The 72089-nt window shown below is 40.2% G+C and overlaps 1 long non-coding RNA gene across 3 annotated transcripts; it reads right to left on the bottom strand.

Annotated features, from left to right (window-relative positions):
* Positions 1-16301: 16301 nt before the first annotated feature.
* LOC130254351 (uncharacterized) lies at positions 16302-29487 on the bottom strand. Of its 3 annotated transcripts, none has more exons than XR_008840685.1 (3): positions 29403-29487; positions 25056-25149; positions 16302-16394 (listed from the first exon to the last, which is right to left on the bottom strand). It is a non-coding gene; the product is annotated as an uncharacterized LOC130254351 (long non-coding RNA). The 3 variants fall into 3 exon arrangements; XR_008840686.1 differs by lacking the exon at positions 16302-16394 and adding an exon at positions 22521-22630; XR_008840684.1 differs by lacking the exon at positions 16302-16394 and adding an exon at positions 22903-23326.
* Positions 29488-72089: the final 42602 nt, after the last annotated feature.

Below are 72089 nucleotides of genomic sequence, written 5' to 3' on the forward strand. Positions count from 1 at the left end.
AGCAGATGAATTATATTCTTCCTCACTACAGGATGAAATTTGATGTGTAGTCTTAAATGGAACATAATTGAGAGCCAATGACCTACAGAGAAATCTTTTTTTTTTTTCCCCCAGTCTTTCCTTTCATCACAGCCAAGTCATCTCTTTTAGTAAACTGCTGATTCAATACTTTTAAAAACTCACTAACTGTTTCTTATTTCTATACAGTTAACTGATAAGAGCCTGTTAAGGGTTACACCCTTCCGTATTTACAGTGTGAAAGCAAACATGGGTATAGGAAGCAATTCCATTTAAAATTTAAGGTGCAAATTATGCAGAATCACAGAATCCTTTTGGCACTTTTAATTTAATTTAATTTAATTTGTGTGTGCAATTAAGGCTGGAAGCTGGAGAGCTGCATCCTGGATGATGGATATACCAGGCAGCTCCCTCACAGAATCTTCTCTCAGCCTTTCAAGTGACCTAATCCTCGATGCTCCTAGAAATAGGCAAGTCCTTCAGTCCCCTTTGCCAGCTGAAATTGTAGCTGCAGCAAGAAGTTGCTGTTTACTAGAATGGAGAGATAAATCATACGACAAATGGCACTCCCAGCCCTGGGAAATAGTTCCTTTCCCCCTTTTAAGTATTAGAGTCCCTTTTATCTCTCTATGGGAATTTAGGAAGTTTTTAGATGACAGAGAAATATGGAGAGGTGCTTAAGATTCCAGGTACAGCACGAGCTCCATGCAGCCAGGGGGGAGTTCTGCTGAAATAGCAGAAGTAAGCATCTGTAAAGCTTATAAAACCCTCTCCATGAATGTACACAATCAAATGGAAATTGTGTTTCCTACAACAGCCTTTAAAACAACCTGCAGATTTTAATAGCTTTTTGATAGAGCTGTCAGCACAAACACATTTTGAGCAAGGTGATTTTTTTTTTACATCAGAACTGTGAACCATAATTCAGCGCCATACAAAAATGTTTTTGAAAATTCTGTTTTGGATTCCTAAAATTTGCATGTCAAAGACAAAATAATAAATATCTCGTGGTTTGGGGTTTAATTGTAAACAGTCAAGAACCTTCACCCCATTGCATCTTTTAGTTTCTTACTCTTATGGATGATATTTGTCTAAAGTCAAAAGACAGTCCCAAACACCCCCTTTTCCATGCTCCCTCTGCCTCCTCCTTTCACCTTTTGGGTAAGTTAAGAAAAAGCAGCTATTTTGAAGGGTACAAAACTCAAGAACTATCTCTGGGACAGGGCAGGGATAAACAATGTGGAAAAATGTAATTTCTGCTTAGAATGAACTGCTAAAGGGAGAACTTAAGACCAGGATTGTAGTTAAGAGGAAATATTTAGAGTTTTTTTCCTAGTGGATAAAATAGAAGATTGGAATTTGTGGTTTTTCTTTCCATCCATCTTCTCTGATTTCTTCTATCTTTTTACCCTTAAGAATATTACAGCAAATAAGCGAAATTATAAAATATATCCAAGACATTGGTACTGCAGTTTATTTTCCTTTTTAAAAAAAAACCCTAAGTGGTAACAAGTGAAAGTGAGTTTTATGAGATGATCTGAGGAAACCCACTAAATGGGAGCTTCTCAGTCCAGATGGGAAAATAAAAAAAGACATAATGCCTGGACTCAGGCCAGGCTTGGCCATGACATGTGGGCTGAATTCTTCAACCCTGTTAAGACTGAGGTCTTTGGTGGGTGTTGGTGCAGAGCAGGATTTTGGTTTGATACCATGTGTCTTATCCACTTTTAGAAACCAGTGAGATGACAGCTCAGGTAAGGATTTCCAAGATTCTCAATCTGCTCTCATAAACTCACTCAAGTTCTTGCAGTACTTACCTTTTTCCTGTGAAAAGTTCCTTTCTTTCCACTGGCTTTCATGGGGAGCTAGGTACTCTGATAGCTTTTATGCCTTTGCAAACCTCCACTAATATTTATTTGATATATAATACGTTCCAAGGCATTATAAAATTTGACTTGGCTGTCTTTAGGGCTTATGAAAACCATGGATTATAAAAAAGTTAGTAATGTTTTGCAGTTGCACATTTGCAATTTTTTTGCCTGGGCAAGGGGCTATATGTTTTTGTGTTGCATGTGGTTTCTTCTTGGAATAACAAACTTAGGCTTAGTTTTAGGCATGTTACAGTAAGAATTCAGACGTTTCTCAGTATAAGAATGAAAGTACATTTGGTTGCCCATGTCAAAAATACTCTGATCATCTTATTTTGGCACTTAAAGTGTGCTGGTGCTTGAAGCTTAGATTGAATTTCATATCTAAAATTTGGAAGGATTGCAGACACCTTGTGAAATATTTTTTTCTCCTGCCCTGCCATTCTTGTATATGGAATATATTTTTTAACTGGGGAGTTAAAAATCTAAGTCATAATTTGGATGTGCTTGTTAGAGATTTGTCATACTGCCATTAGTTCATTCCTTGAAGTATGTAAAGCAGTTTTTGGCTCTTCTAGTCAAGAGCTGAATGGGATTTTCCTAGATTTAATTGCAGTTGAACATGGACAACTGTATGGGGAAATGTAATTCTTGCTCTAAAAGAGGTGTCCCTGCACAGCAGTAAGGAACAGACTGGCTGTACAGCAGGTGGGTCACAGAGATTGGGAATACAGATGGAAACCAGGATCTGGATGTTAGTTTAACAGATTACAGTTTCAGTTAAGGAAGAAGAGTTTTGTGGTAGGATGTTGAAGACAAGAACAGTGTGATAAGAAACCAATTGGATGGTTGATACAAAAGGTCTGAAGAAGGATGTGGGCTGGAAGAGAGGAGTAGGACTGCAAGAAGGAGCCCGGTGTCTGAGGACAGTTGGATACAAAGGCGAGAGAGGAGCTAGAAGGTGGCACAAGGGAACCAAGAAAAAGCTTTGACTGTAAAGAGCTGGGAATTTTGCCAGGGTGAGGCTTCTGCATTCCTACATAGAGAGATTGAGATATGGATGAAGAGAAGAGGCAGAATGGGAACTGGGGTATGTTACTACTAGATGAGCTGGTAAGCTTTGCATTTAACAACCCTCAGCAGTTATTCCCTTGATCAAGGACCCTCACTATTTCATTTCTGTGTCTTCAGTTTGCACCGGGTGTAGTTCTGCAGGAGGATCAAGCCCAGCATTCCAAAACTAGCAGGAGCAGGTGTAGATAGGGAGAACCCCATTTCTGCTGAAACTGTGCTCATCCCTTTGTAACCAAAAATTTCCCATTCAGCTGCAAATTGCATCTCGTTCCCAGACCCCTGCTCTGGCAAAAGGAGGTGGCGATTTGTGTAATGGCTTGGTGAAGTAGATAAAGGAGAATATTTCAATTTGGTTAACAATTGTAGGGGATACTCCCAGCATCTCTGACTGCTGTTGGCAGATGCAGAGTGATGTTCAAGCGAGCCTGGCTGTGTGTGTGCCACTTCTGAGCTGAATCATCAGCGTTAAAAACCACATTCAATGCATTACTCCAGTGCCCGTGGTATTTCTACAAGGGAAGTTACAGTCACACTGGGTGGAGGAACCTCCCTGTCTGGCTATGGGGATAGTGAATACAAGGAAATGCTTGCGGTTCTGGGCATGATGGCATCGTTTGATATTTCTCTGCTCTTTTTTGCACTGATGCATTTCATTTGGCAATTGAGATTTTCACAGCAAACACTCTGTAAGATGCAAACACTCTCTTCCAATGTTTAATGTTTTGGAATGCTAATGGATTTTACTTTTTTTCTCCTTCCATGCTGAATGTTTCCTCCTGTTGTGGAGGTAAAGCTGTACATGAACTGCATACTGAGGGGGCTGCTGCCCAATGGAGGCAGCCACACAGATGCTTTTGGTGTTCCTGAGCATCATGAGTGGGCTTTGGGAGCTGCTCACAACCCCTCCTGTCCCAGACTAGAGGGTGCTTTCCTCTCCCCACTCTAAACATTGTGCAACATGTATGTGATCCCCGAAGTGTATCCTAAGGTTCAGATTAGGAAAATCATTATTTATTCTGCTGAGCAGCCATGTAGCCCTGGAGAACAGACAGCTTTACATTCTGCTATAATTGCTATCTCCTTTTTTCCCTATCCCAGCATTTTCAGCTGAGGGTGAGAAATACCTGATGCCCACAGTCTCTGTTCGTGTTCTCTTTAATGAGACCTTTGGGTTGTGTAAGGAGTATTTTGTGGGACTTGGTAAGTGTAAGTTCCTGTGTATTGTGATGAGAAGTGCATATTACTCAAATTTTTGTGGGCTTCATTGTATTGGCCTAAACTTTGCCGCTGTACTGCTGTAACCCAACTTCCTGGCAACTTCTGAATCGAGGCCCTTTCATCCCAGCTGTGTGATAGATCCCAAACAGAAGCATGGAGTAAATGTGGTTTCTTATTCATGAATTAAGCCTTAAATGAATTGAGCAACACTGGTGTATTGTAAAAGACAAGGAAAGATTGAACAGGTCTTTTTAGAGGACCAGTGTTGAAGGTGTTTGGATTGAGACAGAATAACTTGGAGGAGTTACAGCCGGGCGGATCAGTTTATTATTTCTTTAGATTTTTAAGGCCTTCTTTCACTTATTAATAAGTTCTAGTCTGCTATCTTTACCTATCTCATGTTGAAGAAAACCAAAACTGATCTGTGGTATAATTCTCCTTTCTTTAGTCTCTGTTGATGAAAGAAGTGCTTACATGTGACTTAAATAATGAAGGCTTCCAATGTGCACTATTTATATTCCTTCTTGTCTATGCTTATGACTTTGTGAAAATGAGACTTGACTGAATATACTTTTCATTTCCTCTTCAATATTTCATTAATACGCAACCACAATTTACTGAATTTTGCACAGAACAAAAATGAAGTTCTATAATGAAATTAGGCCCTTTTGAATGTGGAATATTAAGGCATATTCTTTTTTCCTTTGTGTGCTATGAAGTCTGAGACTAGACAGATAATCTGACTTTTAAAATATTTACGTGAAATTTGAGAAATGCTCAATTTGTTTTCAAGAAATAATGAACAGCCACCATCATTCTCCCTGTCTTCGGTTGGAATTTTTGATGAGTCTGTTGCTTGGGATAACCAGGTCTCTCTCAAGAGAAATACATTTATATGCTGACATGTAAGCTGCAGAAACCTGGGATGGTTAAAAGAGAAGTGGAAATAAAAGAGCAAATGAATATCAACAGTCATTCCTGTGCCTGTTGCTAGTTCTTACATGTTCCAGAAGGCTGTGGATGTGTTTCAGTTATGGTTTCAGCCCTGGCAAATGGATATCTTAAATAAAAATCTACAAATTTCCTGCCTGTAGCTGGGAATTTCATGTGGTTGATCAACGGGTCATGTCTGTGGTATTTCCAAGGGGGAATGTATGAATGAACATGGGGTAGGACTGGAAGAAATCTAGAGGTCCTGAGAGGAATGCTGGATTTGTCTTTACAAATGAGCTGTGGATTTTCTGGTAGATAAGGCTAGCGCTGAGAGATAAAAGAAAAAATGGGATGGATTCCACTGACTGATGAATGGAAGAAGATATATGCCTTTACAAACAAACTGTAGGTTTGCTGATAAATGAAATTGGATATTGGAAGATGAAAGAAGCAATGGAGAAAAACTATGAATTCTATAAGAATTAAAAATTAAAAGAGAGGGTTATGCATTAGAGGGGAATCTCAGGTATCAGGTGTTCTGGAAAGCCTGTACCTCTCAAGTACCTCAGCCAATGGGGAAAGAGAGAGGGAAATGCAGCTGGGAAATCAGGATAAAAAGGAGGCTGCGTCCTCCAAAAATTTGAGATCCAAGGGCCTCTTCCTTTATTCGAATAAAGAAAAAAGGACTCCTCTGTCTTCTTTCTGGACATAAACCTCTGGTGTTTGTGGATTAATTTTCCTGACAGTCCCTTCAGATAAAAAAATTTCAGTTTATGCAAGTGTCTGTGCAGGCAGAGCAGGGCCCCTGTACTTGAGCTGCTCTGCCTGACTTCAGCTCTCTCTGAATGCACCAGAACCTACATGAGCAAATGTGAGGTCAGTGGGCTCATTCAGGGAGATTTTGGCTTTAGGCTTTCATTGCTGAGGAGCTTTAACCAAAATATCTTCTCTCTTCTCATCTATTAAAGCAAATAGATAAATGATGTAAGAGTTCTTCCCTTGGTTCAGTGTCTCAGCTGAGTTACTGATGTAATACCCTGGGGAACCCTGAGTTTAAAATACACTGTTGCTGTCATTAGAGCCCTATATTCCATATCTTTTCCTGCTGTTTTTAATCTGTGCCTTTCCAGCTGTTAATGCCATGCAAAGCTTTCCCTTGGGAAAGTGAAAAGAAGCAGCCTGCAGCTGACATTAGGGACCTCTGGAGAGAAAAACAGAGAAATGTCTTTAGCATGGACAACTTCTAGTTGAAACAGATATCTCGTGGAAAGTGGATGACTTTTTTTTCCTGAGCAAACCTTCCCCTCTATTGCTATTACTGTAGCAAATCTATTTGCAGTGGTACAAAGAAAATAAAATTAGTTTAATTAACACAAACCTGACTCAGAGCTTCACAGACCTTCCTGTGGCTTTTGCTTTTGCCAAGTGAAAATACAAACATTTGAAGATTTGACTATGTGAAAGCATAGGATGGTAATAAACCAATAAAACTCATTAGATTGACAGTAGTAACCGTTCTGAATGGGCTTTGAAGGGACTATTATTTAACCAGGAATTAATTCCACCTGCATCACCTTTACTTCTGCCAAACAAAGTGTCTTTGCCTGTGCGTGCAGTGGTCGCCCCACTTGCTGGTGTTCGTACATACATACAGGGAAGGAATGTTTCCCACGCAGCTCATTTCAATAAACTATTGTGTATCAGAATAGATGCCTGCATTCCATTGCAATTCGGTTTTCAGCAGTTTGTCCTAAGAAAATAGAAGATGAAATAGCGGAAATATCCAACTTCCATCAGGAAATCATATGTAAAAGTGTTGTTATTGCTGGCTTAGCCCAATCTGCTCTTAGCCCTGGATTCTTGTTAGTGACCTGATGAGACCGGATTTCATCCCGTCTACCTGCTGGGTGGAAATGCATGTCTCAGCAGCAAAAGCATCTGCTTCCTCTAGTTCAAAGCTTTGGCACTGCTGTGTTTCTTTCTTAAACTGGTCTCAGAAGTTGTTTGGCAAGGGTATGCTGAGTCATCTGTATTTTTATTTCTGGTTCATGTCACTCAGTAGCAGCTCTTGGTTACATTCTTCCATTAAAAATGCACAGGTTTGCTTTTCTTTAAAGTTTTGGTTATATGGTTCACACCCTGAACATCTGGGTGACAATAAGAAGTGAAGAAGCTTTTCATTCATAAAGCTGGAATTGATACAAGCACCGATAACTTCCCTGCCTTCTCAAAGAAAAGAAACTTTATGAATGGGTGAGTCATATTGGTGCAGATGGTGATATCAAAAATAATACCTAATCGAGAACAAATATTTGAAGTGACTTTCACCTGTGAATAAACACACAAGGTGTCTTTCAGCAAACTGGATGCTGTGACAGCCACAAAGATGTTCAGCTGAGTAATATCTGCTCTGAATCTTGCCAAGTTTCAGAGCTGTGTGCAAACAAAATACCTCACCATCCTTCTGCTTGTAGCGATGACACAGTCTCTGCCTCTAGTATTCGGGCTGTGTGTTCTAGCAAATGTGCAAGGCTTCCTCTAGTAGCATTGGTGCCTCTGGAAGAAGCTGCTTCTGGTTTTCTAGGCTTGTGAGAGTTCTTTTGCTCCCAGTGCCTGGGAGCACTAATAAGGATTTATATGTTGGTGGATACTCCTGGGAACCAAGGAAGATGAAGCCTTGATGCCTTGCCTTTCTCAGGCCTTTACGAGGTCAAGGAATTAAAACAAAGATTATGCACCTGCAGGGTGCATGAGAGGTGATGTTTTGTAAAAGTATGTTTTGAGAGAGGTGTTGCCTTCTTGGACCAATGAGCCTTTTCTATTTTGTTTTGCACAAACTCTTTTATATAAAGCCATGGCTTTCTTCAATAAATTCCCCTTACTTGCACCATGCAAGAGGGGTCATGTTACTGTGTCCTTTCACTGCTCCACAGTCCCATAAAGTAACATTTATAGTCAACTTTATTTGAAAAATAATGCATGACAATGTTGAAGGAGAGACATCAAAACTCACCAAGACAGTAACGGGAAAAAAAAAAATTATCTACCCCAAACCTATCAACTAAAGTATCCTTCTGTGGCTGCATGTAAAATTCAGAATTCAATGAAGGCATTTCTGAAATATGCTATTTTGTATCTAGGAACCACCTCATACTGACATGACTAGCTTAACACCCAGCAATGTAAAAATACTTGTAATAGTTTAAAAGATCTAGTAGCTTTTGTGAAAATATTATTTGCCTTCTTTTTTACCTTGTATCATCACCCTATTTCCCTGACCCATCCTCCAAAGGAAAAAAAAATGTAATTAGAGTTACGGGGTGAACCCACTGGGTGTAGATAACTGACCTCCCTTTGATTCTACTGTCATATTGTGCACATGATCAACTGTGAGAAGCTTCGTCTTGCCTTGTGAGATAATGAGGGCCATTGAACTCCAAAAATGTAGTGTCATAATAAAATAATGTATTTGTACTAATTCCTATTAGCTCTGATGCTGACACTGTAAAAGCTTCTGTATGTTACACTGTTTTTATGTGTGAACACAAGACTCAGCTCATTTGAGAAACAGGAGCTGCTGATGAGGATCCAACAGGTCAGGCATTTGGTTGGCACCTTATAGAGGTACCAAATAGCTGGACCTAGTTACTGAATCATTTTTCTAAGGAGTCTTCAGTATGCAAGAAAAAATAAAAATAGCAGAGTTACATGGGTGGAGAGGATGAAGAAGATGCAATTCAGTATAACACAAACTCAAGCTGGAAATTGTGGAATCTTATGTGTCTGCAGAGCTACAGGTGCTGATTATCGGAATGAATACTTTCTTCTGTCTTTTTAATAGTTTTTTTTTCAATAAAGTCTTTGTTGTTTCTGAATTAGAGCTGTGAGGTTTTTTTATACTTGAGCACCTTATTTTTGTGATGTCCAGGATTTCCTGAAAATTCTGCTCAGCATGACTCTAGCAACCTGCTTTCTTTCGGAAGTGTGGCTAGCCCTGCTTCAGTGACTTATTTGCAACTATCTGGCAATTCTCAGGGATCAGCTTACAAGAAATTAATCACCTTTTTCTTAATATTCAGGCAAGATTTTCCATTTTCAAAAGCTGGAAGAAAGAAGGAAGTAAGTTATAGCCCTTGTAATAATTTTTAAAGAGTTACAAGTGCTGAAATAGTCAGTCAGGAGGAAAGTACCCATACGGGTGTTATTGAAGTTGTCCCACTGCTACATAACTTACAAGTTAATCAATATTTCAGAGTTCAAAGGAGAGGAAGGTCAACATGGATTCTGATAAAGTTTATCTTGCATCAGTAAGTTCAGAGGCTGGGAGGGAGGATGTGAAATAATTCCCCAAAAAAGTCAGGTGAGGGGATGCAGATCCTGTGGACCCCTGGCTAGGAAGCTGCAGTGGGTCACTTAGAGACAAGAAGCATTGCCCAGGGCTGTAGTACAGACTGTATGTTTTATTTTTATCCTTGTTTTCATTTCCAGTGTAATTCCCTCCTTAATTTTTGTGGACAGCCTCCAGGAAGTAAAACATGCGTGGCCGCACACACAACATGGAGACCAAAGCTTTTGAGTTAAATATTCAAAACTCTTTATTACTTCTGAAGTCAAGGGGCTTGCCCAATTCTGATGAACTAAGCACCATGACAGAAACAAAAACTGGTGGAATTCAAGGCCCATTAAAGCCAGAGGAATTTTCCCAGGCTTTTGCTTTCTCCACTTGCAAGAATTCCACCTTACTTGATTTATAGTGTTGAAATTCTGTTCCTAATTTGCTCTTGGTTCAGAATGTAGTACTCAGCAGGGCAAAAAGGTTCTATCCTAGCAGGGAAGCAGTCTTCTGGCATCAGAGATCATGACTGTGATGTGTTTTTTAATAGCAGCAGGAAATGTAGAATTTTAGAGGTATTTTTCAACTTTAAGAGCTCTATGATTTTGCAAAAAGATGTATCTGTAGATGCTTTAAGCAAAGCCTTCCACTACTTGGAAAAGAAATCTTCAGAAAATCTGATCTGTTGGAGTTCGAACATTCAGTGCTGGAAGTTGTCTTCACAATAAATGTATTTCCCAAATGATTTTTTATTATTTTTTTTTCTAGCAGGAAATACAATTGATACAAAGAATGATGTCAGAAAATGTGGAATGTCTTCTAGTTAACCCAGAGTTAAGAGATTTGATATTTGTTCAGAAAGATTTTTTTTTTTTTTGGCCATGCGGAAGAAAATGCAGTTCATTAAGAATATTGACAGTGGCCTGTTCTCTTTGAGGTACTAGCAGGCTGTCTTCATAATTATACTGTATATCTCCATGTTTCCCCTCATATTTTTTCCTGTATATTTTCCTGCTAAATGTACATGAACATCTAATTGCTGAAATAATCCAAAACAGATTTTGAAAGGCAAATGCATTCATTAGGAGTTTAAATGCACTTATTCCTTAGTAAATAACTGTCCCATAGAAAAACATTGACTTTATTTCAGTAACTGGAGGTGGATTTATTCCAGTTACTTATCCTCATCTTATTCCAGTTAAGTTGAGGCTTGCTACTCTAGAGATATAATGATCAAAAATAAGACTTTTTTTTCTTTTTTAATGCCTATTGAAAAATTTGTTGATTTTTCATTAAAACAAAAAAATTATGTCCAACTCTAGCTCAACTCATTCACGGTAGCTCCCTGAAAATTTGTCTGAAAATGAAGAAAATATCTTCTCAAGTATTAATTTTAGCTTGCTGTCAGCACTATAGATAACATTTGCTTCGGGGCTTGTTTCAGCTATTGTAATGTGGAGTTACTGGGCTGTTTGTGTACAACTGCCTTCAGGAGATGCTGTCTCCAAAGTTGTTTCTTGTCCATTTGTGCAGCAGAGGGAGGCTGATTTGGGCAGAAGTCAGTGGATCTAATTTAATGCTGATCCCCTTCCATCTATCACTGTGAAAAGGAGGAAGCTTTGGACCGATTTACTGGGCACACTTTCCTGCAGAATTCCTGAAACAACTCTTCTCCCTGAGCAGAAGCAATCACTGCATTGTGGAGATTGTCCAGGCTTCTCTCTGGCCTCCCTTGCACAGCTCTCCCCATGCAGAATTTCATTGCTCCAGCCTGGAGTGGGTGATGGAGCAGCATGAGGTGAGCACCAGGACCTCTCCCAAGTCCTCCCCAGTAGGTGCTGAGCTGGGTTGAGCCACGCCAGGGGCTGTGCTTGATGCTCTGTGTATGCTTTTGACACTGTGTATGCAGCAAGGTGAAGTTCCTTAAGCTATGTCTACAGCAGCCGAATTTTTCTTACAGCAGTGGGTAAATAAATCTCAGGTGCCTCCCTCTAATCAGAAGAGGATTTGAAAGAGGATCCCAACTCAATTTTTGTTCCTTGTATGCTTTCAGTGTGCCCTAGTCTCAGAGAAGGCTTTTCTACCTGCGAAATATTTTGTCTGGTTCTCGAATTCCTTCTACGATCCTCTTGGCATTCCTAAAGCCATAAAGTGTATTTCCCCCCTCTATTTCCTTCTGTAGGCAGAGATCAGGGCCAGCCCTGCCAGTAGGGGTCAGGGAATGCCTGAGCTAATCCTTCCTTCGGCATACAAGGAATGGTGGTGGTGGAACAAAACTTGAGACACTTAAACCTCCAACCATTTTTTTGCACAGAAATGGAGTCTTGTTGTCATGTAATTCAACACTTGCACTCCATCCCCCTAATTTTTAAGAGAAAACTTATATTCTGCAAACATGTTTACATCTCAAAATCAGTCTTGAAACTCAAACTATTTCACTGTTTGATGTCAAGAAGTGTGCATAGGACATGCAGAAAACCATTCCATGGCTGCCACATCATCAGCTTGTGCTCCCTGTTGGAACAGGAACTGTGTCACACATGGATCCATCGCCCCAACCTGAAGTGGCATCTCAAGTAGAATGCAGATTTCCTGGGAGTTACACAGCCCTGTGCAGATGTGCAATAAATCTTTAAATATCATTAAACTTAAATGCATGTGCACACACATATAAGTTCATATGGTGTAAGAGGTTATCAATCACCATCTTTCTTTGCTGGGCTGCTTTTATTTTCTCTTTCCCTTCTGCTTTTTCCTTTCTCTCTCTCGCTCTCTTTCTTTTTATTATTTTTTTTGTTTTAGCCTTCCCTTTGGAACTGCTTTTGAAGGTATTTTGATTAGTTATGTAATTAGCCACTTGTACAGTTAAAAGCAAACTTTCAGGTCCATACTGTATATTTACTCTTTGGCTTTAGGAGGGCTTCATTCAGAAGAAATTGCTATTGTTTCTTTGCCTTCCCATGGGAAAGCTTTAGTTTTGGAAACCATTCAACAAATGTGAGGTATGCAAAGAATACTGCAAAGACAGTTCTTGAGTTTGCCAAGTTTTTTTTTTTGTTTTGTTTTGTTTTTTTTAAGCAAGTAGTTACCAATTGCTTCCTCCTCTATAAAGGCAGTTTTTCCTATGCATGCTGCCATGGACTAAGCTTTGATTTCTTGATAATTCAGGGAGCTGATGAATTGTTAGTACTCTCTCTCTTTCCTACCTCCCTGCCCTAGATTGCAGGAACTTTCAAACGGGTGGAATAGCTCACCTGAACTGATTCTGAGTCATTGCTTCAGCCATTCTTGAGAAAAAGTGACTATCAGTGACAGAATTATCTGAACTGATAGATTTTTATGCTCAAACATGCTCATGTCTCTTTTACTTCTGGTGAAATGAATGTATCTTTCAACCACAGATAACTGCTTAAGACTGGGAATTCACTGGAGACCTGAAGATGCTCATGAAGGACTTAACATTGATTTTCATCAGTTAAATGTTCTTTAGATGTCTGGCCCACAGTGCATTAGGTATGCATCATATCATAATAATCACTTTGATTTAATACCCAGCTGTACTGAGTCAGAAATGCATTGATGTATCCCTATACAAAGATAAGTCTTTAAGAGTGAGTGAAGGATTAATCTAGTTTGCGAAATCTGATATTTCAGTTCAAGGGATATGTAAACTCTCTGGTTTGTTTTTGTTCTCGGGTGAATTTCTCAATTATTTAATCTCATGTTATTATAGTGATAAGGTATTTCCTAATAAAAATTCTGAATGAAGCTTGTGAAGATAATTTTTGAACACTTAAACCATGGAGAGATGCGCTTCTCATCTGAACATGGTAGATATTTTTTCAGGCATCTCTTAGATTTGTGGGGAGGACTTGATTTTTAGCTGAGAAAATGAAGAATTCCCAATAAAATGCAACAACTTATTATGTAGCTTTATAAAATTTATGAATTGGTGCTATCAGCTTGTCTTTCTGGTAAATATCAGTCTTCTAAAAACCAGATGTGCTGTCTTCTAAATGTCACAGTGGAAAAGCAACAGAAACTTCAAATTGCTCCATTGATTGGTACAATGAACATTTTTCAGAATTATGTCATTACTGTATTATAAACCATAGCATGAAAATAAGTTTGGTGTTTGCTTCTCCTGTTGTAAAACATAAAAAAAAAATCCATCAACTGTTACACTTACTACTTTACCTGTTGACATAATTGCAATGTGAGTAAAAACACCCTTAAAAGCAACAGGTAACACTTCGTAACCTCAATGGTCTGACTGTGAGAGACTATCATGAGGAAGTACTTGGGCACCAGGGCTTCATAAACACTTCTTTATTTTCAAGTCTTGAAGCTCTGCGTAACTGTAATGCGTAGGATGACCTTCCCTTCTGTTGCTGTATCCCAGCAGCTGAACTTCAACAGCCTGCAAGGGACACCTCTGCTTGCTTGGTGATTCATCTCTTTCTTCTTCTTCTATGCATGAAAAAAAAAAAAGAAAAAAATTAAACCCTCTCTGAGAAGAGCTGTCCAAACCCTCAGGAAGCAAATTTGTGTCTGGGTGATCACAATTCAAATCATTATTGACATTGTCGGTGCTGAGTGGAATACTGCATCCAGCTTGTTCTGTAATTTATCTTCTCTTTGGCTTTTTGCCACTGAACACTGGTTTTTATGGACTCTTTTGCCATGGATCATTCTATTCTGTGTCTAAAACTACTAGCACTTTAGAGTTTAAAGGGAAAAATTTTCCGCAATATTGAAAGCAGTGTTCTCGACTTGAGCTGATCTGACCTGGGTTAGCTCAGAAGGAAATCTAATAGGATATTCTCCTGGGAATGCAAAGCCAATGCATCTGTCATTGTCCTGAAAGCTTCTGTTTATGCTGAGTGAAAGACTTTGTAGCACTTTGGATTGGAAAGAGCAGCATAGGGTTAGCTGGGGGCAGGTAAGGTCTCCCCCAGCCAGGTTAGAGTATCTCTATTTAATAAGATACATATAGCCCCAGAGAAGGTTTGGGGCTGGGGGTGAGCTACAGTGCTGCCAGGGAGCTGGGTGTCTTCCTCATCCAACACCTCTGCTATGCCTGAGGGTTGCATTGTTCCTGGTCTGAATTGTGCAGCCACACTGAAGCACCTTGGGCCTCGTCCTTATTGCTGGGACAGAGGCAACTGCGAGCCCCAAGGAAAGAAAAGCACAAGGATAATGAAGGTGTGGGTGTTTGTATTTATAAAGCAAGGGCTCCGCATCAAATGACCCTAGGGGGAAAGCTAACCATTCCCAGGCAAAGGTGTGGTGGGAACTCAGGTAAAGGTTGTACATAGCCTGCAGGGAGAATAGCTTAGTGTGAAATCGAGTTTATTAAAACTCTTCACAGTCTTGCAGCCCATGGTGATGTGGCAGATTCTCATCTCCACAAGCCAGGACTGCTTCCAGGTAGACCCCAGTGGAACTGTCAGGAAAGGGGTGCTCCACACAGCAAAGACTATGAGAATTTTGTGGGCATTTACATGTCACTTTTTCAAGAGTATGTCAGTTATGTTAATTTCCTTCATTTCCTGCCACGTTGTGTGTGTTTCGATGAGACCGAAATCTTTGGGATTTGCTTGCAATATATTGATCGTCACTGGCAGAACCCGTGCCCCAAAAAAGAAAGGAACAGAAAATGAAGCCTTGCAATGAATTTTTGTGAGAGTCCATTTTAAGCATTGATTAAGGACATCCGGTTATTCTGAAGATACCCTTACTCTGAGGAAAGGAGACCAGACTGCCTCCTCTCACCTGCTGTTCTAGTTTTATAGAACCTTTTGCTTTAATAATGACTTAAGTAAATAAACAATTTATCTATGAAACACTCCAGATACTGAGAACCCCATTGTAATGGGGTTTTGGAGGTGAAGCAATAGCAATTGCTTGTCCTGCTTCCTATTAAACTAATTGTTGCCAGTCCTCACAGGATCCTATTATCCATAGGTGGGGCAGGGACAGAAGTGTCTGAAAGGGCTTCTTTGGCAATTGCATTTCTATTTGTCAAGTACAAAAACTGCTCATGCAGATCTGACCAGAGTCCTTTAAATCAGTATCTTATCTCCAGGACCCAAGATACCGACCAGAATGAAGTGCAGCAGGGTTTCATGAAGGGAGCCACATAATGAATTTGGTTGTTTGAGTCTGAGAAATTATGCGAAGCTGCTGAACTGGAATTGCAATAATCCAGGGCATGCATTGAATTTCCTGGTGTCATTAACAGTGAGGTTCATTGTATTTGGCTGCACAAAGATTGGGTCAACAATTTTTATCTCTAACATAGTAGAAGAGAAGCAGTGATCCATTGGCCTAACAAAAAAATCATTTCTAATTTAAATCAAATGCCAATGGTTAATGTGTAGGAAATGTTTTCTGGCAAATGGGAGGTCATAGTTCAATGCACTGGAATCAAGTAGGGAGGTGGAAATGAGCCTGATTTTCAGCAGGTCAAGTGACCACCAAGTCAGTGGTATTTAAGGTTAAGGCACATTTGATTCTTCCTTTTAAGTCTATTTCATTGTAAATGCAAAGATATCAAGGAAACTGTGTGGATTTTTAAGAAGGAATATGAGTCCTTTTGCCATGATGCTGTTTAAGGAGTTACAAATTCTAACATTCATCCCATAATGTAAATATTTGAAGTAGATCGGTATCAATACGGCAAAGTGAAATTTCTTTCCTTCTCCCTGTCCTTCATCTTCCCCTCCACAGAGTGCTCTGGGACAGCAGCTGCTACACTGCTGTCCTAAGCAGAGCCATCATTATTCTGAGGGCTTAAAGTACAACCAGTGAAGATTTGGTTGAGGTTTGGTTCAAGGCAGATGTAGAATACTTAACACAGTTGCTGCTGAGTAGGGCTGCAGCAGAAAACATAGGAAGTGAAGGTATTTGGCTGGGTCATGGGTCTGCTGAATTTAGGATCTGATGGGCTAGAGGAGAAAATGAAAAGAGCTGAGTGTTTTCTTAACAGAATTGATAAATGCACTGAGCAGCTCCAATGTTTAGTAGCTTTGCCAGTCAAAGCCTCAATTTTCTTGGCTTTTTTTTTTTAACAAAGGACTGGAAACAATATATTTTGTGGAATGTGACACTTGAAGCACAACCATTTCAGTCTATATTCTACCAGAAAAAAAAAAAAACCAACAAATTTAAAAAATTTCTTTGAATGTAACTGATTTTATTTCTTTATTAACTCACCAGCTACACCAAAATACCAAGATTTCATGGAACTCCATCATTATATCAGTGTGCTATAAAAATTCAACTATTTGTTTGTTTAAGACACCTTCTCTAATACCTCCAGGAAAATCTTGATGAGTTAGTTGAAACTTAGAGGAGTTAATGAATATTCAGGCTCTGGTTTTAATCTATTCACATTCTTCATCAGGAATTTAAAGTGTTGAAATTCAAATGTCTAAATTTCAGGGTTCCAAGCTGTGCATAAAAGTGGTATGCAGAGATGGAGCAGAGGTGTCCCCAGTGAAGTACACTGAGTCTGGTAACGGAGAAAAACAACGTGGTAGGTGTAATAGTGAAACACTATTTCAAAATGTTTTCCTGAGTGTAAACCCAAGATATATTAGAAATTTCATTTCTCAAAGTTTTCTACAATTTTTTTTTAACACACCTTCATAGCTTTGTTGTGTGGTGAGGAATTCCCTGGGTTAAACAACACTGTATGAAGAAATATCTCCTTTTATCAGTCTTAGGCTTGTCACTTGCAAGATTAATTTGTTAGTTCTTGTATTGATACCTACACACAGTAATTGTTTGTGGTTCATCTTTTGCATGTTCATCATGACCTTGGAGACCTTAACCACACGTTCCTCATAAATCCCTGTTTTCCAGGCTAAGCACTCTTAGGCTATCTTATTATTCATTATGTGGAAGCTGGTCTATTCCTCTGACCATGGCTATTACTTTTCTTTTTCCATTTTACATTTTATTAGATGGGGAAACCAAAATTGCAGTATTTGACCCGTGGACACATCACAGGCTCTTTAACAGGGAACATTGTTCCTTTCCTATCTGATTCCTGACAGTATCTGCTGTCTGTTTGTTTTCTGACTGTACTAGTAGAATTCTAGTGCTTGTGTTAGGGCTGCTGCACTGGAATGAATTCACTACCATGCGACGAGTTATTTAGTAGGCTCTTCCTACTGTTTACCCTAAATGACCTTGTGCATCCTCTGCTGATAATTCACACTCCTGCACTTGGCCAGGCTGTTTAGAAAAAGCACAAGTACCATTGCAAACTTGCTCTTTCCTGTGCTGAGTGTTTGCCTGCAGCTACAACAAATTCCTAAACCCGTGGGACTAACCTGTCATGTATCAAACATTGTGCTGCTTTCTCAGCTTTCTCTTCCTCTGTTCCTTCCCTAGCTCTGCTCATTCCCTAGAGCAGGGAGCTTGCCTCCTCCTTAGACTTGTAGCCACAAAATAATCAAGTAAAATTTAAGGTAAATGGGTATTTAAGATGGACTAATGTAATTCTGGAATGTGGTACAAAATGAATGAACCTTCGTAATTAAAAATTATGACAGGAACCCTGTGTGTGTCACCTCTGCTTGCCAACATTAGTATTAGTTTTCAGACTTGCCAGTGTCATTCAGAATTCTGTGAGTATAGAACGATAAGACATTATAACCTCCGTCATCTTTGCTCAGGTTGGTACCAAAAGCCACTTTCACTGTTAATGTGGGTAATTGCCAATGGGAACTGGCATAAACCTAAAACCTTGCTTTACATATTTCAGTGAGTACCTATGCAAGCCACCAAGAGCTTGACAGCATCTTGGAGATTAAAGGATGTATTGTCCATGCAAAATTCATGATGGAAAATAATTTCTTAATGATATAATATCTGGCAATTGCTCTTGCAAACTATACCAAATGTGCTTATTTGTTGCTCTTAATAAAACGTGTCCTGCAAACATCTTCCCTGCTCTTTATACATGAACACACAAATGTGCCTTGCAGCACAATTCTAAGATATAATTGCATTATATTAGTAACTCCATTAGATTTGCATCTCTTTGAGGGCAGACTTGCCCTAGAATGTAGAACTGCATGAGATTCACATTAATGCCTTCAGACAGCAAGAACTTTTTGAGACCACAAAGCAGGGAGAGAGTGTTATCTTAGCAAACAGTTGCTCATTTGCTCTCTCCTGATCCCACCTCCCTCTCCCTCTCCCCTCCTGCAAGACCAGATTGTTCTCTGAAATGCAGTTGTGTGATTTTGCTGTAGGCAGCAGGTTGAGTTACAAGTAAATTGCTGCTTTCTCTCATAACTGTATTTCAGATGAATTCACAGAGCAGATTAAGATAAAGAATGGAGGCTATTAATGAGAGCCAGGAAGGATGGTAAGGGGAAATCACACATGAAAAATTGGTTGCTTTTTTCCCCCCCATCTTATCTCTATTATATCTTGTGATGGCACAAAGATATGCAAAGGACATAGCGCTAGGTAAGTGATGACAATATTTTCATAATATCAAGTGGACAGTAGTTATTTTGTTATTAAATATACTTACCACAATGAATAATATCCTTTCCACATAAAAGAGTATCATTTGACCATCTTACTCCTAAATATCTATGTGAACTTCTATGCATACTTTTCACATTATTTTCATTCTTTTGGAAGGGGAATTGTTGGAATGATTTCTAGGTTAAAAAAAAAGGCCCCCAAACTTAAAATATTTCAGACAATAGCCCAGAATACTCTTTAATGCTCTTTAATTTTTCTTTACATAAACATCCAATGCATATTGGAAAATTTAACTTTCTCATAATGTTAACTCTAGCCCACAATTTTTTCCTTTGCTCCACTCTTCTGTCTGCTGCTCAGTCAGAATTAGGAATTTGATGTAGGTATCAATTCAAATTTGCCATTAAAATAGAATCTGGCACATTGCAATGATCTCTTCAAGTGTGAGAAATCAAAATCATGGATCCCAGCATTAAAAACAAAGACAAAATTAGCATTAAAATGTCAACTGTTTTATAGCAGCTTTCTACTTAGGATGAAACTTTTTTTCAAACATTAGTGAATTCTCACAAAGGTTCTGTAGGAGGGAAGTTATGTCAGTTTTGGAGCCAACAGAGGAAACCTGTGGCACAAACCAGGAACACTCACTGACCCCCCAGTCTTGTGTAGCAGCTATGAATGGTCCTTCACCCAGCAGTTCCTTTTCTAAGATGAAGAATTTGAGATAATGAAATAAGTGCCAAAATGCTAAGTAGATAAGCAAATAATAACAATGTGCTGCAAAGTCAAGTTGACGGGAATTGTTCTGAGTTCCGAGTGAGCAACGCCAGTATACTTTAGTAAGAAAACATTACTGGAAACCTGTAATGATGATGTGGAGTGTTTGACCAGCAGTGTCTTGAGCAAGCTCCTTAGAGGATTAAATTGGAAAGGACCAGCTTGAAGCTCTGATTGATAAATAGAAGTATTTGTACTGGTATCCCAAATTCAGGGCACTACCTATGAAAATGTCTTTGCTGAAGTGAAAATTGGATGGCTGCTCAGACTCATTATGATCATGTGGAGCTGAAGAAAGTGACAGACTTCATTGACAAATAAGATATGTGTTCCTAATTTGAGAGGATAATCAGTTTCCAATTATGGGGTTTTTTGAATTTTGAATCATTCTGTGAAAGGAGAAAAATAGATTAATCAAATATTGTAACCTAAGCCAAACAAATACTAGCATTCATGCAAGAAATCCTACTGACCTAGACGTACTAACTGTTAAAAGAATTGCTGCTTGATTTTAGTATGTACTGTGTTAATGAAATCTCCAGGAAATATAAGCTGAGATATTTGCTTTTGTCCTCATTTCCATCTCACAAGTACACCCCTGTGACTAAAAATGATATTATTTATAATTTTCTCGCTACATGCCTGCCTGCTGCTGGAATGCAGTTCATGAATTTAAACTTGCACATGGCCTCTCCTTTGCTGCAGCTCATAGTCTAATGAAGTATATTTGTTATAGTTGTTGTTTTGAGGGTTTTTTGGAAGCAGAATGAAAACCTTGACAATGTATCTGCTTGCAAATGTCTATCAGAGACAGGAGGGGCATGCAGCAAAATCAGCTGCAGCTTTAGAAGCCGAACACAGGCCAGTAGCAAACTGGGAAAAGTCCCTTCTGCCCAGTGTCCAGGTGTGCTTTGTCATACGTGGCAGGTTGCACTGAGTGATCAGTCCAGGCTGCTATTGCCGATGTGCATATGGAATAAGCCTCTTGCTTCCCTTTAGGGACCTATTGAAACCTAGAGGTAATAATTTCCAGTCATAAAGGAGCCTTACATTCAAATCAGTTTTTCTAGTCTGTATTACAGTGATTGAGGTTTATTCATGCTGTTCTTCAGGCCTCCAGAGGAATGAGGTATTCATAGCTAATATTTTACTGCAGTTACATATCTGCTTTTCATGCTCTTTATTTTTGATGAAATTTTTAATGAATATTTTGAAAAAAAATCCTGAATCAATAATTTTCCCTTTGAGTTTCTCAATTCTTCATCTCACAATGGTAATTCCAAATACTGTATTGACGTTCATGGGTAGGTTCTGAATACTCTGAACAATATGTCTCCTATTTCAAAGAGTTCACCACTTAGAAGACCAAAAGTCAGTGACAGCTGAGAAGGGCAGAGCGGAAAGCAGTTCCAATTTTGAAAATTCGTCTTGCAAGGACATAAAGCCGGAGCAGCATGCCAGTTGCATTCCTTGCCTATAAATTATAAACGACTTATGAGACTGATAGTTTATTTTAAGGGAAGTAGAGATGCTTTTTTTGCTCCTCTAATGTAGATTTGGATATGTTCATATGGTTAATACAAATTCAGTATTTTGAAAGGTTTATTCTGAAGGGTTTTTCATATGTGTATGTCCATTTCAGATTGAGTTTCTTGTAAAGTTGTGAGGTGATATATACTCGACTTCACTAACAGAAGTTACAGTAACTCCAGCAGACAGTAGATCTTCATGAAAAAAAATGCCGAAGGTTAAAACTAATGTCTGGCCCTAATATTTGGGGGTGAAAATGAAAATGCTGTCAAAATTCAAGAAGATGCCTATGAAAGACTTAGAAATGCTATTAACTGACTGTACTTAAATTAAACCTGTGAACCCATACAAAGACATGTTCTGGAGCATGAATTGAATATTGCGATTGTTGCCTGGATTTTCAGGCTCAAGGTCAAGCACTGCTTTATATTTCAGAGACCTGGGGAGGAGAGCACTGCAGTTTTGATGGTAAACATCTCTTGTGGCTGCATTGGATCTATCTGGATATGCTGCATAGCCATAGTGGGGCTTTAGGAAAACTAATGTTTCCCCATCACCTTAGGAAAAGAAGTAAGGAAAAGCCTGTCTCTGTTAACATCTTTCCCATTCAATGATTTATTTTGTTACGTATACAACAAATCCCATTTGGCTTTCTGGTTATTTGGGATATGGTATAAAGTTTGAGACTGTGGAATTGTATTCCTTGGATAAAGTTCACACCTCAGACCTTAAAGAAGGCATAAAGCCTGCTCTGGGTTCTCAGTTGAGAGTTAAGTGGAATTTAAATGAAGCATAGACCATTGATTGGCAGAGAGTAAAGAACTTCATAGCAGTTTATAGCAGTAACTTATATGGAAATATTAATTCTTTACACTCAAAATACTATTTGGGATACTAATGGCAGGGATGACTATGGCATGTTTACTTGAAAGTTGTGGGAATGTGTCAGGGTTTGACTTGAGTTTGCCAATTTTAATATATTTAGTGTTTTTTAGAGATAGGATTTAGGAGCAAAGACAAGGCAGGCTTAAAACTTATAAGGGTGTAATAAGAAATTTATTAATAACACAAAACCAAAAGAAATTCAGAATAAGATTTCCAGATTATTCCCTTCTCCCCTTCCTTCATCTTCCTCCTTTCTTAATAGCAACATGCAGAGAACGCTTCAGTCAGTTATCTACTTAAATAATCATTTCAGTTCTCTCTAGAGAGAAAAGTTCCTTTTTTGGTTTAGGCTTAGGGGGGTGTGAAGTCTGTGTCCGCCCGGGAAATACTGCAGATTATGACTTCCTCTCATCTCCACAGTCCTTCCAGAGCTGTGTTATGGGTTATGCTGTACACTTGGGGTACTACTTTTAAAGGCAAGCTGATGAAAAAAAAGAAAATTCTCTTAATTTTTTTTTTTCTATTAAATGTCTCTGTCCATATTTCCAGTCCCAAAACAGAGAGCCCCATGTCCTCGAGGCAAAAAGTCCTCTTCTCAAGTACTTTAACCTCCCCAAGTACATTTCACAGTTTAAAGGAATTTTAGTGTAGTCACAGTCCCCTTATAGCCCCCCAAAAAAGCTTTTCAGCTAATTATCCGTGGCATCTTTTCAATCGCTTCCCATCTGGAAACGTAATCTTCATTTCACTGACTTCAGTAGACTTTTAGCTTTATTCTTCTCATTCAGGGGAACTCAGGAGATCGAGAATCTTATTCAGGCATTAAAATTGCATCCAGAACGTGGAGAAGCTGGGCCAGGCCATTGCTGGAAAAACTCTGAGCCACGTGGTCAGCTGGCGGCCTTTCTTCTCAGAACAGGGGGAAGGGAGAGCCTGGGTGGCTCCCCCATCCCCCAATTGGCCATGCTGCATGGAGAAAGAAACCAGGAGCCGAGCCCAGCCCGGAGCTGAGTGGTGCCGAGCTGAGCCCTGCTGAGCTGGGATCCGGGCCGAGCCTGAAGCCGAGTGGGGCCGAGCCAAGCCAAGTCCTGCCGAGCCAGCAGCCAGGTCGAGCCTGATGCCAGGCCGGGACCAGGGCCCTGGCCAGAGCCCACCTCACCTCCAGGGAGCCGGGAAACTAAAAGAGACCGTTTTAGCTTTACCAATGTAATTTGTGAAAGCGAAATGACTTTTTAATTGTTACCCGAGCTGTCCACTACTAAATCAGCTCTCTGATTGGTCCCCGCAGCTCAGAGGGGAAGCCCCCAGAGAGGGGACAGCCCTCCTGTTTTCCGGGCTCTGTGCTGCTCTTCTCAGGCGGCTTCCCCCACCCCCACCACCCTTCCATGTGAAACCAGCACAGGATGTATGGCATGAATAGCAGCCTGAAACCTGAAACATGGCATGTTAATTTTCACCACCAAATCAGATATCAGTTTTAATCGTCTGCATCCCATGGGCTTTCTACAAACAACACCCAAAATGTTCTTCAGTGATTATATTTTGTCGTCAGAAAAGGTGACAAAAGCCCACAGATTCTATTTAGCTGACGATTCCTTTAGGTGACTGTAAAACAACATGCAAAGCACAGAAACACAAGCCAATTATTAAAGGAAAGGGTTACACCCTTTTAAGGTTTTTTGTTTTGGTTTGGTTTTTTTGACTGCAAACTCTTTCTGTATCAAGCACTGTGAAGAAAGATAATGTGTCTCCCCTTCTCTTTAAACTCCCTCCTACAGAGGGGAAAGCATGGCCTCTTACAATGGCCTCTTCCTTCCCTGCCTCTCCGGTGGGAGGTGAAATTCATCCTTGAGAGCACTTGGAGACATGTCAAGACTTTATTTGTGTGCATCAAGGTGAAATCACTTTGATTGAAAAGGGCACCTTTTCCCTTCAGCACGAGGTGTGAGCCATGAGTGTGGCCTCCCACATGACCCCAGACCAGAGCTACAGAGAACCAGGAGACCACAAGGGGCAAAGTGCTCTGAGACTGCTTTTGAGTTTCACTCTTTCCAGTGGATTAAGTGAGTAGTTACCATGTGGTTATTGCAAAATCCCGTGAAATATTTTTGGTGACTGGGTCTCTGGCACCAGGACAGAATTCAGCTAATTTTTTCAAAATTCTGACTCATGTTACAGTGGAACTGAGAATAAAATATCTATCTGTCCTTGTTTCTATTTTGCAAACTCCTGAACTAGTTAGCTTGCCAACTCATTATGGTCCAAAGCATTGTGTGTTTTGAGTTGTCTAAATTTTGGCTTTTTAAACGGTGCACTATTTATATGATTTAGGATGCTTAGTGGCATGCATACTAATTGTAGAAAAATCCATCAGATACTACCCAGTAGACTAGACAGGCTCCTTCATAGCTGTTATGGTCCATCAGGTAAATACATACTTTGGAACATGTACTGATGTCAAAAACCAACAGTTATTTACCCCAGAGAGGCTGTTCCAGATGCTGGGCAAATATGTGTTTAGAGTGGGGTATTTAAACAGCTGATTTTTAAACTCTTGTTTTCAAACTGAGAAGACTGTATCAATTTTGAAAAAGCTGCCATGACCATTTATTGGAAAAATACACACATTTTCAAAGCTAATATGTGCCAAGCTGTGTGCTGTTATTAACGTGCATTTATACAGAGCTGTAATGTTGCATATATGGGCTCTGGAACCATTTTCCTAATAAACCAATATATTCCTCTGGTTCTTATGTAATGCTGGCTTTGCCTGCTGGTAATGGAACAGTTGTTGCTCACACCCAAACACTTGGGGTAGTCAGACCAGTGCCAGGTCTCCATGTTAATTCCTCAGTGTTGCCCAAGTCCTTATAAGGGATCAGGAACAGTATAAATACATTGCATACCTCGTGTAAAATGCATGTTCTCTCCACTTTAACCACTTCATCCCTGCAGCCAAGGTAGCTGTTTACTCTTCAGATTGTTTTCTAGCTGAATAATCTGGGTTATGGAGAGAAGTAGTACCTTATCCAAGTTTAACCAGCTAGTCCTAATGTGAGGACAAAAAATGTTGTTTTCTTAAAGTAAAACTTGCTGGGCTTTCTGTATATTTTGTCCCACCCCCTCTTGTTTTTCTAAATAATGCAAGCAGATAAAGAAATAACTTTTTGTTCTTGCTATTGATCGGGGTCTCACAAAACACTTTCTGAAAGAATCAGGAACGCAAGTGTGTGGACCACACCATCATCTGAAATATGAAATATATGGCCCAATGCATTTGAACATGCCCTCAGAATTTGAATGTCTTCTACACTGAACATTTTTGATCTACCTTTCAAGACCAGATTTGTGGGGATGCACTCACTGAATTGAATTTAAGGGTGTGCCCCACCTTTCCTCTTTGATTTTGCTGTCATCACCTACTCTGATTTTTCAAGGAAATGCATCCTAACTTTTCATGGTATTTGCAAAGTTCCAGCATGCAGCTACAACTGAGGGGACTGCACAGGCAGGGCAGTGCAGGGAGGGCAAAGGGGTCTGTGGCAATCTTTTCTGCAGGAGTGCCAACAGCACGGCTGCATTAAACAACACAGCACTAAAGCCAGAAGGCCATTAAAATGGTTTGAAAATGCCTCTGTTACACGGTTATCTTTATAACTTGGTCCTATTTGTAGCTGATGGGACTTTGGCTTTCATTCACATGCCAACCATGTACACAACAATTAAAATACTACACTTATAAAATCCTGACTGGTGCGTGCATGTGCAGCCTGACTAAAGCAGATGAGATTGTGATCATAGCCCCAGCTGCAAAAGGGGAAAAAAAATCTGTGATATTTGGAGTAAAAACTGAGGCTGATGGTGATGTTATGCTCCATGTTCAAAGTGTCTTTGCTGGCTGGTGATTTACATTTTGCATGTTCACTGAGCAGCCTTTCTCATATGTGTTAGTTTGGACGACAATGCATTTTTTCATATGGGAGGAAGGAACAAAATAATAGAGAGAAATTAACCAATCAAAATCATAGTAAATAAAAGTCTCTCTCTTTCTTTCTTTTTAAGGCTCAAGAGGCAGCTGGCACTCTCAGGCTTTATTATACTGAGGAAAGAGAACAGCAAACTGCATGCAGTATAGAGTCAGTGTCATTGAAACTAATGGCATGAATGATCTCACACCATTGTAGTAAGACGGAGATTTACTGTGCTTAGTAGAGAACCCATATTATGGAGAAAAGCATCGATCTACTTCCACATTTTATTCACATGAACGACAAACAAGTTATTCACTACTATGCAGTCACATTCAATCCCTTAGTGTCTGAGTCACAATGGCTCCCAAGTCCCTCACACTTTACAGTTGTGCAGAGCACCTAGCCAATAACTACTTGTTTCCACTTTTCAACCAACAGAAAAGGTTTATTAGCCCCTCTTACTTGACCACTTTACAGTTTAGAGTTGCTAGATAATTTTAGCCACAGTGTTTGTGTCCTACAATAACATGTCCATTAATGCAATATCCTCTCACTCTCCCTTTTTTTCATGTTAGGCATTAGGCAGGTGGAGAGAGAAGCTGTGGTTACATTGCCGGTTTCACTTTCTTTATCAGATTTTGATATTTTCATGGCCTAAATGTTCTACTTCCAAGGGCTCAGTGCCTGTTTCCTATGCAAAGAGTGTAAATAATGCTAGGATAAAATAAATGAAGATAGGAAAGGCAAGGAGAGAGATCTAATGCATTATGGATGCTTTGGTCTTGGTTTTTCTGTATTTGTTGACTAACGTCACCTGCTAGAGATTTTTTTTCCTTTGTTTTTAACTCTAGCTTTGGTACTGTAATGGAGATATCATAGTGGTAACTATGGCAAAAGAAGGAAAATGCTGGCAAATTATTTTATTTCTGTTTCAGTGGGGAGAGACTAAATAATTGTGAAGAATAGTCTGAAAGCACATGGTACATTTGTGCTTTAATTCCCTGATTCTTTATGTTACAGCAGCTATGCAAGTCCTCCTTAGCCATGAGAGGATGCACTTGGCACACCAAGTTCGGATGATTCAGAGTCCCTGCCACTCTCATCCTTATCACTTTTAATGTAGCCTTCAGGGCAGGTTGAGGATTTGTCAGGGAAACCTGTGCTACCATTCCTGACTATTCTAATGGCCTTCTGGGAAATGTGAGGTTGATTTTCTCATTTCCTTTAAACAGGAAAACTCACTTTTAACTCTTCTTCAGCATTGTTGTACCTCCACATGTGTAGGACTCTGCACAGTCACCTTGTCTTCATAAGCTTTGTTGCATACTCCTTAATTGCACTCATTTTCTATAGTCTCAAAGATTGCAGAAAACTGTTGTTTCTCAAACTTAAGTCACATCAAATCTATAGCTACCTGTTATTGTACAGTTTGTATCATTGATTCTTCACTCTTTTTCTTAATTTATACTTCTTAGGGAGTAAAAGCACAATAGTTTTTGAAATGCTAACATTTCATAACATTAAATGATTTGTCCCAAAGGAGCTGGTGGCCAAGTCAGGAAAGGATTTTGTCTTCTAAACTCCTGCTCTCATTTTCAAAGGTCACTCTCTTGAGCTTCTTCATCCCCTTGATACGAATTGTGAATATAGTGTAGAATAAATGAAAATAATGTCTTTGTATCCCTGTTGCTCAAGGAAAAATTAAATTCTGCATTTCTGAATTTGTCTTTTTAACAGCCTCCTTCTCAAAATGGCATCAAATAACTGCAAGATCTTGACTTTAAGAATAAGAAACTTTTTGTTTTAAGGTTGTCTTTCTGCTGGGATATTAGTTCAGTAATTTCAGCATTAGCAAGTTAGGCTGTTGAATTTCTTGCTCTTAAAAATCTGTAAACTTGGCTGATTTGAATTACAAGCAACACAATTTCAGGTCTTAGAAACCTTTGCAATACATTGTGACTGCAAATAGAGGGAGTGGAAAGGAATTTCCAGTCACAGCTGATTGCACAATGACCTTATCAAATAATTTAGTAAAAGAAAATAACCCAAATATAATCCCTGAGAACTTAGCTCTAGACGCACAAAGTACTTTAGGCTTGCCCTTCCTGGGGGAAAGGAGGTTTTGTCCTTTATGATCTGCAGGGAGGCAGAAGTGTCGGAGCAGAACAGGCTCAAGAACCTAATTTTTGAAACGATGGCCTCACACCTTCCCCTATGACCGAGGCAGAAGGAGTTGATTGGAGCATGGAGACCCTGCCTTTACAGACATGTTCTTGAATATCATCTATCATTTGTGCCTGGGGGTGTGCTACCTTGAAGATTTAGCTGGGAAATGCGTATCTTGTTTTTCCTTTTCCTGAGGCAGGACACATCCAATAAAATCCAAGCTGGTTTTCCAAACAAAGCCAAACTATTCACGGGTTCCTGGGAGGTGATACATGGGGCAATCAAACATTTGCCTTCAATTCCACAGCAGCTTTTGGAGTTCTGGTTTCCCTGGCATTTTTGTCTTTCCCTTGTCTCAGTTAATCTGTGTTATTGTCTATTACTAATTCCCATCCAAATGTAACATGGAAGTGGCAATCAGTTAACAATTTGGTCTCAATTATACAATTACTTTTCCTTCAGTTGTTCAGACGTTTTTTGTGATTCTTTGTTTTCCCATTTCCACACCTTGGAAATGAAGAAAAACAGGATTGGAAGAAACCTCAAAAGATCTTATAATCCATCCCTCTGTCCCATGGTGGGATCAATTATGTCTCCATCATGCCTTGCAGATGTTTGTCTCTCTTGCTTTTAAAAGCTTCCAGTGATGGTTTTCCATCATTTTTCCAAAGCATTAGCTCTTTAAGTTAAAATGAAAAGTCCTTGTGTGTCTGGTTTAATTTTAAATCAGCACTGCAAAGGACTGATTGTAAATGCACCGTGGAATATGACTTAAATAGGGCATAAATTGCCCATAAATTTGGGCATATAACTGAAATTAATCTTTGCAGGGAGTTTTATGTAGGAATTAAATTAATTTTTAATGAACTCTGCTATCATGAATCTTTCACAGCTTTTGCTGTTCTTTTAAACATGATAGTTCTTACCATTTGATTACAGAAATTAGTTTAATTATAGATTGATGCTAAACGCATGACGAAACACAAAAATACATGCAGAAAATTTAAATACCAATTCTTTTACCCACTCGACACAAACAGATCCCTATTTGATAAATGCTTGTTTATAGAAACTGCCAATTTTATAATTCTAATCTTAATGAGGAAACTAGCATACCTGTATGTCAAGGGTTGGAAGATTCTTAGCTTCTGTATACTTTGTATGTTTTTCTACTTATATGGAGTTTGCTATTAGAAGTGTGCTGCTGCTGCTGAACTGAAAATATATCCAGTGATATGAAAAAAGCTGTTTAATCATTAAAAATCTGTTAATCATTAAAAAGCTGTTTTATCATTTTAAGACCTAGCAATCTTCTGTAGCCACCATATGATATTTCTGGTGTTGGGGCTCTTTTGAATTTCTGAAAATGGTGGGAGGTTTTTGATAGAAGTGTACTAAAATTGTAGCAGACCAGAAATGAGTCTGCCTTTAAATATAAAGTTCCTGGGAGGCATTGATACTGAGGAATTAAAGAAAATACACATTTTGTGAAAACCTCAGACTTGGTAAGGAAGCTAACTAGAACTTGAGGCTTTACTTACAGCTTAATGTTATCCAACATCCCTCTCTAATGAGGGGTGCTCAAATGTCCAAGATTTGTATGCGTTCTTAAGATTTTACGAAGATCTTTATTGTCTCAGTTGCAAAAGCTGGATAAGTAATAACTACTTCATCTTGTAAATTTGACTAGACGTTTCCTTTTGCAGGTTGTTAGAGTTAGTTCCAAAATTTTTCCATACCATTTCTCTTACCTTTCCCTTCATTTTTATTTTTTTTTTAATTTTTAATTTTTTTTTTTTTTTTTAATTTGAAAATGTTTACTCTCATTCTGTGCTTGCAAATAAGAGTCAAGGCTCCCTTCCATCTTCTGCCTGCTAATACTGGAGTTATCCAAGTCAGGTAGAGGATAGAAATTCTCTGGAAAATTGTGATCTGCATAGGCTGGGCTAGGCAGTAGTTATGAAGCTGCTCTTGGATAGCACATCAGATTACTCCAGTGCCTGCTATTCATCAGCTTGGGAGAGTTCAGGAGGTCACTTGAAATCCTTCTCCTCCTCTGCTGTTGCTCTCCCTCTCACAGCCCTGAGTATGTTAATGGTTTCTCAGCAGCAGAGGAAAAGAGCACGAGAGATAAGAGGTATTATTCAGCATGGCACTACACGTGTGAGTTGTTTTCTCAGGCTATCACTTAGCACTTATGCTGTGACACTGTGCCGGAGGGGACTTTGGATGGGCAATAACCAAGCAGCACCAGCTTGGAATGCAGAGGGTACTTTAGTGCCTCTTGCATTTTTTGGGTTTGTGAACCACAGGTCCTTTGGCTGCAGGGTGAGAATGGACCCTGAAAGAGTGGCTCCCCACTCACTCTTCTCCAGCCCTATGTTTAATACTACTTCCAGATAACCTTAAGAAAAGTGCTTGCAGAGGAGCAGGAAGATGAGACTTTGCTATGATACAAAATGCATTTCATGTGCTAAAACTCTACAAGCAAAGAGTGTTGACATATCTCAGTTGTCAGAAGTGGCTTGTGAAATCCAGTGAGATGAAATGCGGGCTCTATATCTGGACACTACAGGCATTTCTTGAATTTATTCTAACTTCATTAGGCAGCCTTCATACTCACCGAAGGTGCCTGCCCTGACAAATGTAAGTAGGTTGTCCCTTGTCTTTTTTACTTTGTTATTTCTTTCCTAACACCCTCCCTGTTCTCCTGTTCTGCCTCCTGTCTGACAGCCTGTTTTTGGTGTCTTTCAGTACCTGAAATGGTTATAAGCTAAGGAGAAAAGTGGTATCTTGTAACATTCATGTTTTGTTATGGTTTCTGACTTGGATTTCCCTTGGCTAGTTGGGGAGTGTCTGAACAAAGAACACAATATCCTTTCCAAATAATATTTAAGGATGGAAAAAACAGTCAAAAGGAAGGTGTTGGTTTCACGTGCTAGGGGGGGAGAAGCAGATTCACCTCAGGGCAAGCTCCATGAAGCTGGGGAGTGGGAGGGGCTCTCCCGTCTCTGGGAGCTTCCCCTGTGAGCTGCTGGCACCAATCGGAGAGCTGGTGTGGTGATGGACAGCTCGGGAAACCAATGGAAGGTTATTTCGGTTCCACAAATCACAGTGGATCAAGTTAACTGCTCTCTCTTTCGGCTTCCGGCCTCCTGAAGTGCGGTGGTCCCTGGCTGGGGCTCTGGCCCGGCACCCCAACCCAGGCTTCGCGGAGGGCCTGGCTCGGCATCCTGGCCTCGGCTTGGTGGGGGGCCCACGTGGTCCCAGCCCCCCCATGCCCGACCGCATGGCTCCGGGCGGCCCCATGCGGCCCAGGCTCGACTTTCCACATGGCATGGCCGAGCGGGGGGATCAGGGAGCCACCAAAGGCTCTCCCTTCCCCCCCTCCACTCCTTGTTCTGAGAGAAGAGGCCTCCAACTGCCCATGTGGTTTTCTTCACGATTTGGATACAATTTTAACTTATTTATGCCTGGATAAGATTCTTGTCTCCTGAGCTCCTCTGAATGAGATGAAATGAAGCATGGAGACTACAGAGGTCAGCGGAATGAAGATAAAGTTCCTGGTGGGAAGAGATTGAACAGATGCAACTGATAAGTAGCTGAAAACCTTTTTTGTGGGCTAAGGGGATTGTGACTTCACTAAAATTCCTTTAAACTGTGAAATATACTTGGGGAGGTTTGGATGCTTGAGAAGAAGACTTTTTGCTTCGGGGAAATTGAGCTCTCTCTGTTCTGGGACTGGAATATGAACAGAGACATTTGATAGTGAAGGAGATGAAGAGAATTTTGTTTTTCAGCAGCCTGCCTTTAAAAGTGGTACCCCAGTTATGTAACATAACACATAGCACAGCTCTGGAAGGACTGTGAAAAAATGGGAGGAGAGTCATAATCTGCAATATTTTCCTGGGCAGATGTAGATTGTGAAGGTGAAGACGCCCCCTAAGCCATAACTAAAAAAGGAACTTTTCTCTCTTAAGTGAACTGAACTGAATATTTGGGTGGATAACTGACTGAAATGTTCCCTATATGTTGTTGGTAAGAAATGTGGGATGAAAGGAGGAGGGAATAATCTAGGAATCTTATTCTGGATTCTTTTTGTGTTATTAATAAATTTCTTCTTGTACCTTTTTAAGTTTTGATCCTGCCTTGTCTTTACTCCTGGGTCCTGTCTCTAAAAGAAATTAAATATATTAAGGTTGGTAAACCCAAGTCACACTGTGACAAGGACACTGACTATAAGGGAAGTAAAGGAAAACAAAAACTAACAAGAAAGTTTTAGGCATGGAAGTGTGCAGCTGAAGTTGCACCAATTAATGAGTTTCTAATAGGGTATGCAGATGCTATCCTGGAGGGTTCTGCCTGCAGGGAGTGCAGGTCCTAATATGCATCAGCAGCTTCATGAAAGAAGATGCAGGAACATTTGTAAAGAGACAGAGAGCTCCTTTCCCTCCATCATTTAATTAAAAATGTTCTGCTTGACTAGCCTGTTCTATATGGGAAGTTTGTTCTCCATGGGCAGTTTGTGCTGTGGGCTGTGAGATGTAAGATACTGGCCCCAGTGCATGTGATAACATTGCACCAACAAGGAGCCTGTTTTCCAGTGTGCCCAGGCAGATCTTTTATTCAGGACAAAGGAAGTGTGGTTTATGTTAAAGATATAGTTCAACTTTCATAATGAAGCAAGTTGTGAATGATGAATGAAAGTCCCTTATTGAGCTGAAAGTACACAGACCAGATTAAGCAATGTTGATCTTTGTGCAACAATCAGCTGAGTAAGAGAAAGCAGGCACTGAATTTTTGACTGCCTCAGTTTGACCTTCATTTTGTACTTTTTTTAGCTGCAAATTAACACATCCAATTGTCAGGCAAATGACTGCTGAAATTTTTTGCCTGTTACTTGGTGGTGCAAAAAAATAGATATGCAAATTGCATCACAAAAGGGTAGGCCAGTCCTCTGACAAGATAAGCAGTAAAGTCCAGTTGTATAAATTGTTATGCAATCAACACAGGCAGTTATTAAAATTGTTCATTTAGAGAGAGAGATGTCATACTCCCTGGCTGATTCTGAGCCATTTCTCCTTCCTCTTTCATACCCTCCCCTCTTTATTTTTTGTTATTTTTCCTGCAAAACCAAACATTGCCTTTTTCACAGATTATTCACCATGAAGAACTACCTTGACTGGAACTCAAGCTGAATCAGATTTTAATTTACAAGGAGTGTTCGAAACAGATTTCCAAATGGCATAGCAGCACAAAGGTAATTCATAGAGGCGTGTGTTTAAAATCAGGGGCTAGTTTATAGGAAAATCTGGAATGTGGGCTGTAACGTGTTCCAGAATTCCACCCTCTTGTCCTGGCTACACAAACAATGTGACTGAGGCCTGCCAAGAGTTGTTTTTAAATAGAGAGAGAGAAGAAAAGCGGCAAAAATTCCCTCAGCACCATAATCCCTGCAGCCCTGCTTAGCGCTTTTAAGAGAAAGGCCGATGCAGGAAACAAGAATAAGACATAGCACGCTCCATCTCTTCTCTCCAATAAACACTGATTAGAATTCCATCTAATCTGGAAGAATAAACATTTCTAAGGCTTTTCTCTAAATATTTGATGTCAGTGACTACAGCAGTTAATTTTAATTTTTTTTTTAATGCCTTGCTATTTTTCTAATTGAATGTTTGCAGTGTAAGCTTTGCACATTGTGCACTCCAAGACATAACTTGAAAACCAGATCCTGGGATTCTTACTCTATTGAAATCCTACAAACTTTAACTGGCTTTGGGAAAAACTACAGGGCTTGGCAATGTAGCAGCTGCTGAGTTAATAATTAGAAAGAGTTAAAGAGCAGCATATCAGTAAGGTGATGACCATTACCTAGGGAGGCCTTCACCTAAATTCATCAAAAGACAATTTGAATTGATGGGCTTTTATAATCACTTAAGTAAAAAATGGATACACTATGCACTGGCACAAAAATGTCCCTTCCATGCAGAGTTTGGCAAGTATTCCCTGTCTTTTGAGGTAACCAATTTTTTTATTAACTATCTGCCTTATTTCCAATTGAAATGAAAATAATATTTTTTGGTCCCCTTTGCAAGTTTTTGTCAGTTGATTTGCTGCCCTTTAGTGTTAGGAAAGCTGTGCTTGGGGGATGTAGCTTGGAATTGGTTTTATAAGCTGTGATAGTGCACTGCTGAAACTTCAGGAGATTTGACATTTTCTTTTCCATGCTCTCCAAAAAGATGCAGAGCACACCACCACTGCCCCATTTCCCCACCTATATGGTAGGTTTGCCACCCACTACACCCTTCACAAATTTTTTTGGTAACTTTTTCCTTTAATAATGTCAAGGTTCTCTTCAGATAGGGATGTAATGAAGGGTCAGAATAATCATATAGGCTGGAGTTATTAACAGAGAGTCTCTCTTGAGAACGAGCACAGAGCTTCAAATTTATGTAGGGAATGGCAGGATCTTTCTCTCATCTATGTGTGTATCAACTATGTGCATCTTTAGTCCTGCTTGCAGCCTTCAGGTTGTTGCTGTCTTTGGAAATATCCACCTTTCTACGTGTACTATTTAATGCAAAAGGAGACAACTGAGGAAATGTGAGTCTGTGGAAGCTTTTACTCTTGATTTATTGTTAGAGCAGGTACTTTTGCATTTGTTTTACCTATAAAGTGGGAAAACTCATAGTCAGCTTCCCAAAAGTGTTTATTAGACTCAAGCAATTAATACTGTAAATTATGAGAGACACTGAGTAAATGGCAACTGGTATGCTCAGCACTGCAAAGCTATTAATCTCCAGGCTAGATTTTTCAAGGAGCTGAGCACTCAGCAGTTGTCAACTTCCATTCAGGAACTCCAATCATCTAATTTGGAAATGCACGTGGGTAGTTGAGTTCTGTTGAGTATCTGGGCCCTGATGGCTATATTTAAGGCTGGCATATTCTTCTTGGGCAACTGGCATATTAAATATTTTCAAAGGCTGTGCTTTCACTTTATTCTGGAAACAATGTTTAAAACACAAGCCTTGAAAGGTACTTCCTCCTCATTTTGCTCTTTAGGAGACCAAAGTCTCTTATTTATGAGCTGAGCAGGCAGTTACAGCTTGTCATTCCCCACCCTGTTCTCCCAATGCTGACCTGGAGGGTAGGAAGTAGTTTGTTCTTTATGTCAAATCAATCTTTGTCCTCTCTCCTCAGCTCTCAAGAAGCAGTTTTTCTCATGCAATATTTCCAACTAGTAACCAAATTGGAGCAGTTGAAAAGCTTTCTGCATGTATCTTGTGGCAGAGACTTCAGATTGTCAAGAGAAAATCTCCGGAGCTTGTTGACAACATTTGAAACTGGTTGATGCCCCTCAACCTTACTTTAGTCTTTATCAGTAGATTGTGTCTTAGTCTTCCCTTTTTAAAACCAAAGCACAGAGCAGACCAGTGTTGTAGGTTCACTGTCATAAGCATTTGAAAACTAGTTGCCATTCATAATTTGGTCTCTTTCTGTTATATTTATACACAAATGCTGTTTTAAAGGACCAGATTTTTTCTTCTCCTCAATTTTGTTGGTGTGAATAGAGCAACCTGGATGAATATATAAGGGAACTGAAACCACTAGTAGGCTTTTGTCTGTATTAGCTTTGAAATAGTTTGGTTTTGCCTTGGAAAAATGGACATTCCAAATGATCAAATTCTTTTACATTTGTTAGGAAGAGCCTATGTTATGCCTATCCTCAGTTGTGAAAGCACTTCATGCTTTCACAAAAATGATCTAAGAGAATGAACTATAAAAGCTGTGACTGATGCTGAGAAAGGAGAGCAAGTCCAACTTGTTCTTAGAATCTCCCCTCTTATTCTGGGATATTAAGACCATTGCCTAACATATGGGAAGACATATATACAGCATGTATACATGCTGGTGTATTACGTCGACACAATGCAGTGAAAGGATCTCCCATCCCTTCTTCCTTTTAAATTCTTGTATTCTGGCACATGTTTTTCTTATAGATTTCTATGGACCATTTTGTTGGCAAGAGACTTTCTTCTTATATTTAATCTTCCCTAAAACTTCTCAAATTATGTTAGGCATGCCTGCTACAATCATGTTGAATGCAAAGAAAAGGGGCAGCTGCTTTAACAGTTGTCTTTTCTGTTGCAGCTTTATCAGAGGAGCTATAAAAATATGGATGTCTCTTCCTGTACGCATGATTTTATAATCATGAATAAGCTCCATGCCGCGCCAGTTCCTGAGAAAATGAATATTGCCACCACCGGGCTCAGTGTTGTCAGAGCTGTTGCTCGTGCACTCATAGGCACACATGGGAGGGAGAAATGCATCAAGCGAGGCTCCATGTGTGCGGAATGTGTCCTTTAGGTGGTGCCGTTGTGTTTTTTTAAGGTGAGGCAGCTCGCCCCAGAAAACGCAGGACGGAGCGAAGGAAAGGATGCAGCTCACAATGCATCCTCCTACCCGTAGTGACTCGGAAACATCAGAGAGCATCCACGCACAGGATGTAATGCTGCTAGAGTAAATACAGAGCGGCTGCTGTCAACAATGGGGAGAGTAACAGCTGAAAGAATGGTAACTTGAAACATTCCTTTTTTTTAATTTAATTTTTTTTTTTAATTTTTTAAGGTCAGTATCAAAGAAAGCAAGAAAGTGGAGGCAAAAGACAATTAATAGTAATGGGTGTGGTCTGTGGAGTTTAGATTTAAACTGCCAGGCAATGCTAAACACATCCAAAACAATGGAAGTATTTGGATTCGTTGGTTGGGTTGTTCATGTGGCTCCTGGTTGAGGGTGAATCTTGAAGAATCTCAGAAATATGTGCAGATAAATGTTTAGGATGGGTCTCAAAGCAAAAGTGAAATGCAGTTTGTTGCTAAGTGAGCAGGAAATCTTGCCTCATGGGGAAGGACCAGGGAAATGAGTTCAAATCCCTGTTTTCATGGCCCTGGCTGGCCAGTTTCTTATGGTGTGCTTTTTTTTTGTTTGCTTGCTGGTTGTTATTTTTGTTTGTTTTGTTTTTTTTTTTTTTAAATACATATTCAAAACTGTCTGAGCTTCAGTTTGTAGCCATGTTCTTTAACTTAATGCTTTAATATATTTTAGATGCTTTGACAATGCTGAATTAAAGGATCACCTGCATACAAAAGCATTGCTGTTGTTTACATATGGGTTAGATGGTGTTTTCTTAAAAATTAGGACACCCTCTGTACCCTGTTTTCTCACTGCACATGGGTCAGAAAAGCCCAAAGGTACTGTATGTCTGAAACATTTCCAGCAGTTTCCCTGGACCTGCTTCCAAAGCTCATTGAAATCTCGTTAACAGAGCACTCTACCTCCCCCTGATACCTCACACTGCAAAACAGCTTTGAAGGCCTAGACTGAATAATGAAGGAAACAAGGGCATCTGGGGTCCATTATTTACCCCGTTTCGTAAGGCACTTCTACAAAGTCTGCTGCCTGCCATTTCAGATCCATGACAGAAATAAATACAAAGCCTGGAAAGAGCGAGCAAATCAGAGTTGTCTGCTGCCATGTCCTCCACTGCCCCTCCCCTTTTCTTCCTATTTCACAGGACACATTTTTTTTCATCTCAGCTACATGGAGTTCTCTTTCTGCCCAACACACTTGTTCCTCCCCCTTCAGGGATTGTTTATTCCAAGGAGTTTCTTTTTTTTTTTTCCCCTTGGGAGGACATCTCAGACACTTCTGGGTTTTGAAGAAAACCAGAGTGAAACTGCTCAGAGATTTTTATTTGTATATTTTTCTATTTTCTTCTCAAATTGACAAAGAATTGAACCCTTGAATTGCAAGTGTGTAGCATTAGGAAAACACATGTGAAATGTCAGTAAGTGATCCCCATCTCAGTGTGTTAATTCACAGGAGGGCATTTTCAAGTAATGGGGGTAATCTGAAATGCTAATGCATCTCAAAGGCTGGAGCTGATGCAGAGGGAACAAGTTGTGGAAATTTTTGTCAGTTCTAGAGTGTCTGAGCATTTTTAAGATGGTTGGCCCAAAGTGCCTCTACATTTCTTGTGATTATGAATGCTCTGCAAAGCTTTCCAGTAAAAATCCTTCTGAATGGTCAGTCAATGCTAGAGCACTTTCTCCAGGCACTTAGCAGCCCTAGTATGGGTGAAGTATCTGGGTGGCTACACCATCACAGAGCAACTGTAACTTGCAAATGATTAATTTCACACATTTTTATTATTATTTGTTCTCTGACTATATGATCATTTATACCAATTTGCTAGTGACTAGTTCATAGTTGTCTGTTTGAATATTTCCACCTGTGGTTTCTATCCACAAACTTTCAAGAATTTATTGAGAGGGTGGCAATTGTTTGTGAGCAAAGCCCTGTCCTTGCTAAAGTCTTTTGCAAAAGTGATCATTAAAGCCCCATAGAGTCTTTTTTTTTTTTTTTTTTTTTTAACTACGCAGGTAAGGCATTGCCTTTATATGTTGCTTCTACTTTGATTTAGTTGAGCTGACGGTTCCAAATTGAGTTAATTTCTTACATAAATGAGTGTCTGCAATCCATCTGCAATGGACTTTCCTGTTGCACAGTTCAAAAGAGCAATAATGTAATTAATGTGTCAAAAGAGGGCTTGAACAGGATGAAAAATGTAGCAGACCTTTGGATAAGTTATTTAGGGAGCTCCTAAAAATAATTCAAATAACAATTTATTTATCCTAAATGAAGGTTCAGGTCTAAAGGAAAGGCTAGACACTGCATATCCTGAATTTTAAGGCTGCTGCAGCCCCTGCAGTTTATTTGCATCCATCCAACCTATTTTCAAAATGAGGTAGGGCTTCTGTTTCAGTCTCCCTGTGTATTGTTCAAGGAGTAAATGATCTTATGTTCTTCAGGTCGGGATCAACTTTACTAGACTTGATGTACCTAAAACATCACCCAGAATCAACCTCTGAGGTGCAGAGGCTGTTGCTGATCTCTTTTAAGTCCACAAAGCTGCTTCCTGGTTATATTTATAAAACCAATGGGTGATTTTTTTTCCTTTCAGAGAAAATGGTAGATCTCAGTGTTCACCAGCATATGTTTCACAGGCAGTTACCAACCTGTGATCACATGCATATCATCTAAATAGGAGACAGAAAAATGTGCCAGAAACAGCATGAATACTATTTGTCTTTCTACCATAATAATCTTAGGTTTAGCCAACAAAGTATCTCACAGTATACTGTGACAGCCCACACCACCAGCCTCTGCAAAATCATTGTTTACATGTGCAAATCCTTTTTTTTCTTTTTTTCTTTTTTTTTTTTCTTTTTATTTTTGTTTAAGTGTGATTTTTTTTGCCACTACAGTAACTGCCAGACAAAATAATGCACAGTCAAAAATAATAAGCAAAAAAGAAAGGCAACCTGAAAATTATGGTTTAATTCAACTGCGACACCTCTTGGTGGGCCCTGAATTGCTGCATAAACATTTGCCTGTTTTCAGTAACCTACTCCTCACCAGTTACTGGTTCCTTATTACAACAAGCCCCAAACAGAACCCCTGAAAATGTAACACTTTCTTCCACACTGCACACTATCCTGGTGCTTGCTTTTCTTGCACAGATTAGTCCAACGTTTACTGAATACCTGATTTAATTGAAAGCTTTTGGTTGTACCTTTGCTACTATTTTGGAGGTGTTGTGCGAAGGCCCTTCATGCCAGAAAGTGTGAGGTGGGTTTGGAACACTGTTAGTCCATTTCTTGCCACAGAATTTAGAAGGATGTCACAGACTGTAGAGCCAAAAAATGAGCATTTACAAGTCAGTGAGGCTGACTTGTGCAGGGACTGTATTAGACTATGTTCTGACTACAGCCTCCTCTCGTATTTGCAGACTTGATCAGAACCCCATAGACAGTCAAATCTAGAAGATGATTGCAGTTTAGCTGTAATGATGTGCTTCTTGCTAGTCTGACTCCCCTACACACCTCCCCGGGTGCAGCAGTTTTTTGTTAGGCTGGGACAGTGTTGAGGTGGTGAACACTTTTGCTATTATGTGCTTTGCAGACATCATTGCCTGGTAGCTGCAGTTGCTAGACTTTGAAACCAGTGGGATAACCAGCTCTCAGGGGAACCAAGGGTGTCTGACACCCTGCTGTATCACTGACCTGGAGCTGCTCGGTGTACATGTGCTGCAATTACTTTGGATTTCCCTGTAGCCACAGCCTTGCACTTCTTTGTGTGGTTCGTCTTGAATTATTCCCTACACTTTTTATGCATTTAACCTTTCTCAGTGGATTTCAGTATGATACTTGCTTCTTTTGTTTCTTTCTTTCTGCTCTGTTAATTTTAAATACATCTGGTAGTTTTTGCAGTTTGAGCCTGCTTTTCAGAAAAAAAAAAAAAAGAGTGTTGGTTTTATGAGAGTTGTACAGATCTCAAATATGTCAATAATTGATTCTGAGTAATCATAGGGTGTAAAATGAATGAAGAATGGGTCTTATGGCAGCTGTCTGTCTTGCTTTGAGGAGCTCAGGAAAGAACAGCAATATTATCAATTGCTATAGTAAGAGAACAGTGTTAAGAACTCATTTTGTCTAATTCCCTGCTTTGGGAATTAACCTTCCCTGTGGTGGAGCTAAATTGTTCAATCTTTTAGTCTTCATTTTCTTCCCTGTTAATTGGAGGTACTACTAACTGTTTAGGTATCTTGTGGTGTGTTATAAGGACTAATTAGTGCTTAGGAATGAAAAAATATTGCTTAAACACCCCAGCGACCAAGAAAAGAAACACTGAAATTCGCTGGATTCGTGCCCAAAGTGATGGCTGCATCACATTTTTCTTCATGGTTTCTGTGTACTTTTATTCTGGGAGACACTTGACTTGCCAGCTTGCTTACAAATCTTGGTGTGCCCCAGTACATGTGGATGGATGAAGGAGAACTGGGGAACAAATTTGTGTTGTGGGCAGAGGTAGAAAGGAAGAGCTGTCATCCATCGGATTAGGAGCACAAGGACTGGTTTGAAAAAATTGCACATTCCCCCCCTTTTCACAGTGCACCTGATTTGGTCCTGCCATGGTGATATGTGTTTAAAAACTCCACAATTTTGCTGGAGCTATTTTTAACCTTTCTCTTGTGCTTCTCCCCCATGATGTGTCTGCCCCTTTCTTTCTATCTCAGCTTTCTACATCTTTCCTAACCACATGTACCTTACCCAGGTTACAGTTTCCCTACCCTTTTGCCCACATTCCTGTTCTTCATCCGCCTTGTAGTATTTTTCCGTTTTAAGGTACAGGTTTCTCTTGTGACTCAAATCATCCTATATGCCCTCATGCCTTCCGTCACCCATTTTCCTTGCGGAGTTATGTAGTGTGATGCATTCATCACATACTCCTAATCTGCTGTTTGCCCAACTGTTCAGACTTGCCAAGACAGCGTCTGATTATTGCAGACTTTGAGATGTGGGATGCAGGATTAGCTAGATGGCTAAATGATTAATGAACCAAATTCACCACCACATCTTGTTAAGTCTGATTTTATCAAATCTGCAAAGGGGTTGTTGAATTCACTACTGTGGATCATTTTTGCTTTCTTAACAATGCCCCCACCCTCTCTGCTTGTTGCAAAAATATTTACTACTTGATCATATCCTGCCTGGTCTCCTGTATCTTCTTGGTCTGCTTTAACAGCCAATTTAAGCATCATGCCTGCCTCCCTCTTGAATTATTGTGATTTTTTTGCTCATCTGTGCCACAGAAAGATCTACAATATCTCACTCTAGTTCTGGTAATTTCTAGTTCTTTTGCAAATCATCTCAGGCTTATTTCTTTGCTTTTCCTTTTGCTGTGGTCTCCCTCTCCTCTTTTCACCTCCCAATATCTGTCATGGCTCTGTCCCTTCTCTGGAAAATTTCTCATTTTCTCAGTATTGCTTTGGAATCAATACATTTTCATTTTTTTCCCCCCTCCCATTTCATTACTCACCAATAACATCCACAAGCTTCTTTCTTGGTATTCCTGTGGCATGATCTGCTTTTTATTCCTGCAATAAACTCTTGCTCATATAAGTGGTTCTAGTAAATATCATCCCCATGGGCTGCAAAATCCTGATGCAAAGAACTGATTTTGCAACATGTGTGCACATATAAAGTGACTGTACATTGTTTACAGGTCCTGGCCTGTATAATGTTGTTAAATTCATGGGCTTAAGCATGGCCTAGTCCCTGCCCATTGGCCACGATTCCTGTGAGAATTTAATAATGGTTAGAACTCACATGTGAAAGTGTCCTATAGTTCCAAGGTCTTCATCCTGACTGGTCTGTACTTGAGGTAACATCTATGTGTGTGAAAGGAACCATAAACTCAATTGAGTTGCCATCATAAACCTTTTATCTTCCTCAATGTGTTTATATAAAGACAGTGTGCACAATAAAGAGGGGAGGGAGGACAATTATGGACCAGAAACAGTGACAGCACCAACATTCTCAGGTCAGAGTCCCTAGAAATCCACGTGGGGATTTTGTAGATGCTCAGCAGCACGAGGGAGGCTGTGCAAAGTAACCAGATAACATAAAGTGCAACGATGCCTGTGTGGTACGAGCCATAAAGGGTCACAAATAATTGTACTGCAGCAAACAGCCCCTAACTGCAGTGGATCTGTAGGAGTTTCGTGGCTATTAGGAGTTTAAGCAGGTATGTACAATGAGCAGGTGTTTTCCTATAAGCACATCTCACATGCAATCATGTGTTGCTAGGTGGACCGCAGATCTGACATTTTTCTTAGTGAACTTGAGAGAAGAATGAGATGGAAAAGAGAGGGGGAGCAGAAACCAATCAAAGAAAGCAATACTTATTATCAATCATATTTGATGCTATTCTTTCTCTCTCTTTCATCACTTTGACCTCTCAAATAAAACTGATACTTTGGCCACTTTCCAAACTCTTAACTGTGCAGTCTGAGAGGGCTCTGGGTTAGCTGCTGAGGGTATGTGTTTGCAATTATGCATTTGAAAGTATTTTCCCCTCCGCTGAGATAACATTCTTTTTATGTTACCACACACTTCTGCTGTATCGTTTTTCTTCTCCCATGGCATTGAAGACTGAAAGTCCTCACTGCATTTCCCAGATCTTTGCAACTGATATCTGAATAAAATACTTTAATCTGCTGGTATTTAACCTGCTGAGCCTTTCACTTTCTAGTTGTGAAACACACAAAAAGGCTAACATCCCAGCAGTTTCATTTCTCAATATGCCTCCAAGGTGAGGCAAGAATGAATAGAGTGGGAAAATTTTATACTGATGTTGGGGATCTTCATTGCTTCATTTATAGGTTAACATTCACTGAAAACAGCTTTACATTTACTTTTCCAATCTCCAGTATTTTCTTCCATACAAGAGAAAAAATTTGAAAATTCTTCTCTATTATTCATCCAGCCGTAATTCAGTTTATAAAATTTGTATGAGTAATGATCTGGCTTTTATTGGATAGGTAGATTGAAATTTTTTTAGCTGATGAATTTTGGCTTCACAGTTGCGAGTATATGGAATTACATCAATTATTAGCATAAGAAGATAGGTTTTGTATTCACAGACAAATAGCCAAGTTCCTTGAGCTGAAAAACAAAAATATGTGTGACCGTTTGAGCCCTTCACACTGCAACCTGTTCTACCACATGTGATTTGTCTGACCTTGGACTTGCTCATTGTGGTCCAAGAAGGAAATACTATTTCTTCAAAAAGCACTTCTTCTCCAAGTGTAATTTAAATCTCTTCTCCAGAGAACAGCACTCAACAGGCTTAAAGTGATTTGGGTCAATAAGAATAGGAACACCACTATCTTGGGTCTGATGTAGCATATCTCATTTTAACTCTGTCTGAAAATTAAACATATGGGGTCCAATCTTGTGGTAATCCTTCCCTCCCAGTGGCTTAGAAAGTTGGTTGGGATCACTCTCTCCCTTTCATGCACGTGTCCTTGCAGACACACACACACACACACACACACACACACACACACACACACACACACACACACACACGGCTGTAGGAGAGGAGCTGCTGCATCAGAGACATGTCCTGTCTGTTTGTCTTGTCTGTTTCTGTCTCCCGAAAAGGAATCCTGTAGGACTGTGCTCAAGGAGCACAATTGTTTGAGGTGTTTTATGCTGAGCATTCTCTGGCTAGGCTAAATCTGAAACCTTTTGAACATTTCTCTAGTTTTAATATAAATCAAGGAAGGTTTTTGCAGGCCTGCAGATACCTGGGGCAGGATATAGATTTCTCCATTCTTTCACTTTGTATAGAACTATCTGGGCAGCTAAAGTAGTGGGTGAAAAAAACCCTATTAGTCCAAATGAATTTCCCTTCTGAATATCCCCGATGATATGGCAATGCCTATCCTAAGTGAAGGCAGCATTCTATAAAACTAAGACCTACTGCCAAAACTTTATGCTAATGATCCCTAAATTTATTTTACACTCATGATCAACTCAACGATTTTCAAAGATCCACATATACCCTTACATCATGTTTTACATAGAAATCATAAAAAGGAAAAGTAAATTTTATTTGCTTAGTGAAGGTCTGCAGATCAGCTTGGTGTAAGGATTGTCCATGTAATAGTCTTCATGACTTGGACCCAACCCAGTAATTTAGGGTGGAGAAATCCAACAGTGAAATTTTAAATAAATGGCAATATTACCTCTGAAATATTTGTAGGACATGAAAATGGCAGTTAAGCAAAGTGTAATAGTTGTCTTGGTCATCTTTCTTCTGCTACTTTCACACAAGTCATGACCAGCTTCATTACTATTAATGTCTTACAGTTCTTGCCCAGCTGAGTAAGATGACCCTCTCTCTAGTCAAAAACTCTGTTCAGAGAACTGAGGATGGGCTGATTGGGTCCTTGGTGCCTGATGTTTGGGAAGTGGACAACATGTTCAGCAGACGCTGATATTCACAGGAATGTATCCTCCTTATACTGAAGTTGGTTTAATTGCCCTAAGGAAAGCACAAGAGGCTGAAAAGGAATCAACAAATGCTGAGTCGGGAAGGGTTTTGTGGATAAGCATCTCTTGATTTCTGTGTTACTCAGTCTTGAGTGAAAGTGCAATACTACATGAATAAATGACTCTACAAGTACCAGCCATTCTTAACTAATATTTCACATGGGTGCTCAAAAGGCCTCTGCTAAAAGGCCTGGACTTGCATCTTTGTAAATTGGCATAGTCGCTGACTGAGGGGAATGAAGGGTCTGTCCACTTCCATGAGTCTGCAGTCCATTTCCTCTTGGTCTCAACTCTGCTGCAGTAGCATTTACAGCATGGCACATGATAAAGGACACAATGTTGGTTATCACTGGCCCTCCCTTTCTCCTGCTCCTGACTAATGTCTTTTCCGTGTGGGAGCAGAATCCTGATACACGTGACACAAGCAGAGTACGTGGGGATTAGTTCTATTAAAGGCATGCCATATGGCTTGCAGGGTGCTCTGTAATACCACTGTGCTGCTTGACAGTCCTTCCCTATGGATGCGATCAACGCATATTCCCTGATCTGCACTCTTTTTTTAGTGTGGGACAGGGACAGACTTTTAATTAAAAATGACATCATCACGCTGCTGGCTAGCTTGTTGCAGGCAGTCTACATATTAATGCTGCTTGTTTCAGTTTTCAATGATCCTATTATGAAATGTAACCTCATTACACAAACCTTGCTATACAGTGGAATTTCAAATGGGGTTTTGTGGTTTTTAGAACTTAAACAGCTAGAATAAGCACAAAGGCAGTTGTGGTCAGGCAGTTTCCTCTCTTACCACAGCAGTTGTGGAGATGCCATTCCAGTGACCACTGTTTCTACAATGAGTCAGTTTCATTTTTAACAATTTGACTCAGTTCTCTTCAAAGGGGGCAGCCTGTTATTTCTGCATGATTTTTGTGTGCATGACTCTCTGCAGAGGGGTCAGTGCCAACTGAAACCCCTTGGGATCCAGCCTCTTGGAGCAGCCTGGATTCTACCTGTGGTGGGAGGTATGCTCCTTAAACGCAGCAGAACTGGGGCTGGCGGCCATATATATCTGTTCTGCCAAACATGCCCTGTGCTTTCAGCCATTTGAAAATATCATGTTAAGCACAGCTCTTTCCACCAGCGAGCCAATGCTTGAGGTAAGCAACACTGTAGCCTTCACAAAAGCTCCTGCAAGAAAATGGAGATTAAACCGTTGCCTTTCTGAAATGAAAACATGAAATAAAAGAGCATATATGCGTCGAGGGGGGGGAGGGGGAAGGGGAAATATTTATAAATAAGTTAAGCAGTGGAAAGAAGTCCACTTGTTTCTGTGCATGGTGAATTATGAATCTCCTTGTAAATGACTGTCAGTCACCTTCTAGAATCAATGATTAAGTAAACAGGAATTTATGGAAGTTCAAGCTTTACACAGCATTCAGCTGCAAGCTCTTAAAGACCATTCATGTAAATTTGACAAAAAAGGAATGCAGCAGTTTTCAATCTTAAAGAAATACAATAATGTCTTTTTCATTCAGAATGACTCACAGTTTTGAAGTTTTTGAGCTTCTCCTAAGGTTATGGAGTGGTCAAGTGAAGCAGAACAGGGTTTTTGAAATCAGGAAGCCTAGGCGCTGTTTCGCTCAGAAAAAAAGGGAGAGAGCTAGAGAGGAGAGAGGAAAAAAGCCCTATTCCTGTGTTTGATTGAAAAAGAAAGCTGCTGCTCTCAGTGGACCTTTGAAGTCCCCCAACCCAGTAATTGTTTCATGACATTTGCAGCTTGAGGCAGCAAGAATGTTTGTGGTTGTTTTAAAGGCATCTGAGTGTGGATTCCATATGGTTTATTTTTATTTTGGGGTTTTTTTTTCCCCTCATTTTTTTTCTTCCCCACTTGGAGCCTCAAGTTCTTGCGCATTGCCTGATACCAGGTCCCAGCCTACTCTATTTCTGCATGAACTATGTGTGAAAGAGCTGAGTGAAGACATTGTGGCCCTAAGATTCAAACGCACTTAATTCAGAGAAAATCTGTGAATGCCTGTTGAGGCAATAGTTGATTTTAGCTGCGCTTTATCGATCCTATATTTGGAGCTTGGCTTACTAAACACTGTACAGCTTGCTTTCGTAAACAAAAGACCTCTTCATATGGACTATACTTAGTGCATGATACTCCAAATGCTCACTATAGAGCATAGTGATGGCTGTCATGCTTTCAATAGGTAGTTTGCAGTAGGTCTGATGGTGAGCCATTGGAGGCAAATAAAGGGCCTGATTCACCACTGTGTTCCTCTCTCAGAGCAGGGAAACTGTTTTGTTCAGCAGAACAAGCTGAATCAGATCCAAGCATTCTGAAAATACATACTACAGAACCAAGAAAGTCAATTTAAGGCACACAAACTTGGAAGTGCCGAGTGTATTTGCAACCCTCCCTTATCTCACCCCCTACTAAACACTGTCTATTATATACAATATAATAGGCAACAACATTGATGTTGTGCATCATTGCAGTCCAGTCCTGAACTTATTTACAAATGACCACTCGCAAGTCATCTGTCTTTACTTTGCAAGACAAAGGGCTGGAGTAAGTTACAACCAGCCAAGTGCAGAGTTTGCAGCCTGGGTTGTAGGTTTCTGGTGACAGAGCAACTCACTTATTTATGGTCAGGGAAGTTCTGCTGAAGACCAGCAGTAACCTTTTGGTCTTGTGTGGAATGATGGAAGTTGTAGAGATGTTAATGAAGTCTAGTTGGAGTGATGGAAGAATTGAACCTACTCAGTTCTGAAGAGAGAGTCAGACTAGTGGGCATTTCAGAGTGGTCCTACACTTGCTTGGAGAGACTAAATGACTTCCAGCTCTTAGAGTCAGATATTGATATCTGTCCAGTTACAGTGCTCTCACTGGGGTGAAATCAGTCTCTGGGGCCTGAACACCTTAAATCTCTTTAAAAGGGTTTAGTGGGAGAGTCCTGCACATGGAGGTTTCATCTATGTTAGTAAGTAGCGCAACATTACAGGAACCGATCTACAGAACCAACCAGCTGGTGCCAAGGTCCCAGCTGCCTATTCTGCAGGCTTTGGGCTTGGGACTGGCCATGGGCAGGAATCTCATTTGAGGCCTCAATGACCAGTCTTGGTTGGAGAGCATTAGTGCCCTTTCAGCTTTGTTTGGCCAAAAGGATCTGGGTTCCTGCTCTTAGACTAATATGTGATGGGAATCAAAATGTGGTAATTGGAGATATTTGAAGGAGGAGGTTCCCTCACAAGTAGGCTTCCAACATGAACACTGATGCTCCTGAAAAAGCTGATGCATTATGATATTGACCAGTAACCTTTCAACTGTGTGTTTTCTTTAATGGATCAACCTGAGTGAATAAAGGATAGGCATTTTCTAAGGGGGAAAACATGTCACAGGGCTTCTATTTACCAGCACTGATCAGTATTTCTTGCAGTCTCACAGTGTTGGAATGGCCCCTGGCATGGTTTGCTCCAACTTGTGCTCAACACAATTCCTCAACAAGACAGAGTTACAAAGAATTAATCGAAGAGACATGAGCATGAAAGTTCCTCAAACAAAAATGCTGTAAGAACAAATTAATGTCTAATATGATTAAAGTCTTTTATTCGTGGCAATCTCTTAGAGAGAACTCTGCTGTTGTTTTATGCTTTCATAGTAAGTTACCTTCATTCTTGTCATGTTGCCCTGTTTAGTACGGCCTAGTGGAAATTTAGCACGGCCTAGTGGAAATTTAGTGAGGTGTAGGAGAAAATTTAATTACGAAATAGTGGAGGAGCCTCATAGAGGGAATCAGGTGGTCCTCAGAATCAGTAGCCGTGGCTGGTCTCCAGTGAAAGCCTCCATTGTGGTAAATGCCTGCATGACTTTGCTCAGTGGGCTGATTTCTAAGTCCAGCCATGGCACTTGTTGGCCTGAACTGAAAAGAAAGGAAACTTTGAAGGGACAGATGAAAAAAAGCACCAAACAAAACGAAAAGGTACAGAATATCGGTCTTGTCCATAATAATAACAGGAGGATATCTGCGCCAAAGAACTTGGTCTTTGAGAAATGGAAGTCAAAAATTGTCTACTGTTTTTTATGTGCAAACTCCACAATTCGCTAACCCCTTCCAACCCTGACTTCTGAAAACAAGACCAAATCTGGGCTAAACTCCTGAATTTCTGCGAGCTCAGGGTACAGCTTACACCGATGGGAGGTGTGCAAATGTGGCAAGTCCAAGATATAGTCACAAAAGCCAGTGTAGCACAGCAGCAGCTGGAAATCCTTCCCGAGAAGTACAAATATCTGGAGGGGCAGCCTGGGCTAAGCTTCACACCCCACTGCTAAACAGTGGCTAAGGCACCTCATTCAGATCTTGTCATTTCACCGGTTGTCCTTGCAAGGCTGAAGTTAGACACACAGGATGAGAAACAGGTTAACTTAACAGCCAGTTAGGGTCCAAGGCATAATTAACGGGACTAAGTCCTCATCATGGTGCAAGCACTAAACTTAACTCATATTGCAAAAATGTTCATCCCAATAGAAATAGGGTATTATTTGCTGAATGCAGAATGTTCAGGAAAGAAAGAATCCTGTTTCAGCAGTTCTCATTCTACTAATGCAAATCATTCACTTACTAAAAATTACAAAAATTATAAATTATGCTGAAAATTATAAATTGCAAGAGCATTTGTGAAATGAGTATCCATAAAGGCTGAAGGGAAAAGTCTGGTGTGATCACAGATGGCCATTTTCCCTTTGGGATGCTGCCAAAGAGGTACCAGTTCAGTTGGTGGGTGAGATCTTGAAAACTAGGTTAGTTTGCTGAAAGCTTTGCTAATTACAGGGAAACAGTCTCATAATTGTTTGGACCATATGTCCAAAGGAAAAATACGCATTTTGTAGAATGGCGTGGTTTGGAAGGGGCCTTAAAGATCTAAAGTTCCACTCCCCACCGTTGCTGTGGGTAGAGGCATCTTCCACTAGACCAGGCTGCTCAAAGCTCATCCAGCTTTGCCTTGAACACTTCCAGGAATGCATGGGGCATCCACAGCTCCTCCTGGGCAACCTGTCCCAATGCCTCACTACCCTCACAGTAAAGAATTTCTTCTTAGTTTGTTATCTAAACCCACTCTCTCTCATTTAAAAGCCATTCTCCCTCGTCCTGTCACTCCATGCCCTTGCAGAAAGTCACTCTCCAACTCTTGTAGTCCTTTAGGTACTGGAAGAGGCTCTGAGGTCTTCCTGAAATCTTCTTTTCTCCAGGCTGGACTGCCCCAACTCTCTCAGCCTGTCTTCACAGGAGAGGTGCTCCTTTCCTCTGATCATCCTTGGGGCCTTCTTTGGACTTGCTCCAACAGGTCCATGGCTTCTTATGCTGGAGGCCCCCAACCTGCATCCAGCTGGGGTCTCATGAGAGCAGAGTAAAAGGGAGGTACCACCTCCCTAGACCTGCCAACTGTGGTTTTTTTGGTGCAGCCCATGACACGGCTGACTGCCTGGGATATGTTACTTTTAGGTCTGCATGGCTTGGAGTGAGTTAATTGATGGAGAGTAATGCTTTAGAGAAGAGCCTTTGAAGTCACCTCCCTTTTAGTTGGTGTGGTTTAATTATTTTACTGTATTTTGAGGATAATCTAACTACACTGTAGAGAAGATCTGAAAAAGCTGTAGGGGCTCCACTGTGGTTGGGCAAGCTAGGAAATGTCTTATAAAAGGCACCCTGTATCTGACAAGACTAGACTATACTTACTTGGTGTTTTAAATTCCATGAATTTTTGCATGTCTTTGAATTAATGATTCTTCTTTAAACATCAAAGGGGAATAGAGGACATTTTTACTTTGAAAGTTCTGTGCTGTAATAATTATCCCATTGCTCCAATGACACATTCCTTAGGGTTTTGAAACTGCAAAAAGAAATCCAGATTAGTGTAGTTTTATACCTTTGGTTCTTTATTTTCTGAGGCTGGGTCAAATCCTGCAGGGTGCTAAGTCTCTAACTCCCACTGATTGCACCTCAGATTGATGGGGAGTTGAAGACACCTTGCAGAATCTCTCCGTGGTGACCCTTGCAGAGGCTGGTTTGCCACGTGAACAAGAAATGGGTTCCAATGGAGGCCATGAATTAGAGAAGCCCTGACTCAAGTATTTTAGTTTTATGCCCAAATGTCATAGCTGACTTCTTTCTCTAAAACAGGCCAGGCAGGATGCAAGCATTTTCTTTAGCATGGGAAAGTTCATTTCAGTTCCAGTTCACCTTTCACAGTGCAAACTCAGTCATATTGAATGGTGATTTTTTGCTTTTTAGAAACCATGGTTGTTCATTTATGTGAAATGTTTTGATGAGTGCTTAGATTTAAGGTGACTCTCCTGGATTTCATGGAGCTCTCTGTAGTTCAGTCTCTCTGCACTCAGCATAGCCATGATATCCCTTTTTCTACAAATCCGTTCACAAAATTTTCCTTTCAATTAGAGTTTCAGCACCAGTTTCTACTAATCTTATTATGAGAGGGCTCCAAAAGTGACATTTTAGAGACTCAAGGAAAAACAACATGATTTTCTTTTTTCTCAGCTTCAAGTTGACAAAATAAGTGGAAACTCACATAATCTCACCTGCTTTAAATATTCTGCGACACTTCTATACATTCTCTAGTTCTCTATTTCAAATGAAAGCAGAATTGATTAAGAAAAAAAATTAAATCCAGTTTCTAAGCTCAGTCTGCATGTCCTAGGAAATTAGGAATGCTGAACAGGTTGTTTAAATAATGTAGATGAGTTATTTATCTAATCGCATTTTTAATTAATTATTTTAAATCACTCCAATATTCAATCATATCTGTTTTATCCCTTGAAGTTTCCTTACACAAGAAACCTCATCAGCATGATTACCCACTGTAGTTTTTATGTTCTGGGGTGCTCACCTGAGCTTCCCCTACCTGTTTCTCAACCTTTGGCCATCTCTGGGAGAGCCATAACCTCATGTCCTTGTCTGAGATGGGTTTTACCTCCCTACACCTACTTCTCAATCTGTTTCTGCATTTGAGAGCTCACAGGGCTATCTGGAGACTCATTTGTTCTGATATGAAGGGTTTGGGAGAGTGGGAGGCAGCAGGTACTGGCTACCCTTTTCCTGACCTTGATCAATCTGTGTGTGAGCAGCAGAGCCTGGGGTTCCTGCCCGTCACAGCTGCACCCTGGACAGTATCAAAAAGAATGATAGAGCTGGAAAAGGCCAGGGAAGAAAGCTTATGCAGCATGGAAGAGTCATATCCTGAGAAAATTGAGTGGAATATGTGTGTATAACTATATAGATAAATATAAACTTTTATATTTAAGGAATTAAGAGCACCAAGTAGAAATAAGAATAGGTCTTATTCTTATGAGGGGGAAGATGTAAGTAACAATGGCAACAAAGCCAATGTCACTTTCTGAAGACGAGATGGCTGGGAACAGGGTCTTGGGAAGAAGTGCATTTTTATTGACTTTTATTTTTTTGGTCTTACACCAATTTGCAACCATAAACTCAAACGTACTACTGGCCTGTATTAACAGTGGAGTTAATACAGTTAAACTATTTTTGTTTCTTCTCTTCCATAACGCTTTTTGGTGTGGGTGTAATCTCTAATTAACATCCAAACCTACAGCTTATTCCATGTGGGACACACTGAACTTCAGCTGGGGCTGAGGTTTCTCCATGTGGGAACTCAGAGGAAGCAAGAAGGCAGAGTCCCTGTTGTACTGGTCCATGTCTCTCAGTCAGCATTGGCTGCCTGAACTCTTTAACATCCTCCTTCCAAAGTGCAGCATGAGGTCATCTTCAGCACACAGGTCATCTTCAGGACAACTCACAGGACACACCTGTGTCTTGCATTCTGCAGAGATTTATTAATGGCATAACCATTCACTGGCACAGCTTTCAGAGCACGTATGTGGGGCTGCTGTGGGAGGTCATGAGGAAAACCAGGGGCAATCACAGGAGGCATCAGACACAAAATTATCCCATGTTTTGTAAAAGGAGTTAACTCACATGCATACATGGAAAAGAGTGCAATGGAGACTTTCAAACGGGAAGTGTGGGTCCAGACTGTGAAGTGAAGGAAGCCATTGCCAGAAAATCTGGTTTGGCCGTAATTACTGCAGCTGGGTTTGGGTTTCTGGGTTGCCTGCAAAGTTTTGCGTGTCTTGGCTAGGTCCAGGTGTTCTTAGAGGCTTGTGCACATGAAGAATCCTCAAGATATTCAACCTATTCTGCTCTGGGGTCAGCATTAGGTGGCTTTGCACATTTATACACAGACTTCTAGCAGTTCTGAGAGAGAAAGGACAAAGCTGAGATCACTGTAGCTGAGATCTAGCCAGCCGAAGGAGTTTGATTCCTAATTCAAGGAATTTTTCTATATTGCTCCTCTTGCTATTTTAGAGGGATTTAAAATAATACTTGACCTGGGCTGTGGTCATGTATGCTATTTCAGGATGATGACACTGATACTGCTTAGATTTTTGTTGCTTTTTCTAAATAGCTAGGTGGAGCAGGTAGCATTCAGAATTTGGTGATGGTGAAGCCAAAGAAAATTTCCCTGTGTAAGTACATGGGGAACAACTTGATGATAAATTTAAGCCTGAGCTGATGTAAATCATGAATAAATGTACTGAAGCCATCAGAGTTCACTCAATGCAAAGCCATAAGATAGGGTCATCATCTCTGAGTGGCTGTGTACATGCCAAAAGACAACACGATTTGAGTGTGTCTTGCACTTTTTCAAAAACACATTTGAAACTGTAAGAGTTCTCAGAGAAAACTGCTGAATGAAAATAATTTTAGGAAGGAAATCTGCAGTTATAAATTACAGAGCAATTTACTCCTTCATGGCTCCTTTTCAATTATAAACACTTTTGTCTATCTGGGGTATTAATTTCCAAGGATGCATTTTTCTCTGTCTGATAGCTGGTTCTGAAATTTCAAAAGTGAAATACTACAAGTGGGAAGGCATGGGAAAACAGCAAAATTATTTTTTAGTGTGGAGGAACTGAAAAGGTTTTCAATATTCTTGTATCATTTCAGCAGTATTCTCTCTCTAAGGATGCCTTGGAATTAGAGAAAGGAAATATTTACATTATAATTATATTCTGTTTATTTAATTAAGTTATTAAGCAGATCTGGCATAGAGAGGCAACTCCCTTTAGTCCTAATTGTTTCTCCTAACGTTGCAGTTGCAGCATTATTGAAAGAATTCGGTGAAGAAATGCCTGCCATCTCTGTCAGGATGCAGCAGGAGGGCTGGGGGAGATTTGTTCCATGGGAAAGAGGGCCACTGAAACGGATTGCTCAGCTGCCCGCTTTGAAAGACAGCAAAGCAGTTTCACAAAATGAGACAGGAGTCTGCAACGGGGGGTGGGGAAGGGAGCTTCCATTCGAAAACTCTCCCAAGTTACTCAAATAGTTTACATAGGTCTGTGTGTGACGAGATTTTTTCCAATCCTTCTACAAAGCTTTCTAGAATAGTAATTTTTTATGTCAGGATATTTATATTAAGAAGCCCACAAAGCCACAGTCAGCTTTCTGTACATGTAACTTGCATGGATCCATATAGAAAATTTCAATTAAAAAAAAGCACTGAGTGTTGTATTTACTGCTTGGGCTTTGATTTCTACTTAGTGATTTGTTTCTTTCTCTGTAGGGTTTTCTTTCCTGAAGACCCTTTTCCCATTTAGGAACTGACCATAAAGATGACTGTAAGGATAAAGAACAAAAGGAATGTGCAATTACGGGTGCCAAAGTATCTACACAAGCAGTATTTCACCTTTTAAAAACAAATTTTCTTTGCTTAAATGTGCATGTGCATATATAGACGTGTGTGTGTATATATATATGTGGATTTTTCATTTCTTTTATGAATTCTGGGCTGAAGAATGGATGTACTGCCCCATTCTTCTTATGGCTTAAGATCTCTGAAATATAATGAATGCATATCTACTTGTTTGTCTGTCTATCTGTGTATTGTATTAGATCAAATCAGTTACCTTCATGCTGATACTAGAGCTTCCCATGGAGCATTCAAAGTTATTAAAGGGTTCTGGTTTAGTGTTATTCCCAACTTATCAGAAGAATTTCTGTTCATTTCAATGAAAGTACTGAATTGATATGATTTACCAAATATAAAATAATGCTTTTGAAAGGTCCTTGTTTAGGAGGAAGGTTAAAAAGATTAAAAATCTCAGGAAAGTTGGAATGTAAAGAGTAAGACTTACAAACCGCTTTGGAAATTCCCACTCAGTAGTTGATGTGGGAGATGAGGGAGGAGAGGGATTGGCTCTGAAATATCTCTAGAAAAGTAGATTAAGGATTAAGAAATAAGGAAATTGCAAAACAATGGATGGGCATATGGGCATTTTCCAGTTGGCAGCTGTGTTATTTTAGAGAAGAAATAAAAAGTTTCTGTTAGTTTCTAAGGGTTCACTGAAAATGTACAGTGAGCCATGAAGTGCCTTTGGTTCCAAGTCAGGAATCTTTTAGGAAGGCACTGATGAAATCCGTTGAGTGTCGTTAATGACATGGATTTTTTTATTCTGCTTATGCTTATTCCCATACTGGACCAATGACAGGTGAATTAGGGATCCACGAAGGGATTGTTAAATAGTTTTCCTGATATTCAGCCAGGTGGCCAAAAGCCATAGCCTGCAGGAAGGTCTTGTGGCACCCAGCAGAGCCAGTTCATGGAGTGATGGTGCTGGAGAGAGGATTAGACTCACCTCTGCTGAAGTGAACTTTCAGCCTGTTTCAGTCCTCTGAAATTCCCTTCCCAGGTAGAGTGCATTCTTGATATCGATATCAGGGATGAATGCATATCCACTTATCCTCTGATGGGAGATTATCAATATTCCCCCTCAGACACATTCAGGCTGAGGATGGTGGAGCCAGTTTAGTGTCTGTTTATTAAAACATCTTGGGTGCTGTAATTGTGTGCAGATTAAAACTCATGCACGATTAAAACCAGCAGTGAAAATCATCACAAGACCACACGTTAGCTTTGTGAAGTGCAGAACACTGCTCAGACTTGAGAAGAACCTCAGCTTCTCTTTCAGTGAGGCTGAGACCATGGCCCTTTTTAGATCCAAAGAGGGGCCAACAGAGCTTTTTGTCCCAAATACTGCACCTTCCTCTTCCTCCAGCTACTATGGCCCATGAGGGATGCAATAATATGGAGAGGGGATCGGAAACAAGTGCTACTGCATTCTTCTGGGACTGAGCTTTACTCCCTTTTCCTGTTGTGGGGCTGCTCAATTACTTCAGGGTGAGCGTGAGGGACTGGATCTAAGGGTTTCCCATTCGAGCAGCTCTGCCACCACCCAAGCTGACAGCTGCCCTCTTGGCTGGGAGTGTGGCATCCAGTAGTAGGAGAAACTTCTTGTTCCAGCTGGCACTTTTTTATCTAACAGTCAGAGCTTTGTAAGTGTGGACAGCTGCAGTTTGAGAAGTTGGCTCTATCTGTATCAATTGGATTTGTGAAGTCAGTGAAAGGGCATGAGGCAGATTCAAGGGATTTCCTGTTAGTATTAGCAAATGGAATCTACTGCAGAATTCTAAAAGAATAGGAGACTCAGTCAGTGGTGCTTAAATTGAATGAGGCCTGTGATTAGGGAAGGCTACCAAAGAGAAAAACCACTGGTCAGTGAACGTTCTGGGCGTGACGGGCATGATTTCCAGAAATCTGAAATCGTCTTGAGACTATGGCAAGGAATAGCTACAGTGTGTGTCTGTGCACGCTGGATGGCGGAGGGGTGATTAGGAAGCAGGTGGTGCATTGAGTTGGATGGTCAGCCTGTGATGCAGCAGCATTTCACATTTGGAAAAGCATGTGCAAGGAATGGCAGGAATGTGGAGCCTTGTCAGGGTTCGGCAGTGGTTCTGCCGGGACCTGCAAATTCTCCTCCCACCTCTGCCATTGGTTTGCTGCGTAGCCCTAAGCAAGTCACATACCTTTTCCCTGTCTCTTTCCCAGCCTCCCATGGGTCTGAGGTGCTGGAAGCAGGAGGAATTCTGCAAAGGCATGGCACAGTTATGTAACAGCACAGAAATAAAAGCCTGTGCTGAACTTCCACTCCCTTTTCTGCTCCTGTGGGATGGGGGAGGGAAGAAATCACTCAAACGTTCCTGTTTACTCTTTAAATATTTCTGTGGGTACTGTATAGGATTTCCCCAGGCTGTACCAGATAGGCTGTTAGGGAAATCATAGACAGTGCCTTGGCTTAGCTGTGGGGAATTCCTAGGTTTCTAAATTACCAGTTTGCAACAGTTTTTCTTATCATACTTGCTTGGCAGGGACTGAACGGCTGTAAAGCCAGTACGGCAACACCAGATGTTATTCGTACTAGCACAGGTATTTTCCTGGCAATGAAGAGGGAGGACCACCAGCTTTTGCATTTGCTGTTTATATGTCTGTCAGTGAGAAAGTTCTTTCAGTCAAGATATTTGCAGAAAAAAAATAAAAATAAAAAAAAAAAAAATAAAAAAAATAGCAGCATGTACCAAGAAAGTCCTGTGTTAATTATAGTGGGATATTTAAAGTGTCTGTTTTTCTTCTCTCTCTTCCATTATTCCTAAACCATGTCAGAGGTTCATCATCCCTATCCACGACAGCAGGTCACAGGTGCACCTACACATATGAGCAACAATTTGGGCAGAGATGCCCAGCTATGATGGGCTGTGGCTGAATTGCCAGGGGAGGTTTAGTTCTCCTTGTGGAGAGCCAGCAGCATGGGTGGACTAGTGTGTCCTCAGACTATGGAACCAGGCTTCTTTTTGTAGCTGACATCTCTCAGAGCCCTTGCTTCATAATTTAGAGGTGAGGACGAACATTTGAGGGAGGGAAGAGACCAGCTCTGGTCCCACAGCTGGTACTAAGTTTTATCCCCTGGTTCTGCCCTTTTTTTTGTAAAATTTGGAGCCCCTGAAGGCTGACAAGGGCAAAAGACTCTTGTAGCTGCAAGCCTGCTGCCAACAGCAATTGCAGAGGGATTTGAAATGTGCCTGATGTAATTCTGTTTCTTTCTGTCTATTGTTCGATCAATTTAACAATTTTGGCACTTCTTCTGAAACCACATTATAGAGAATGGGATTCTGCCTGACTTGTTACTTCCTAACAAGATGACACAGCTGCTTCTCTAGGAAGTCACAGCCCGTGGTAGATTCTGGCAGAGCCCTGGCAGGCACCAGCGTGGCCCCTGTGTCACCTGAGCAGCATTGCTGGGTTTTTTCCTAAATGCAATGATAAGATTTTTCAATGCATTGATATTATAAAAGCCATCAATGGCACAGAGCTAGAAATCAAGTTGGTCTTTTGCTCTTCCCATAGCAACAGAAACGGTACTTCTAAATCACATGATTAAGCAGTGCTGAGTGCTTTAAAGAACATTAATCAGCCAAGAGGAAGTTCTATTATCATATGCTTTACTTTTAAGAACTGGATAGTTTCAGAGGACTGCGTGTTCCTCTTGTGTGTGCAGCTTTAGGACCTGCAAAATGGTAACTTAGGAAATTGCTGCACAACATTCCCAGGGCTGTAAAACCTGTGGGGCACGGAACCCTGAGCTTCTCCCATCTGCATGGTTAAGATTCTTTTCATGAAGGATGCGAACCCTTCCTTACAAAATCTGCAATGAAGGTGTCAGCACACACCTTTAAGCCGGACTGAAACATTTCAATCATCAACTGAAGCATAAAATCTTATCAATATCAGCTGAACTTTCTCCATATGGGAGGCCTCTGACACATTTATATTTAGCCCTCGTGACATACATGTGATTACCATTTGCATTGTATTTCTTGAGATAATCTAATCATATATAAGATTTTTCTGACCAACACTGTCTGTACCATTGTCTGTACACCACCATTTTTCTCTTCAAAAATTTTCTTTGCCTTGATACCAAGTTTTGGCTTTCTGGGTTGTGTTGGGAAGAAGTGAATATACTTTACTTGCAGCACAGTGGTATCAGGGCTGCGGTACAGTGGGAAGGCTCACTAAAAAGAGCAGCCACTTGCTGTCAGACAGAGACATCTTTATTTGGGAATCATTAAGGCCAGCAGGCAGAAAGAGCAAAAGTATGTGTAGAGGAGGAGGTAAGGCACCATCCTTGTGTCTCCACCTCTGTGCCTTAAAAAATGACAGCTGCTTGTGTGGCTATCGGACAGAAATTTAAATATGTAGCATATGAAAAAGAAGATAAGTGTTTTGTAGCTACATCCACAATGGGCAGGTAGCTAGGAAGGGTTACTTTGTTTATCACGTGTGCTGCATAAAGCCCAGCACTGCAAAACCTTTATCCTGAACATATTAAGGTTTGGGGCAAGTTCTTTACTTACTTACATTTCTTTGCTTGAAGGTGTGCTAATCTGCTTTTAAAAGCATACTAACCATATAGCTTCTGATCGGCAGGGCCCTCAGCACTCTGGTTCCAGTCAGACTCAAGAATTAAAGGCATGATTAAAGTTTAGATCAATTGAATAACTCATAAACTTGAATTTCAGAGCATGTGTAATTGCTTGATTCAGGCCAGAATGATGAGCACCCTTTGCAACCAAGTTCCTAAAAACTTATGATACCATTGCTTTCTGTGGGAAAGTACTGGCTCTCAAGAAGATATTACAGGACCAGACCAAATTGTTCCTTCAATCCCAGGAGGCAGCTAGGAGGATTGTGTGGAATTCCTCCTTGCATGCAATAACAATTCTTGTGCTCAAAGTTTTCCCTTTAATGAATAGGTTTTCTTTTTTTATCTTGTTTGAAATTTACCAGAAATAAGAGTTGTCCTGTATTTGTTGGGGAGTAAATACAGGGGCAATATCAGCAGTCAGGTTTGCAACCTTGTCTTCTGAAAAAAATGTGGATGAAATTTTGTTTGTAACAAAATTCAGAGCACAAGACTTCATATTTAGGGGAGCCAACATCTTGCACATATCTAACATGAAATCTTAGGCGCTGCTCTGACAGAGCTTGTGCTATTTATTCCTACACATTATAGAATATTGACAGTGGTGCTGGGAGCCTGCCTGGCAGACAGCCAAGTGACAGTTAAGCATCTGATGTTCTTTTATCCTGTAATGGGTGTTTTGGGGGGGTTGTTGCATTTGAGTTTTGTTGTTTTGTTTTTATTTTTTTAAAATGATTATGGAAGCTCCTCTCTGCTGCTTGCTTCCTCTGCCTGAGTGCAGCCCTTGGCTGCCTCCTGAGCTAAAATCTGCAGCTAACCAGACTATTTTTTTTTTCTTTTTTCATGTTGAATAGCATGTCTCAACATTTTCCTCTCAACCATCATGTAGGTCTGGTTGCATTGTTGATTCCCATTACATGTCTGCTGGTATGTAAATCATTTCAATTACCCCACACCCTGCCCTTCTGTTCTTGTACTTCCAAGGAGTTTAATCTGTGAAGGGGACTACTTCAAAGCTCTCACAAGAAACTAATTTCTTGATGGATAGAAGGGCCAATAAAATGAAATTAGAGTTTTATCTCATTGTCTCTATAGCAATGAAGTATAATAATTATTTCAGGCAAATACATGCTGGAGACAATAATTAAGATCACTATCATGTCCTTAAGGAAGAGCAGATTCTAAAATAAGCATTAGTAATGGAATTAAACATTATTGCAGTGCCCCATTTCTCAGCCAAAGTGCCTAGCACATCTGAGTGTATGAAGCTTGCTCACTGAGAGAAAAAAGAACCAAAATATAATTCTGGTTTTACGGGACTTTTTTGGCTTGTGTGCTATTTAAGACCTGAGGCTCCAATCTGGAAAAAAAAAAAATAAATCTTGTGTGCCTGAACGAAGTGGAAATGGGTGGGATTTGGTATCTGTGTCATCTAGAAAGTGTACTAGCTAATGGGGTAAGTAGCATTTTTACAGTAAAGTTCCCAGGGGAATGCTGCATTGGAGCAGAACTGCCAGCTTCCTAGCAGGGCCATGAGCTTTGCCATCTGCTTTGGAATACAGGAACTGGGTGTCACTGTTTCTAAGTCTCTGCAAGACAGCCACAGTATCAGACCAGGTTAAACACAAGCATCATGTAAATTGTGGCACCTGTAAAATATCTATCCCAACCATCTGGACCAAGTTTGTGACAAGCTGATCCTTGGCACAGCAGCTTCCCAAGTAAACCTTGGAGATGTACTGTTTCTATTCTCCAGAGATTTGTTTTCTTTCTTCTTTCTTTCTTTTAACCTGCCTGTGGCAGTTGTCTGCTGGCTTTTTCCCATTCTGTTCCCTCATACAATTTCCTCCTTCCTGTTCTCAGCGCCATTGCTGCTCTAGTCAGACCAGGGGTTTTGACCTGTTTCTGCATCCGTTCAATTTTTTTTTTTTTTTTTAATGTGTGTGTATGTGTAAAAATGTTCAGATTTGCCCTAATTAATTTTAGGCTAATTAGCTGCTCAAAACTCTCAGAACTCTCCCATGGAAACACAACAGACTGTTGTGCTCTGTTGGTGCCTAATGCTTAGTACACAAATTTGAGCCATCTGGCTCATGGCATTAGCTTTGATTTATGGTAATATATCTCCACCATGTCCAACACCTAGGATTTTTCAAGTGAAATAAGGGCAGCTTCCTCAGGCTTGTTTTTCAGCTCTTACTGCAGTTTTCTTTCTTTCTAATGGGATTCAGTCACAGCTATGAGAGCAGGTACCACCTGTCATCATAAAATCAGGCTTTGATTTTAGTTTAGTGTTGTTTTATTTGCATTTTTTATTTTAAATAAAATATTTCCTTCATCATCAACAAACTGTAAAGAACTTTTCTGGCATGCTGTAAAATATAAAACTTCTTGGGCTGAATTAGTTTCTAAATACCTTGGGACAAATTAAGTGAAAGCAGCAAATGCAACTTGGTTGCCTAGATCAGCCAACTGATTCCCACTGTGAGTTTCTTGTTCAGCCAGATCTTCTCACAGGACAGAAATGAAGAAATGCTGCTAACCAGCCTGACCTGCTGTCCAAAAGTACTTAGTGAATTTTTTTCCAAATTGTGTAAAACAAATACAAGCAGTAGTGGCAAGCAAAGCTCTAATCTCAACGCTCACATCAGAGAGCAGAGCCTGTTACCATGTCTAATATCCTGCTTGTTTAGAAGACAGTTAGGGCCTAGGAGAAAAACACAGGCTGGACTGAATCATTACGAAACATAACATTAATTCAGTCCTGTGCAGATCTTTGGAATTAAATGTTTAAAAGGAGGGAAGTTCGTTTAACAGGTCAGAGAAGTCAGTGCACAGTAGTAGCTCAAGCAGCCCTGCAAAGCCACAAAGCTGAACCTCTCTGGCTTCATATCACTGAGTTTCCCACTCCATTCTTAGCCTCTGTTCTCTCTCCAGGGTGGTATCTGTTTTGGTTCCTCCTTTTGGTGCCCCTTTCATACCAGCCAGAGGATAACCAGGGTTTAGACTTTCAACAGTCTAATTAATTGCCAAGCAGGCTCCCTGGGACTTGGGCCCAAGAGCAGTAATAACAGAAATATTTAGCACCTGCAGCAGGTAACTCTGTCCTTCAAAGTGTGGTGCAAAGGCAAGTGTGTTAAATGTGTTGTTTCACCAGGATCACTGTTGCCTTTCCAGAGGGGATTCTTCCATTTCTGTGAGTCTACAAGATAAAGTGAAATGAAAGCAACCAAGTATTTTTTTCTTCCAGTCTCTCTATCTAACTTGGATAAGACTTGAGTCAAGCTATGTGAGAGTAACCAGTCAAAGTTTTTCTGGGACAATTTTTGATAATGTCAAATTTTACCCCTGTAAGATAAGTATACAAATAAGTGTACAAATACAAGAACCATATAAAGAAATCCCTTATTACATCCTATAGAAGCCCACACAGCTTAAAAAACTTTCTGGATAATCTGAAAAGCTGTTCTCAAGAGAAGCATAAAAAGTACTCTTTTGTTTTTTGGATGATTATTCATAAAGTTATGATAACTTCTCTTTGGCAGCTTTTTAAACTAGCCTAGAGGTTACATCAGCAAAAGGACTGGTGTATTCAGCAATTCGATAGGACAAGCTGCAAGCAGAGACTAAGATGCAACACTTGAGCCTCACAGTTCAGAAGCTTCAGAGCCAGCCCCTGCAAGATTTTATCTGCTGTGATTTACAGGTTGCTAATCATGACTGCCTCTCACTTTGAATGCATGAATGGGGGAGGACTGGCAGAGCCCAGGAGTTTTATGTGCTTATGAATAGTGGCAGGAAAAGATCCTTTCCCACACGAGTAACACTCCATTTTCCTCTGCCACCAGTGCAAGGTAAGAGTTGGCTTATTCCTACCTGTAGCTGAGTTGTTAGTTCTGGAAGTCTGTGTCCATGTGCTGTGTGCCAGCCTGTGAGATGGGGCAGAGAGTTTCAGTCCAGTTCCTGACAAGCAGTTCACTGATTGAATCCCACAACCACTGATTTGTGCTTGTTACCTGTCCTGTTATGAAGCCAGTGGCTGAATCAGAAGGGGAGAAGGAACTCTGTCTTCCCTTGAGTAGGAAGTGCTGTTAAACAAATAAATTCATCATATTGAGCACAATTGGGGTGATTTTTGAAAACATATCTAAAGGTGTGTAAAATAATTATAGTGTAGATAATGAAAGCAGATATCTAGTTTTGAGTTTATATAAAAAATATATCCGAAACGTCATTCCGATGAAATTGAGTGAGTCCTCAAGGAAATTGTAGCACATATTCTGAACAAATATTTGATCTTGACATGACGATGACAATGTACAGGGACTTCTGACTTAACTTTGGAAGCCCATTTCCATAGCTGAAAAAGGAAAAACTTAACTTCTTTCCGCTTTTGCTCTATCTGGATGTAATTTTAAGGCACTCTGAAGAGCCTCTTTAATAGCTGATTTGTTTCCATGTAAATATAATTATGCTCCCTAATCAAAGCCTCTATGGTATTTCTTTCTGTAGCACAGAACCGTGCAGTTTGAATTCCTTAACACTTCTCTCACCAAAGGACTTTTTCTATAGCTTACTGGAGTTTTAGGGACTTCCCCCTGATATCAGTGAGTTTTGGACTAGAAATGGCCCAAACAAGGCTATATGTGAATGAAGTCTGGAGAATCAGGGCCCTGATAAAAGCAGCTGGCATCCTAATCTCCTGGTTTGGTGTCAGATCTAAGGGAGTTGTTTCATCAATACACGCTGACAAGAATTGAAAAGATTTGGTTGTGCCTTTGAACATACTGACAATTTTGAGAGGACAAAATGAGGGAAAATAGGGACAGCTGGAATTTGTTTTGTTGGGGGGTTTTTAAGGTTTTTTTTAATACTATTTAAAGTTTTTGTTTATTTTTTTTTTAATAGCGTGAATGTAACACTCATGAGAACACTCGCTATACACTGAAATCTTCTATGAATCAACAAAACATGTACCAGCAGTACAAACTTCACCTTGCCTAAACAATGTATGTCTCAATTCCAACTTGAAAAGACCACCTGTAGGGGGAAAATGTTAGTTCGGTATCCAGGGGCCATTCATTCCTTTGCCACTTTGCTGAGACTGCCAATTAGTGCCAACTTCTGGTGGCAGATTTTGTGATGTAGACACATGTTCTCTGGAAAGTGGGCTGAGATATTCGACTAATTTCGCATAGGGCACAAAGAATTATTTGCTCTGTGCTATACAAATGGGAATTGTCCAAAGCTTTCCTCTATGTTAGCCTCTGTACGCTTACTGAGTGTAAAGAGAGGGGAAATTTGTGTTATTGCAGGCACAAATTAGCACCAGAACTGAGCTGTATTTTTTAAAATGTGCTGCTAATTGTGTCCAATTTGTGTTGGAGTATTCACTCAAATGCAAAAGGACAAAACCAACTGAACACATTTCAGGGTGCCAATGAGAGCTTGCACTTTTCTCTTGGCAAATTATCCTTCTAGTTTCACACTGCAGCAAGTGCCAATTGGTCCCTCTAAACCCTTTATCTGGAGTAATCAAATTAGCACTGCATGTTAGCAAATTATGTTGCATTTACAAAGGTTTATATTTGCGGCAGGTTTGGGCATTAAAAGAAAGCATTTTCTAAGTTCTGCTTTAAAATTTCTTATATGAGTGACATTAATTCTGTGACATTTAAAAAGGGGGAGCTGCTGAAATGGAAGAAATGAGGCAAAATTGTTCTTTGTATTTCCACCCAGAGAAATGTGAATTAGGAATTGCAGAAGTTTCTAAACTTTAAGGTAGAACTGAGAAAACTGGAAGAAGTTTATTCTTGTTTGCCCAGTAAGTAGGTTCATTCTTCCCTAGGGTACACAGAGGGCCAAACATGTACCAGTAGTTGTACCCAGGGAATTACTGGGGCTACACGGCTGCAGGCATATCACGGAGTTTGCTCCTGCCAAAAGGTGTAGTACTGATAGGGTGGGAACTAAAAAATGCTCCCAGGACTGCCAAAAGGAGAGACGAGAAAAATTGCAGACTAAGTTTCTCCCTGGCAAACATCCACAGCAGTCATCAGAGTTTTATTGAGGCTGAACTTCAGCCACTGAGATTAATTATTTAATGTTTGTATTATATGAAGATTAACAATGTAATTGTTAAGTACTACTGAGGCTTCTGCTTCTAATATTGTCTTTTGATTGAAGTTTGCGAAACTTGCCCAAAGCTGGATTATTCTTTTGTTTTCCAAGTTGGTTGTGAGAAGGCAGAGAAGGGTAATAGAAGTGCATCTGACATAAGGCACTATCACCCTTCTGCTTTCAGCTGATAGAGAACTTTAGGAAATCTTGTGGCAAAAGAAGGCAGAGGACTTCCCCAAACAGTTACAAATCAGGCTACACCAGAGGCATTACTATGCTGGGGGTATAAGGAATAGATGACTCCAGCACACAGTGGCCTCAGTCATTACATTTCATTGATGGCGGGTGCAAGAATTTATTCGGGCAGAAAATTCTGTAGGATCTGCCCAGTCCATGCGTAGAGAGTGCAGAACCTGAGTTTTGCCCCTAATTTTGAGGTCTCAGCCCAAATCACTCAGTGCTCTAAGAAGTTTGTGCACGTGACTTCTAGCCAGTGCTGTAAAAGAATAAATCACTTGTAATGTGATTTATACAAAACAATTTTGTAACAACCAGGCTGTTGATCACAGATCAATATCTTTGGAAAATGCTGCTTTATAGCCTCAGATGCAAATTCAGGATTCAAGGAAGGAGCTGGAGGTGGCAAAAAGGGCATGGCCAAAGAGGTCTCAAAAGAGCACCAAAAGCATCAATCATAGCTTCCTTATCAGCAGCACAATGCAATGAAAGAGCAATTGAGCACAGCAATCCAGAGTAACATCTGAGTCAGGAAGTCTCTGCATCGTTAATTCCCAGAAACTAGGAGGCAAACAGGGAACAAATAAAAAATATCGCTTTTTCCATGTCCTGGTTTTGGTGCTCCTTGGTCAAGCATCCTCCAGTGACAACTGGATATAGAGCTGCTTATGGCTTTGGTCTGACACAGAGTGGTGTTTATGTTCATAGGAGATACTGTCACTATCCTCCTCTGATCACACCCACAGGAACAAAATCAAAACAAGCTATGAAAATCATACAAGTAAATAAGTCCACAAGCTTTGAGGACCAAAACAGACACCTAGTTTGCTCAGCTAGATTGGGAATTTTAAAAAAAACTGTTTTCTCAAGCAGTCTCTGAAGTTAAGCCCCCTCCCTGAAGGTTATTTCATGAGCCAAGAGAGGCAGACCATTCTTTCTAACAATGCCCTTTTAGCTACTTTGATGCTAAAAAGAAAAAATTTTTGATAGCTATCCAAGCAAACAAGGTGAAAACAGTAATTTCCAGCTTTTCTAAAGCTCTTTAGCTGTATACATTTGAAAAAAGCCCAGCAGATGAAGTCAGATTTGTTTTTTCCTGCATTTTATGCCTATAAACTCCCTTTCACTTTTCTGAAGCCTGGACAGCTAGAATTGAAAATGTCTGCTCATTAATAGACTTGCAGAGCAACAGTACATTTTCAGCAGAGATAATGCATATTCCTGATAGTTACTGGAGTTTATGGTTAGGCTAAATTTATTTTGTAGCTGCCAGAAGAGTGCCTGCTGAAGGACAATAGCTAGATTTCTTTTCTTAATGTTGCTAGTCACAAGTTACCCGTTTAATATAAGGCTGGGGAATAATCTCATGGAAGCACTTTACTACTGACTTATAAAGGTGTTTCTCCTTGGGATCTGCTTTTGCATCACCAGTGACAGGGTTGAAATGGAACTTGCAACTCTCCCGAGTTGGTGAAGCAATTAAATCAAACAGAATGTTTTTGTTGTTGGAACTGTTTCTTCTGTTAGGCTTTGGGGAAAGGAATTATTTCAAAGACAAATGCATTTTCAATTCTGTTGGAGAATGGAATTCTGAAAACTGAAGTATTGGGAGTCCTGCATTCAACCATTGTAAGTGCTGTACAAGTGTTAAAGGTTCTGCTGAGTCTCACTTCATTACCCCCTTAGGGGTGAGTCTGTCCAGAAGGTGCCATTTCTGAAAACACACAGTGGTCCTTGGATCCCTGCATCATCTTCCCTGGCCAGGCTTGGAGATCACAGTGTGTGAAGATCTGTCCCAGATCTGTGTTCCAAGGACTATTTCCACAGTGTCTAAAATGTCAGGTTTTCTTCGTGAGTAAAAACACATTGTTTTCTCTAATGGAAAAAAACCCCACCAACCCTTCCTGTTTTCCAGGCAGCTCCATTTTGATAATTTCATCTTCTACCAGTTCCATATCCTTTGATTAATATCATCAATGTCGCTGATGGTCTGTAAAAGAGACATTGCTGGTGTAACAGGCAGGGTTTTCCATGAGGTGATTCTCTTGCTGATGGGCAAGCCTCCAGTTACTCCAGACTCTACACTTTTCCTGCCAGACATCTGAGCTTGACTGCTGCACTGAGTTTGTGATGCGTCAGTGATAATAAATGACTTGTGCTGCCTGGGATGGAGGCTATCACATTTGATTTTCCTGGTTGTTAAGAACTTGAACCTGAGTCTCTGGAAGAAAACTGCTATGTATTTACTCTGCTTCCAAGACCACCTGTGTCAGTGGCAGGAAGTACAGCCAACATAGTGATTTGTGAGCACATTTCTCATCTCAAAGAGATTATGTACGCTCTCTATAGATATACTGCACCTTGGAATGAACGCTAATATGGAAAAGTATTACAACATTCCAGAAGTATCTGATCATTCCTGATAAATTTGATTTGCCACTTGTGTGCATTATATACAGATTCCTTCTTAAAGCGGAGGACAGTTGAAGTCTATACAGGCCAAACGCAAAGACTTTAGTGTTTTGCTTCACACTTTTGTTACTGGATGTAATAGTCTTAAAGGGGATGCTCAAACATTAAAGAGGATAAGCAAAACGTAAATAAAAGGGGGTATTTTGATAATGAATGAGGAAGGTTGGGGTGATTTAGTGAATGTTTTAAAGAGGTTTAGGTTTTAAAGTGAAAAAGAAGTAGTTTGCAAAAATACAGAAGAGAAGTGGTTTTTTGGCTGCCTCACCAAGGTGCTCTGCGTTGATTTGGGAAAAGTCATCCTCTCTCCATTGACTGTAAAGGAAATATGGAAAGAGTAATCAACATGGAGTAGCGTTAAACATGTGGTGTGCTCCTCCCTGCTGGCATCTACAGTTCATTTTTCAGTGTGAGAAGTTCCTTTTTCATACTGCTCACATAACTGACAGTCCAACTGGGTTTTGAAAATGAAATGTAGATGCCCAAATTATTCAGATGTCTAAGTTATTATTTGTCCTCTTTACCTTGTTTTCTTCTGGAGACTCTTTGGAAGATTATGGAACTTGTGGAATTGAAACAAGGCATGGCATTAGGGAGATGAAATCTCCAGAAATCAGCTGTGATTCTCTAATCCTTCCCTGCGAGTCTTGCTCAGAGCCAGAGCTTGGGCTGAATGAAGCAATGAGTAGATCACAGACTCAAATTCAGATGAGGAGTTTGAACCCTTCAGTGGTATTGTGGTTTACTCTCCTAGGAAAAAAGTGGCTCACGTAACTTTGGATGTTCAGGTGGGAAGTGTGGAGTCAAACCCTCATACAGATGAGGGATCTGAATATATGTGGCCACCTGTTGAATGAATAACACTTTCTCTGAGGGTCATCCAGGTCGCCTCCAAAATCTTTTGTCATACATGGACACTCGAGTAAAAATGTGCTATTTTTATTTTCAGTTTTAAGTTTGTATATGGGTAGGGTGGTGTAAAGGTTTTGAAATCAAAACCAGTGAGAGAATCCAAGTCAGAAGTACAATTTAATAGGAAAAAGGAGAAAAATAAAATTCATGCAATAGTGCAAAAGAAAAACCATTGACAGAGTCAGAATACAACCTGACACCCCACTGGTGTTAGCAGTCCAGATGAAGTGGTGTTCTTGAAGCAATGATCCTGGTAGCTCTTGTTCTCTGGAATCAAGTGGGTAACGGCTGCTTTGGTTTTTATCTAGGTAGAAAATATTTTGCTCCTCCGCCTGGGTGGAGCATCTCACAATGGGATGATGTAATTTTATCAGTCATGGAAATGGGACTCAATGGCCCATTAACAGAAGATATCTCCCTGGAGGAAGGATGGGTCATGGAAAAGATAAAGAACATTGTCCCATCTGTTTTTTTAACAGATGGTCCATTAGCAGAGGATAAGAATCAACTGGTTTCAGCAGATGGTGATCGAATACATATTTTTGGGCATATCTTTACATTGTAACCTCGGACAGGTGGGGAGATCCTTTCTCATTTCAATAGCAGGAACCGGAAGAAAATGAGATTTAGATCATGTTGATTGTTGACTTTTTTTTTTCCCCTTCAGATTTCACTGCCAATAAAGCCCAAATCGAATAAAGAAAAGTTTTTTCCCAGCATTGCAATTGGCATTGATGGAGCCTGCTGATGTGGCATTGTATTTGTGAGATTAGTTTTAACAAAAAAAAAAACCAACCAAAACCAACAACAACAACAACAACAAGCTGTTCTGAGCCTGATTTAAAGGTACATATTAAACTATCCCTCGTAATAGGGAAATTATATGGCTGGAGAAGTGCTTCAGAGCTCTTGTGCTAACTCAGGTCTGCCAGGGAGGCCTCAGAGCAGTCTGAGTGTGCACTCTCAGCTTGTTATAACAAACAAGTCTTACAGAAAAAATCTCTTTTAAAAAATCATTCTTTGAGAAGAAATTCAAATCTTGTTGGTTTGAGAGTAAGCAGTGGTGGTGAGACTTTTGAGAACGTTCAGGAAAAGGATATCATGTTATAATCCAGCTCATACTGTATTGAAACAGCAAGCAAGAGTTGGACTGTTTCTATCATCAGCTCCAAGCACTGTCACAGGTGCTTGGATGTCAGCAGGATGGATCAGTTGATCTCCATTTTCATCATTACAGCATCCTCAGTTTATATTAAACAACAAATTTTGTCAATCTTCATATTTTTAGCTGCTTTGTGAAATCCTGATAGAAAATATGTTCTAAGTCTTCCCTCCCACCGCCCTGACCCAGCCTACTCTGCTTATTCAGGAAATGATCTCTAAAGCTTGAGCACTATTTACATTATCAAGATTTACTTATCTTTTCTTTTTTTTTCCATTGAAACACTAAGCAACTCTTACATCAATGTAGGTGTGTTTGAGAATTATGAGAGCCGTCAATTCTCATACCAAACTACACCCACACAAGTCAATTCCAGTTCCAATGACTAAAGGTCATGTGAATGGCAAAAAGTAACAGGTAAAAACCTAATTTTGCTATTAAGAGTAAATGAATTTGCAGTTATGGTTTATTAGTGAAGGAATTAATGCCATGAGGAGTAAATCCTTTCCCTGCCTTTTGTTAGTGTTTGTTCCCACTATTCCTGCTACTATTTTTAAAGGTAGTTCAAATGGAAAAGTAGACTTATGATGTGTGAGAACACAGATTTGTCTTTTAACACACCAGTGAGAGAGAGGCAGTGGTGGCCTAGCCCCTTGCCAAGAGGTAGGTAGCATTCATTACCCAGCTCCTTTTTCAGGCTTTGGTAAAAGCAAATGTTTGAGTGCTGGGAATTGTCGGGTTCCCTGAGGCTGATGACCCATGTTTGTGCATTATAACTTCCCCAGGCAGACATATTCATATTTCTTAGGTATGACTAAATTCTTACATGAATTTAGTAGTTCTAGTTCTTAGCATGGCCCTTTGTCTTCTTTCAACCAGATCCTCCCTGGGATAGTGGTCTCTTTGATTTGTTTTTCTCCATACCATACTTGGTTTTTAATTTGTGTTGCCAACCTGAGTTAATTGCTAATCTACAGGCTCTGAAGACCAAAGTGGTGAAGATTCTGCAGATTGTCCCCTCAATTTTACTTTTTGTCAGGGTGCAAAAAGTGACACAAGGTGGGGGTAACATGAAAATATCCTCCAGGAATTCAGGACCTTCAGAAGCAAACCCAGTGTTTATGGGACTGTGTATTAAGAGACCTGGCTAGTCTTGCAAATTACATCTAGTGGAGTCAGCTTGAAGAATAGGAACAAAACCCCATGTGTGGGCATACTTCTGAAATAAAACCCTCTCCTCTCCCTGGAATCACCTCCTGACAAGACAGAACCTTTGATTCAGTATTGAAAGACCTGTAAACACTAGAGAAATTTTCATCGTTTATCAACAGCCTTGCTTTCTTTGGTCCCTCTCTCTTTCTTCTGCTTTTAGCTATACACTGAAGCAAAGAGTCAGTGGCATTTGGAATGGTGTGATTGATACTGTTTCTGTATTTCCAGCAAAGTGATCTCTGTAACTTCCAGTCAATGGTGCTCCATTTCTCTTTAAACTAAAGCCACCAGACTTCATTTTTCCTTTCTAGGAT

Source organism: Oenanthe melanoleuca, chromosome 5 (assembly GCF_029582105.1).
Source record: "Oenanthe melanoleuca isolate GR-GAL-2019-014 chromosome 5, OMel1.0, whole genome shotgun sequence".
Lineage (NCBI taxonomy): Eukaryota > Metazoa > Chordata > Aves > Passeriformes > Muscicapidae > Oenanthe > Oenanthe melanoleuca.